This window comes from Miniopterus natalensis, chromosome 10, assembly GCF_054644295.1.
Source record: "Miniopterus natalensis isolate mMinNat1 chromosome 10, mMinNat1.hap1, whole genome shotgun sequence".
NCBI lineage: Eukaryota > Metazoa > Chordata > Mammalia > Chiroptera > Miniopteridae > Miniopterus > Miniopterus natalensis.
This window is the reverse complement of record NC_142090.1, coordinates 77,620,468-77,690,793: the sequence shown is the minus strand read 5'-3', so window position 1 is coordinate 77,690,793 and position 70,326 is coordinate 77,620,468. Positions and strand designations below refer to the sequence as shown.

The window sequence follows — 70,326 nt, the reverse complement described above, 5'->3', positions numbered from 1 at the left end:
CACCCTCTGCCCATCCTGGGCTCCGTGCAGTGCCTGGCCTGGAGGTGGTGCTCAGCTTTGACTTAATTAAGACTTTAAATATTTGGGAGCAGCTACGAGGTCCCCCCACAGCCTTAACTCTCCCCTCTCAAAGGCTAGCTCTCCCGTTTCTACAGAATTCCTCATCTAATACGGTTCCCACACTGTCACCATCCCAGTAGTCCATTGGTTTGAGCACAATGTTCCAGGTGCAGTGTGACCAGGTCAGAAAGGAAACATCAATACCCTTGTGTTCACTTCATTCATTCGCACCTTCCATTCTTGTTTCTAGAAAATTCTTGGAGATTTAAACATGGGAATTGCATCTAATACACAGCTCAGTGCACTTGACCATTGCTGGAGTATTACATTTTCCTTTAGAGAAAAGCCATGGCGGCTCTTTCTAAATCCGTGTGGCACTAACTGCAGCTCACCCATGCAGCGGGTCATTTTCCGCCCTTCACTTTGGACAGTTTCTTCCACTTTGACCTAATCTTCCAGCAAAGTTCACCCGGCCGGCGCACATCTCTCCCTCCCCTGGACCCCGGAGCTGCAGAGGCAAGTGGCAGTCGTCCCCAGAGGAACTTGGCCTTCAGACACCAAGCACAGGAACCACGAGGGCGGGGGACATAGAAGGAGAAAGGTTATGCTAAGCAGAGATTTTAAAAAGCAAAACGCTGCTTCCCAACTTCTGCAGGCAAAGCAGCTGCACAAATGTCTGAGACTCTGTGCTCCTCCCAAGCGCCAGCCGACAGGTTCAATTTCAGCTCAGTCCTTGAAAGAGCTCAGGGAGCCCGGGGTAGCTGGTTGTGCTATAAATCCATGATACAGCAGGACGGGGGGGGGCTGTCCCCTAATAAATATTGATACCGGCTCTGGGACTTTCACACAGTGACTGTTTTCAAAGGGAGAGTCTTTTATCTGAAGGATCAGATTGGCAGGCCGTGGTTTGGAAGCTCTTTCATCAACAAAGTGGGTGGAGAAACACCGGCATAATTATCTTTTAGCTGCTGTTTTTTTTACGACCTGCGATTCCACAACTCTCAATCCACTAGTCTCTTTCTGAAGTTCCGTTCCCCAGGGGGTCGCGGAAGGTCTACCAACTTCTTCAAGGTCAAGCTTTGAAGTCAGTGCCTCGGTGTGGTTGTGGCCCAGTCAGAGAGGCTCACGGGGTGTGGCGAGTGTGGCCCTTGGTGGGATGACTGGGGATCTGGCGCACAAGAAGGGCTGGCCACTGCGGGGAGAAGCTACCAAAGGCCCTCAAACCCACGGACTGTTCCCACTTACACAATTTCACAGAGAACAGACACAAGCCCAGGGGAAATTGGGGTGCAGCCCCAGGGAATCTGAGAAGGCAGGAGGGAATTTAGGTGGTGTCTTCATCTCCTTCCCCAGAAAGTCTTGACTCTGGAAGGGAAAGGAGGCTGGGGCTGTGGCCCACGGGTGGGTTGGATGTGTAGGTGCATTTTACAAAGCCAGCAAGGTGGCTACCGGCCCGAGGCTCAGGCATCCCATGGCAACTGAGGGGACATTTTTGGCAAGATATCCCTGAATGGGGCAAGAGAGAAAAGAGCCCACGCACAGAATGCGACACAAGGCAAATCAACATTGGTACATGAAAAAGAACATCGGGCTCCTTCAGAGAACACATAAAAATCCTAAACTCTTAATATTATTATTTTTTTTATTAAACCCCGTGTAAACTGTTGATAGTATAAAATTCATGACTTACGTTCAGCGTGGAAAGCATTGTCCCTTTCATAGTTTTTTCAACATTTTAACATAAATCTGCCTCTTGAATTTCGTGGCCAATATCCTTTTGCTCATTTCCAATTCTGTGTCTGTGTTTTCTTTTTTTTCTTGACAAAATCAGCCTAATACTTATCTATTCTATTTTCTCTTTCAATGAAAAAAAATTATGGGACTTATGTTTTGGTTTAACTTATTTTTGAAGAACATTAGTCCAGTAAATATATACCACAAGATTTGAGTGTTATGGGAAAAGATAATGAACCTGGGTAATACAGAAAGTAAGGTGACAGAAAGTTTTATTTAATGTGGTGGTCAGAAAAGAGCCCATTGGCAAGGAGTTTCTTTGAACAGGGACCTATGGCAGGGAGGGATCTAGCCATGTGGCTCTCTGAAGGCAAAGTGTCAGAGACAGAGAACAGCACTGCAGAGGCCCTGACGTGGGAGGATGCTGGGTGGCAGAGATACAGTAAGAAGATCACGGGGACGGGGTGGGACATACAAAGGGGGAGAATGGGGGGGAAATGCTGGAGAGTCTGCACTGGACCAGATTACGTGGAGCGGTGTAGGCCAGTGTAAGGACTTTGGAGAGTCTTAAGGACAGGAGTGTCATGGGCTGAGTTGTGTTCCCCCAAAATTCACATGTGGACATGTGACTGTGCTTAAAGATAGGAGCTTTAAAGAGGTGATTAAGGTTCATTGGTGGGTGGGCCCTAATCCAATATAACTGGTGTCCTTGTAAGACCCCAGAGATGCAGGTACAGAGAAAAGGCCAGGTGAAGACATAGCGAGGGCAGCCATCGTCAAGCCAAGAAGAGAGCCTCAGGGGAAACCAACCCTGCTGGTACTTTGATCTTGAACTTCCAGCCTCCAGAACCCTGAGAAGACAAAATTCTGTTGTTCGAGCCGCCCACTCTCTGGTACTTTGTGAGGGCGGCCCTTGGAAACTGATCCGAGGCATGCTGTGATCCGAGTTCCATCTTTCCTGCAGCCAGGCCTTCCCCGTCTCCCCCTTCGCCTTAGGGCATCTTACTGTGACCCTGCCGGAATCTTCGTCTCTCACACCCAAGGTCACATCTCGGGGTCCCTGGAGTGGTCCAAATGCGGACTGGTTCTCTGTTGTCTTCTCCCAATCTGGCATTTGCGACTGTGCGTAGAATTCCTTCATGTTCCCGGCATGGAGAGGCATGTTCCCCAGCTTCCAGGGCTGTCGTAGCTCTGCCCCGTATTGTATTCGAATGGCCGTGTCCCCGAGAATCTGCACACACGGTACTATGTGCACACACTTCCTTCAGCTCTGCGGGAGGTTTGGCAAACCGCCTTCTTGAATGAATACTGGCTATGGTAACAGATTTGTTGAGGATTTCTGGATGTAGCAAGGTTTTGCATTTAATAGTCTTTCTGGGTTATGAAAATCTTCTAACCTACCTGGTAATGAAGCTGCAGACAAACAACATCTGGGCAGATATTTATCTTGTTAAGTTAAACATGCACCTGGCCCCTTAATTATCAACTATAATTGACAACTTCATCATCGCAGAGCACTTTTCTGTCCATGCCACAGTGGTGCAAGTAATTAGGTAATAATTAATGATTCTTTAAGTGCATTATTTCCTGTGAGTTCAATTTTCACTGTATGTCTATTTAAAGAGCAACAACTCTGTTTTGCCCATGTAGACAAATGTGAGAATGAATGAAAACCGCCTTGCTTATCATGGGGATCTCAGAGGCTCATCCATAATCACATCTGACCTTTTTTCTACTCCACGGAGTGCTCCTCTTATTGTCATTCAGCCTTACCAAATAACCATAAAGTTTCAGAGCTAATTAGAGACACCAAACAAATATACATTCACAAAGATTTACCGTCACGTCACACGTGATCGGGAAACGTGACTATATCAATAACCATCCTTGGGGAAAGAAAAAATAAATTATGGTGCATGAGCTAAACAAATATTATCAAAAACTTTACATAATTCTGAAGGTTATAAAAATATGAAAAAGTTTTCAAATTAAGAAAAAGAACATCAAATTCTCTGATTATAATTAGATAAACTATGTATGTTACTGGACTAACCATGGGAGGGAAAAGTTAGTGGTGTCCACAAATGAAACTTATCTCACTAGGATACAGTAAAATACATGTTTTCTTATTTCACTTTTTTGTTGTTAATCCCCACCTGAGGGTATTTTTTCCATTGATTTTTTTTTTTTTTTTTTTAGAGAGAGTGGAAGGGATGGAGAGGTGGCAGGGAGAGGAAGGGAGAGAAAGAGAAACATCAGATGTGAGAGAGGCACATGGACTGGTTGCCTTCTGCACGCGCCCTGATAGGGGCCGGGGATCGAACCTACAACCCAGGCACTTGCCCCTGGCTGGGAATTGAGCCTGAGGCCCTTCGCTGCACAGGCTGATGCTATACCAGTGAGCCACACCGGCCAGGGCTCATTTACATTTTTGAATAGGCAATACATCCAAAAGATATAGAAGGATATGCACTGAAAAGTTAATGTTCACCTCGGACCTGTCTCCAGTGACCTGTTCCATTTCCTAGGAGTAACTTTTCTAGAAAGTACTCATTTTTACTAGTTTTTATGTATTGTTCCAAAGACAGTTTATGAATTGATTAAAAAGATACACATGATTTTTTTCATACCAATGGTAGCAGTAATAGCACACACACTGCTCCACACCTTGCTACTCTCACTCAATATCTCTTGGAATAATTCCATGCCATTACATAGAAAGCTACCTAATTATTTTTAATGGTTATGATGTTTTATTATATGAATTTATCATAATTTATTTAACCACCCCATATTCATGTACATTTAGGTTCATTCCAGCTTTTTGCTATTTGAAATAATGTTCCAGGCAATAGCCAAGGTGATGCACTTAAAATGAAAATGAGATCAGACTTCTGATTTGAAGGTGGCATTATAAAGCTACAATTTTTCCCATTATTTCCCTGGAAGCCTTCATACAATAAAAAAGAAGACTCAGAAATATAAACACAGAAACCATAAACATTTTCTTTGTAGCAATGTTAAAAAAAAAAACCCCACGTATCTCTATCTAGTTCATAGAAAAGAAATAAAGATTAAATGAACTTACATACCAAACCCTGGGTCATAAGAAAAACCTGTCCTAGCCTTACACAGGGGCCTTAATATGCTTCTACAGAAACCACTGGTCAGAAGCTGGTTGAATGTCCTTTAAAGATTGGTAATCAGAGATTTATGCCTCTGGTCATCAGAGAGCAGCTGGTTTCAGGCCAACTCTCCCACTAAAATCAACTAGAAATGCTTGGGAAATATATTTTTTGAATATGTATTTGAAGATATTGGAGAACTACCAAGTGAGGGCTTGAGGAAACAAAAATTCTGGAGAAAGGACATTTACAAAAAGGTAAGCTTGGTATTGACTTCCTACTGCTGTTTGGATCAAGGAATTTGATAATTGACAAATGGTGGATAAGAGACAGAGAGACTGACCAAGGGTGTCCCACATTCTCAGACGACTTGGGGGAAATAACTGAAGGAGGTGTTCTAGCAAACACCCCAGGATTTCAATTGAGAGCCCTAAAGGAGCTTTACTACAGCAGCAGAAATGAACCTGAAATAGACCATCCCTTACAAAGGCTGAAGTCCAGCTTCTAACTAATTCAATATGTGACTGCGCTAAAATGATTGTACCGAAATGACTATATCCTACCCTAACTGCTTACCAGAGGCAAAAATAAACCATCCCTAGGCATAGATAACACCATCCAGAGCATCTCCAAATACACACTTAATATGGGGATGTAGTAAAAAAATTGTTACATCAGGAAATAAAACCAGATGGTTTAAATCATGGGGGGGGGGGAGGGGGACACAAATGACAGAAATAGAGCCACAGGTAATTCAATAATGGTTTATCAGACATGGTCTTTAAAATAAGTGACTGCTGTTGTTCAAGAAATTAGGGGAAAGATGGCAGATTTTGTTAGAAAATTTTACGTTGTAAAATAAAAAATAAAATATAAAACTGAAATTGGAAACAGATGTGCCTGGACCTACATCACCACTTCTGCCTCACAGTAAAATCTGCCATCGGAAGGCTGAGGAGTTGAAAGACCTGTACTAGAAGCTCCACAATTTGAACACTGTCAGTCTAAAATAAATGGTTAATTAATGTAACAAAAAATCCAGATGTATCTAACAGCAGTATGTGTGTGTATATGTATTTGTATATTACGTATAGAGAGAAAGACCCTATAGATAAATATAGATATAGGTAGAGAGAGAGAGAGAATTTGTTAACTGGGAATAGATCAGAAGAAAATATTAAAAGTGTAGCATGAAAAAAAAAAAAGAAAGACATAGCAAAACCATTTAATATGTCTAATTGTGGTCTAGGAGAGAGCGTAAAAAATGAACGGGACTGAAGCAATATTTGAAGTGATACTAGATAGAAATGCTCTTAAACTGATATCAAGCCACAGGCCTAAGAAACACTGTAAACTCTGAGCAGGAAAATGTCAAGAAAAAACACCCCTAGATTGATCGCAGTAAAACTCCTGAGCAAAACTGTAAACCGGGAAGAGGTGTTGAAAATAGCTGGTGGGAAAAGGAAACATTTCCTTCAGTAAAGCCAGATGAGAATGAACACTTACTTCTCGATGACAATAACGAACCCAGGCGGCGGCGGAATGACATCTTCAAGGTGCCAAGTAAAATAGCTGCTCAACTTGAATTTTTCCCAGAAAAAAAATATCCTTCAAAAATTAAAAAAAACAAAAACATTTCAGACAATAAAAAACTGAGGGAATTCAGCAGCAGCAGATTTACAGTAAATGGGACACTAAAGCACCTAAGGAAAATGATCCCGGATTAATCAAGGAAATGCAAGAAAAATAAAAAGCAGAAGAAAGGTCCACACAAGAGTGAATCCAAATAAATGTAATCGTATAAAACTAAAAACTGTCCAAAGGGATCAGTATATAAGATTAAAATGTATAATAATCATTCCAGGGTCTTGGCATTAACAGATCAGTGATAAAAGTACTAATTTACCTTTTGTTTTAACAAGTCAGCATTTGAAGATGACATGATTGTGTGTAGAAAATTTAAAAATTTACAGATAATTTATAATGCTTAGTAAGTACATTTAACAAAATTGTTTTATGCAAAAATTAATTGTATTTCTTTAGACAAGCAACAACAAAAATCAGAAAGATCATAGTATACTGATGTTTTTTCTGGACAAGAAGGCCTGGTTCAAACCAGTGACCGAAATTGTGCCTATTTGTTCACTAAACATTTCCAAGGCTCCATGGTTGCCACCAGTGGCTCCCGACGACCCTTACAAGAGTCTCCAGTGGCTCCAGGGGCTCAAGTCCATACTCTCCATTGACCTTGGAGACAGTTTAAACTCATCAGCTCTGCACAGGGGGTCTCCAGCCACAAGTCCCACCTGGCCTCCCCACCATAATAAAAGTCTTCCCCCCCTTTCAAAAGCCATCTTCTCTCAACCCTCTGCGGCTTCCTCTGGGGCGGGATCCTCAACCTCAGGGCTGCTCACATTTGGGGCTGAATCATTCTTTGCTGAGGGCGCTGTCCTGGGCGTTGCAGGATGTTTAGCACCGTCCCGGGCCTCCACTTACCACCTTCCCTCCCCCCCAAGTCGTCACAACCAAAATGTGTCCAGACAAAAGTCCCCTGTGGGACAAAAAAAAATTGGGGGGTGGGGCAGGGAGTGGGCCCCGTTACAGGCTCCTGAGCAGCCAGCAGTAGGAAGGGGGCGCCCTGCGGAAACGCCCCTGGAGGCGCTCAGCCCGGAATCCACGCGGCTCTCCGAAGGCACCGCGAGTTCTGCTCCTACAAACGCGCCGCACCAGCCGTGGACCCGGCGCTGCTCTGCGCACGCGCACCCGCAAACCCGCACACACGCGCACTCGCACACACCCCCGCACCCGCACACAAGAGCACTTGCACACGAGCGCGCACACGAGCGCGCACCCGCACCCACACACGCGCGCCCCCGCACACGCGCACTTGCACCCTCGCGCACAGCAGCGCTCCCTAGAGCAGGCCCTTGCCCGTTTGCCTGGCTCCCTTCAACTCATCCCTGAAATTCAAGTTCGCCCCCAGCGCCAGTCCCCGGCTCCCCGCAAACCCGCCGGCGGACCAACCAGCGGCTCGTGGGGCTGGGCTCGCAGAGGGGGCGCCAAGGAAGGCGCGGGGGCGGCGGCCGGGGGCAGGCGGGGGTGGGGGGGGAATAGGATGACTAATAGGGGCCGGGACTGATGGGGTTATCAGGGTATGGGTCCCCCCTCCCTTCCACTCTCTCTAAAAATCAATGGAAAATCTACCCTAGGGCGCAGATGAACTAACTAAACGAAAGGGCAGCTTGCGGCGCCCGTGGAACAGCCCCGGGGGGATGCTCAGGGGAGGCGCGGGCTCCAGAGACCGCAGAGCAAGCAGCGGCCGCCCCTCGCCCGGGCTCAGCCTGCCCCTGGGGAGCCCCGAAGTTCCCGCGCGCCCCACAGGCCCTCGCCCTCCCCCGGCCCCAGGCCCCGCTCCCTACCAAACGTGCGCACACACACACGCACACGCACACACGCGTTTCCTCGGCCTTCAACATCACGCAAAAGCTGCCGGTGGAAGAAGCCCAACTTTTACGCGGGGCGCAGAGGGAGGCCCCGTCCCAGGCGCCGCCTTCACTCACCCGGCGGGGTCCCCGGAGCTCTCCACGGCGCGGACTCCGAGCGCCGGGTGCCATCTAGCGGCTGACCCGTGTCACCAGCGGAATTGCTACCGGCTGTGAAGCCAGGGGCGGGCCGGGGCACCCCGAGGGGCGGGACGGCGGCGCGGGTTCGGGGAACAAGAAGGAGGGGGAGCGAGTGGGGCTGTTCTGGGCCCTGGACTCACACATTCAGCTTGGAGCGGGCACCTGGACTGCGCCCGGGACGCCTGTTAGCGGCCCTCCCCAGGGAGGTGGCCTCTCAGCGCCTGGCCACTGCCCTGTGGTCCTCCTGGGACCCCTCCCTGGCCCCTCACTTTGCCTGAGTGGACGATCCCCGCGGCTGGTTAATGTCGTCCCTTGCTGATGTTTTTGTCCTGATTATTAGCAGTCTTATTTCCAGTGCCTGGATATAGTGTTTCTTATTTGGAAATCCAACAAGCTTTTAATTAGAGAAGCAACAGGAAGGGATATTAAGCCGTATTAATGCCTCTGGAAACCCAGCACAGCTGAAAGAAAGATCATCTCATAGATAACAGCACGTTGGAAATTACGGGAACAGCTTCCAGTAAATAACTAAGTGGAAATTCCCAGAGAGGGTCAATTGTAGTTAGTTAGTATTTGTAGCAAAGTGCGGCTCTTAATAACGTGTCTGTTTCGTATCCTTGTGGGAGGCAAATAACAAGAGTTGGGATTTCCACTGTAGATCGGGATGATTCTGGTTCAATCTTAAGGGCCCCAGACCCTGCAATCATGAATCTAATAAAAGTCTGTCTTAGAAAGAATCCCTTCGCCATCAACTCCCGGAAGGGTCCAAAGATACTTTTTCTTTCCGAGGAATGTCACCAAATGACCCCAGGTCAGGTTATGAGATAGACTCTAAAATAGATTTATTAAAAAATGGCCACAATTCTTTCCTCCCCTGTATTTACTCCTCGAGTCTGGGCTGGTTCATTTTGTCCAATAAAATGCAGTGAGTAGCAGTAACAAGACTTTGTCCTACTTGCCGCTGTGTGCCCAAGGCCTGGGAGAGTGCCGGGTCGCGGAAGGCACTTGTGAATAGGCGTTTGTGGAATGAATGAATATCTCTAACGGGCTCATATCTAACCCAGACCTCAAGGCATCTTTCCCCTGAGCCTGAAGCTTTAGATATCATCTCTCCCGGGCCTCTTATATGGCACATGTTTCCTTCGGGAATCCCTAGAAGCAGAGCCCAAAAAGGAGACTCTTGAGCAACTTATGGAGAGGATGCCCTGGGGAGAAACTGCAGGGGACCAAGGAAGCGGGGAGAGGCAGAGGAGGGAGCCGGGCTAAGATCTCCGGACCCTGCAGGGAGCTCTGGCTCGTACATCGCACAACAGAGGTTGTCCCATCCAGATGCAAGGGGGCTGGCCTGTCGGACCCCTGATCGGCCAGCCACTGGCCGCAGGCCACGCTGGATGGGAAGTGCAGACGGAGAGGCGGTGCTACCCCCGGGCATCCCTCAGCAATGGTCGGGACCAGGGGGCAGGTGAGCCCCATGAGCAGCCCACCTGCAGCAGCTGGACTGGTGAAGGAGCGCTGGGTGGACACCAGCAGCATCTGCTAAGCAACAACTGCATCTTCTCCCTTTGCCTTCTTTAGCTCTTTAATATCTTCCCTACGAACAACATGCTCCTTGAGACCAAGAGCCTTATCTCTGTCACCTTCGTGTCTCCCAAAGCAGGGGAGGGAGGACATATGTCCATGAAAATCTGAGGGATGAACGAGTGGCTGGGTGAGTGTACACGTGTTTACAATGAAGTGTGAAGACCCTTAGACACACACTCACTGCTTGAATGAACCCAAACATATATTTCTTACATTTAGGTGGCCTTCAAAAATAATTTGATCAGTGTGGGTGAAAGGGGGGCTACGTATAAGCTTAGTGACCTAAAGCAACCTCACAGGGTGGTATGGTATTGCCCCATCCCCCAATGGTCCACCATTTCAACAAGATGATCATAAATTCCTAACTGGACAGGTCATGGTGGGCACTCAGGCCTGGGGCCTATAACTTCTTTAGCACTAGGTTTGGAAGCAAGCCTTGTCCACTGTTCTTGTGCATCTAGGTTAACACACCATTAAAAATGCCAGAAGTAACCCTCTTTTCCAGACCCCTCAAGATGTACCCACCCTCAAGGGAGCACATAATCTCTTTAACTATCCTGTCATCCAATCCCCACCTTGCTTTCTCCCCACCTTCAAGTAATCTTTCCTATGCTCTCAATTCCAAATCTACGAAAGACACTGCAAACCTGCCACTCTCCCGAGCACTTGAGATCTTGCTCCCAGGCATGTTGTCATTTTGGCTCAAGTAAAATCTTATCAAAATCGAATATACACGCTTGGAAGCTCTTACTTCGAAATAGGGGGGAAAAGGTATTTCTCATCTACAGGAAATGCAAAGGGTTAAATCCACTATGAAATCTCTCTTGGCCACGTTCTTTTCACAGACAATTTAAGTTTTTCCTCCTGATGTTAATTACAGTAAATATTTTCACTTGCTCTGGCCCCTGGTTATCTCACGCATGAGTCACTGTGTGGAAACAAAGGGCTCCTGTGATTTCCAGGAGGGAGCCCCAGGCTGCCCTCGCTGGTAACCAAGTGACCGGCAGAGGGCAGAGCAGACCCGCGCGCTGACTTTCCACCCCTGGGATCATGACTGGGAACTTACCTACTACACACATATGGACTAGGGAGAGAATTTGCTCTCAGCTTTCGAGGCTTTTTATAGTTGCTGCTGCCTCACCAGCTTGCCATTCAGGGTAAATGGCTGGTTGTGTCGTGACCTGTTTTAAGTATTTCTCTTCTTGTGATGCAAAGGAATGAGGAGCCTGGACCACTGGCCAGGCCACTGGCAGAGCCCACTTTGTGCTTGCAGGTAGCCTGTGGCCTTGATGTCGCTGGGAGGCTCATGGAAGCCTGGGTCTCACGCAGGCCCACAGAGGGTGTAGACTTCTCCTCAGGACTCAGTGTGTGGGCCCCTCAGGCTGGGACTCCAGCCAGTCTGGGGTTCCAGTCAAACCGGAGGATTCAGGCATCCTGGGGGCCAGGGCTGGGCCTGACATTTTGATTGCCTGAGTGAGTCACAGAAGACACAGTTTCCTTAAATTCACCTAAAGATGTAATTCATTCCATCTTCAGCCTCATCCCTTGTGCTATACCCCTTTCCCTCCAGTGAAAGAACTTCTTTCCAGAAAAAAATTTAAAAAAATACATTATCCTTAACTCATGGTTTGAGTCCCAGGCATCTAAAGCACATAGAACTTAAAAGATGTGCTATTAACATTTCTTGTATCAGAGCACAAAACCCAACGTGGCCTCGGTGCAGAATTCTATAAGAAAACACCAGAGGTGTTTCACCAGATTCGGGCTCATGGAAAGCTGCTCAGAAGAAAGTGAAGAAATCTTTGCTGATACTACCCTCGCTGCTTCTAATGTGTCTTTCCTCTCATCCAGTTTGCTTATTAATACTCAGGCTCAAGAGCAAATTCTCTTGGGAAAGTTTACTTACCAGACCCCACCCCCCCCCCAGGTATATCAGCTGCCTCTAACATATATGTTGCAAGAGACTGAAAAGCTAACCCCATCTCATATGTCCAGTAGTGCCGAGCTGACCATGAGCATTTTGGGGACCCAGTGAAGGGGAAGTTAAGTTAGAGCTACATTCAGTTGGGGTTACAAATAAGTACTGTACTGTTGCTTCATTATATAGTTAGATTATTACTATCCATCCGGGAATACCCTGTACTTACTCAGCATGATGCACAAAGACAGGGGGCCAGGGATCATGTCGTAACATGAAAATGTCCTATGGGGGCAGAGCAGCGGTGGAGAAACTAAGTTTGACATGCACAGGGCCAGGCAAAGAGTACTATAGAGTTATTAGTACAAACATGTTTTTCTGAATTTTATAATATTTAGGATGGTTGTCAACTTGTCTCACTCTAAAAGAACCCTAATTATTATACCAATTTTGAATTGAAATGTTTGCATTTTTATTAGAGAGGACCCTCCAAAATTATATGAGTTTCAGGACCCACAAAGCCTAGACCTGCCTTTGCCCGCGTCGCAGGCCGCGGGCTGGCGAAGGCCCCGCTCTGGGAGGCACAGGGCCTCGGAGCTGTCTGTGGTGCTGGAACCCAAGTCCTCGCGCCTCTCTCCAGGGTATTACTGCATAAGAGCGTCTATGCCGATTAATTGTGCCCGGGTACAAAGAGTGGGAATTATCAACTGAGGTCATGGTTAACGCACAGGAATGGGTGCTTTGCCCATGCAGTGACCGTCTAGAGAGAGGAGGGTGGCAGAGAAGACCACAGGTAACTCCCGACTGCCAGGGAAACGCACAAGACAGGGCCACCCGCAGAGCACAAGTGAAGGAAAACACTGACCGGGGAGCCCCGCCGGAGTCTAGGCCTCGGGTAGAGAGGAGGGACCTGGTGGGGAGGGGCAAGTAGCAGGAATGGGACAGACGGGGGTGGGGGCTGTCTGAAGGGAAGGAGAGAAGAATGACTGGGGGTGGCCTGGGAGGGACCCTGGGGGCAGGACAAAGCCTCTTCCCACTGAGTTGGTGGACAAGCTGACTAAGCTGAGCCTTCCCTCCCAAGTCCCCATGGGAGAGCCTCTGTGAGTCACAATAGATGGAAATGATGGTTTTGTACCCGTCTTCTGGCACCCACGAGGATGTGACGACTGTCGGCATCTTGTTTGGGTTTGCTTTGTTTCTGCTTCGAGGCGGGTGCTCAGTTCCTTTGGAAGGTGGGGTTGTTTAGGTGGTGAGGGGTCAGTGTGCAGCCCCCCGCGAATGAACTGCACCCAGCTCCACTGGCTGAGACTGCGCCCCAAGGGAGCAGAAGGCACCTCAGGGGTGCAGTCACGAGAGAGCAGGGACCAAGGAAAGCAGAGGGGTACAAACGTGCCCTCGCCCCTCGCCCCAAGGTGGCTTCCTGTGGGTGGGCACAAGCCATTCCCGCAGTTCTGAGGACACTCCAGGGTGCCTTGGTGGTGCAGGATGGAGACCGCACCCTGGTTTGTTCCCAGTGTGGCAGAGGGGACAGAGACATCCACAGGATCACTTGGTCTCTGGTTCCTCACAAGGGCGGGTGAGCCCAGTGACCACCACTTACACCCCTAAAGATTCGGGGGTCTGAGGCCATGGCACAAACTACTGTCTGCTGGCCGGAATCCATTCTCTCCTTCCAGCGTTACGAGGGGTGCAGTGACGTGTGGCCACGTGGTCACCTGTTGGCCAATGCGATGTGAGCCGATGTGAGGCTTCTTGAAAAGTGACCAGAAAGAGAAACTCTTGGCCTTCTCCCTCTCCCCCCAGCCATCTGAGGCAGAACCTGCCGGCCTCCCAGCTGGGACACCCCCACAAGACGCCTGGGCACATGTGACAAATGGCCTCTCCGGCTGTAGGGCCACCATGCTATCTCCCCACCGACGCCGGCTCTGCACCTGCTCGGGCCTGCGGTGGCAGGCAGTGCAACACAATCGCCCAGTTACGGCCACCAGGAAAAATGATAAGACATTTATTGAGTCATCTACAGCAGCTGGACATCCGCAAACCCCAGACAAGGGTGAGAGCACAGCGTTGATAGTGGCAGCGGTGGCCGGGGGGCTGTGGGGCTGGTCTGTACTGTGGGAGAGAAACCCAGGCTGACCCAGCTCCCACAGGGGTCCTGGAGCCACATCTGGATGTCAGGGGTCGTCCCGCTGCAGCCCTCATAAGGGCAAAGCCACAGAAGACGGACACAACACAAGACACACACGGCCAAGCAGACATGTCCCAGGACTCGCGTTCGAGGAAAGGAGAGGAATGGGCACTCGGCCCGCTCAAGGGATGTCCCAGATCTTTGAAGGATTTCCAAGAGGGTGGCAGGGAAACGCTGACATCACCTACATGGGAGTCTCCCTACCCTAACCCAAGAACAAACTGAATCAGCGACGGAGGTCAACCTGGAATTGCGTGTCCATCGGAGTCCCTGGCCTCCGCCTCACCCCTGGTGCTGGTGGTCTTTACAAGTGGGATGAAGGTTAACCCAGGAGGGCTCAGAGCAGCTGACAAGCAGCGAGGGGAACCTTTCAGGGGTCTTCACCCCAGTAGCCATTCCCACACCTGTGTGGTTATCGAGCCCTTTGTCACACAGGGTGTCTCACTCTGACCCCATCCCTGTCCCGTGGGATGGAACGCAGATCACGTCCGCCCATTTCTCAGATTGGGAAGCAGCTGCCCAGAGAGATCAGCCAGGGGTTGAGGCCCAGGGTAGCACGCAGGTCTCCCCACGCCACAGTGGCTCCATCACTCCTCTTGTACTTCTGTGGCCAGAGCCCCTGTCCTGCGTGAGGCTGAATGTTCTCTGAATAGAAGCTTTACCGGGGGTCTCTCAGGCTCCCGTGCAGGGCTGGGCTCACACTAACGGGCTCATCTCCTCACTCATATGTGTAAAGCACCCTGGATCCCAGCGTGGTGGCAGGTCCGGGCTAGGCCCACCTGTATTTTTTCATCAGCCTAATGGGTAGGTTTGACCTGCCGATCTCCAAGGTTCCTCCCAGATCTAGTACCTTGTGAGTCTCCCCAAAGAAATACAGGGAAGGAGTCAAGGCCAAACAGCAGGTAGGTGGCAAGCTGGGAGAAACCCAGGTCCTCGCTCCCTGCTCAGGGCTCCCCCAGAACAACCATGGTCGCGAGGCCGAGCAGGAATCCATGGTGATGAAGTGCTCACTGCTTTCATTTTGGAGCCCCCTTGAGGGCTTCAGGGGTACTCAGAAAAACAAAGGAAGCCTCTTCTAGCCTTCTTTCTGGGAAGGGACAGGGTCAGGAGGAGGGGATGAGAGCACCCTTGGTGGGTGATGATGGAACTCAGGTGATGTCAGCCTTGGACCCGGCTCCAGCTCCCCGGCCTTACTCCCTGGAGTAGCCAGTTGAGACCTCTACTCCTCTCCAGCCTAACTACTCCCAGGGCCATCACCCCTCCTCATTCAATGTGCTTTCTTACCTTCTTCAGACCAGGCAAATACCAAAATCCTTGCCCAGGGCCCATTCCCAGTAGATGACTGGTGTTTAGACGGAGAATCCAGAGGTGCATTGAGCTGGACAAATCATCTAGTCTTACTGCCCATTTTACAGATTTGAAAACAAAGGATCAGAGAGGGAAAGGTTTTATACCCAGCCCTCATGCTCTCCTTGCACCGCCTGTGACCCTGAAGGCCAGCTGCCTACGCTCCTGGAACATTCAAAATACAGCAGGGGCATCTGCTCACAAGACGGGCAATAGCTGGTTGAGAGAGAAAAACAAAGTGACAAACCAACAGGAACCTGGGACCTCCACGAGGACCCAGGCCCAGGCTCAGCCGCAGTACATGGAACTCGGGGTAGATTTCGTTGTTGCTATTTTGTGATGATCTATATATAAAGTCAAAGCCTCTTCCTCCCCAGTGAAGCAGACCTGCTGGTGGGGCAAGGGTAGAGAAATAAGGTCCTGGGGACCCTCCCAGGATCTGGAGGTGACCACTGCCCACCCAGTCATGGCATCTTGCCCTGGCCAGGGACAGGGCTGGGTCTGACCTCATGCCTAAGGCACCTGTCCAACTGTCCCTGTCCCTCCCCTCCAGCCCACCAGCTTCCACTGTGGTGTCCAAGTGAAGAGACACACATTCCATTTCTGTGATTAAACAGCACCGCCCCCCCCACACATACAAACATACACATCAAAACCTTAGGTGTACATGTAACAGTGACACACACCCTTCTACGTGCTTTCGACCTGAACTGAAGAATTACTAAAACATAGAGCCTGGAGAAGCGTTAGAAGCTCCCTCATCTCACAAACAGGGAAACTGAGGCCTGGACAGGGAGTGCTCAGTCCACAGTCTCAGTGGTCTGAGCCTGACAGGGGCAGATCCTATGTCTCTGAATCCCATCCTGTGGCCCCTTCCAAGCAGCTCAGGCCCCTCAACAGGGCCCAGAGTGCAAGGTGGCTGGTGGACACCAATTTCATTAATGCTCTTATCTGCCAGAGCAGGGGCAGGGGGCGGTCACGAGATCCGGTGCCAGATGGAAGGACCGTGGCACACCCCAAGGCCAGCCTGAGTCACAAACGTGCCCAGGAAATGGCAGGCAGCTCCTTCCTCCCCCGGCTTTGACGAAGACCCAGGATTACAGTTTTCTAAACCACACAGCGAAGCCCTTTCCAGCCACTCCAAAGGCCTCTCCAGACATGAACAGCTCCACAGGCCCCAGGCCCCTTCCTCCTGCTAAAACCAGGCAAAATCTCATTCCCGCCCACCCGCACGCTGCAAGCATCCAGACCACGATCACGAGCCACATCCAGACACACTGGGACAGCAACGCCAAAAGCTGACAGGGCACGAAGCCGGGGCCACACGCGGGGCAAGGCGCTCTAGCACGTTCCTCCACCTCCCCAGCCCTGCTCCTGGCCCAGTTCACTCTCAGGCTGTGGGGAGCCAGGACTGGCACCAGCAGCTTCCGCTAACAGGCGTGGTGGGTGTGGCTTCCCCTTCAGTATCTAGGACACCTCAGCATCCTTCCGTGGTGACTCAATGGCAGGAGCACACAGGGGGAGGTCCTTACTGAGGTCTCGGAGAGATTTCAGTAGCTGAGCCCCAGCCCAAGAAGCTGGTGGCTGGGGCTCCTCATTGTCCATGGAGGTGGGGCGAGGGTGGGGGTGGAGGAGCCCTGGGCCCCAGAATTGGGCCCACAGAGGTGTAAGGTGCTTCAGGACTCACTGACATCACAGTAGAGCATCTGTTTCACCCTAGTCATGGTTTCTACATGAGGGGAAGGGGAGCTGGGGGGGCTCAGGGATTCTAAGTGGCGGGTGGGGCTGGGGAGCAGTTTCTCTGAGGCATCCATCTCTCCCTCTACAGCTGATGCCCAGGACAGGAGGGGCAGAAGAGAGGCCACCAGATGAACCCCTGCCAGCCGTGAGTCGGGGTAAAATAATGGAGATGGTGAGTCTTCTTCCACAGGTCCTTCCACACTCTTTCCATCTCCTTCCCAATCATATCCACATTTCTGGCTCAGCAATTTTCCTTGGGCCAAGTGAAAAGCACCAGAACGTTCCCTGACCTTTAGCCTTACACCCAAACTGCAGTCTCAGACTAGAAGAGCCCTGGAGCTGTCCCTTTGCCCAGATACCCAGGAGCTGGGCACCCGGATATTGTGATGTTGGGTGAGCAGGAGGGGCCTTCACATCTGGCCCACACTGAGGACGCTCTGGCCATCCATGCTGGACCTCTGGCCAGCCTCAGGGACTGGCGAGCACACTCAAGGAGTCCACATTGAGAAGCAGGCAGGCCTCACCCGAACCCCCAAAGCAAGGTCGTCAGCCTCACAACCAGGTCAGGCAATCGCTGAGGCTGGAGGAGATGGGGTAGGTGGAGCTGGGACCTGCTTGAGGTGGGCAGGGACACTGGACGAAGGGATCAGGATGGGACAACTTTTCCAGACTTGAGGAGTATTTACATGTCTGGGGTCAGGGTCCAGGGGTCCGTGGTGGGTGGGCCCAGCGCCAAAATGGGAAGGGGGGAGATACCCATCTGCGCCTGCATTCTTCTTCCCCCTGGGGGAGCCTGGCTTCCAGCCCAGGGCCTGCCCGGGGAGAGAAAAGAGGCAAACATGCGTGGCGGGCGCCCACCGGCAGCCCCAGCCTGTGTGCGGAGGGGAGGAGGGCGGAGGGGCTCAGGTGGCCAGGTTGTCGGCCGGGAGGCCGGCCATGCGGATCTGGGAGCTGCTCTTGCTCAGGATGGAGAGCTGAGTGCCCCCGTTGACCCCGCTGCTGGCCAGGGACGGGTGCCGGTGCTTGAAGTCCACAGCGAAGTAGCGGTTCACCTTCCAGCTCCGCCACTTCCGCTTGATCTCCGCCTGCACCTGCAGGGAGCAGCAGGGGCAGTCACCTCCAGAGGGACATCCTCTCCGACCTCAACCACTTGCCTCCTGCCCTGGGACCCTTCCAGACTGGCACTGCCACCTCCAGCAGCGCCCAGTCTACTCCCAAACTGCAGCCGGCAGCTCCGGCATCCCCAGTGGGAAAGAAAGGCCTCTGAGGAGCTGACTGCAGCCCCTTGCCCATGTCACTGTCTGAGCCAGGCCCACTAATGGCTTCCCAGGGTCCATGGCCTTTCATGTCCACAGTCAGAGACTAGCCCATAGGAGGCGTCGGGGAAGCTTTAAAAAGCTGGCCCTGGGGGCAGACAGATCGGGGCAAGGAGCCCACTCTTGCTTATCACCACATTGGGCTGCGTGCTAGACACACCTGGAGAGTGTAAAAAACCCAGACAATCAGACCATGCTCCCCACAATCACATCCACACCTCTGGGTAAGGCCTCCGCATGTTTGAAAGCTTCCAGGGGCTCCAGCATGCACTCGGGCTGAGAGCCGTAAATCATGCACCCCTCTGGACAAGCACACCCCTATTTGCTCTTAGCCTGGAGGGGGGCACCCCATCTCAGCCTCCAAGTCCCACTCTGTCCACACCTTAGTCAGTGCACAGACTGCACAACTGGAGATGCCCGCCCCTCCTGTGTCAGCTCCCACATCCATGGCAGGCCCCGGGCAAGCCTGTTACTCCCATTCTCTGTCTCCCTGTCTGCCTCTCCTTGCCTGTCCTTGTCTCTGGAGGCCGTCTTGGGATCACTGAGCCCAATCTTCTTATTTCTCACATGCAGAAGCCCGCCGAGGCCTCACAGCCAAGACCCAGGCTCTGGTGCTCCTGACCACGCTCAAAGCCACCACCCAGCCAGTCCCATCTCAGTACCTCTGTCCTGGGTTCTGCTCAAAGCATCGCCCTAACTGGTTAGATCCCGAGACCCCAAGAGCACAGCACTGGAAATGGAGTATTACTAGAAGGTTTCTGCCAAGTCCCCATAGTCCCTTCTCTACAGGGGCTGGGGCTGGGTTTGGGCAGGCAGGCTGCCTGTGGGGAGCAGTGCTGAACTGTGGGCAGCTCCCCGATCAGCACCCCGGCCCACCACAGCCTCACAAGCCATAGGCACCATTCCTATGCCTTCCCTTCCTCACTCTGTTATTTACTAAGGCATATCTATGGTGAGAGCCCTCCCAGGTGGGTCTGCACTCTACAGCAGATGCCTTTATGGGGGTGGGGGGACTCTGCTCCAGAGGCTGGGCTTGGCTACACAGCTGACAAAGTGGGAGAGATTCTAGCACAGGGGGGAGGCTGTGGGAGACCCTGGCACCATGCCACCCCCACCCCCCGCATACAGTCTGGGAGCTGGCAGAGCCCTGGCCTGGATTATAAGCCCTGTGAGGCCAGCAGGCCACCTCCTTATCTGCTCCCCAGCAAGCCCACCTCCACCGCTGGGAGGCCAGTGGGCCAGGGTCTTACCTCCCCATTGAGAAAGCAGTAGAGAACAGCCACCACAAAGCCCTGCGGAGAGAGAGCAAAATCACCTGAGCGTGCTGGCCAGGGGCCTCCCACACAGGGTTTGTGGGAGGTGGCACCAGGAAGCAGAAAAATACAGTCACCTGGAGAGGGGCACCTGCCACCCGGGAATCTGAGGTAAGATGGGACAAGTTCTGCTCCACCGAGATGGCCACAGCCATGGAGCCAAGTGGCTGATGAGAGTCCCCTCCCATGGACACACCTGGCTTCGGAGCTCACAGGGTGCATGATCCACAGACTGAAGTCAGGACATGGACACAGAGGTCTCTGAGGCCACTCCACTCGCACCTGTAGCCACTGGTGAGGGATGGGGAGCTACCGCCTTAGAAGGCCCAGGAGAGGCCTGGCTCAGGACCCCAACACAGTGACAGGAAGACATCCGCGTGTCTTCTCACGGGAGCCAGAGCACAGTCAGCAGGAAGGGCTCTCCCAGCTCCCTGCTAGTCTAGATCACTTATTTCAGAGATGGAAACACAGAGGCCTTGTTTAGACTAAAGAAGTTTCTAGAATCACCAGCAGGTTAGGGCCCGGGCCCTGGATTCCTGACTCCTGTCCCCAACACGCACCTGGAAGGAGCCCAGGCCCAGCTCAAACACCAGCCTCTCCCTCTTGCTGACATACTCCGGGGAGAAGGCAAATATCGTGTAGTGGATTCCAAACAGCGGGATGAGCAGCAGGGTGGATCGGGCCAGGCGCCTGTCGGGAGAGAGTAAGACATCTGTTCCGGGGGCCACCAGCGCTTGGGCCAGAGCCACGGAGGGCAGAGAACCCTAGTCCCGGCCCTTCCTCTCCCCCCGAGCTAGAGCCCCGTCCACAGACCCCCTCAGGGTTCTCCCAGCTCCAGAGCTCCCTGGGAGGTTCTGGAGGCACATCCCCCCGTCTGCAGGGCCCATGCCCCACTAGGCCACATCAGTATCTTGCAGACCCAGTAAACATGCACATGTGCGTATGTGATTTGCAGACACCCTCGTGGGGAAAGTGAAGTCAGGGCAAACACAGGGATGGGGTTTGGAAGGACGACAGGATGGGGCCTCAGCAAAACATTCTCCTGTTGCAAAGGGAGCTCCGTGTGCCTGAAGAGTCACCTTAGGGGCCACAGGGGCAGTCGTGTTTCTGAGTCCAGGGCTAGCCAGGGGCACTCATGGAGGGTCACAGGGAGGTGCTGAGGGCAGGGAGGTAGAGTGAAGAGCAAGGAGAGACTTGGACTGGATCCTAGGACTGACTGACTGTGGGCATGAATGATTCCCCACCCAAGCAGGAGGAACCTGCTACCAGGAAACTGAGTCAAAGAGAGAGAAAGTTGTCTGCATGGAGGCCAGGTGGGCAGGGAAGAAAGGGCCAAAGGGATCTCTTGTCCCCAAGCCAGCTCTTCTGGGGTTCCTCTGTCTGCCACTGACTCCCTGGCCCGGTGGGAAGGGTTTTGTTCTGAGGGGCAGGGCACAGAAGCCACGAGAGCATGCACAGTGCGCATTCTTGTGGGCCCTGCTCTACGAAGAGGGGCCTCCCAGAGGGTCTCCAAGCGTGGGACCCCATCCCCACCTACCCCAGCATACTGGCTCTCTCTGAATCTCCTGAAGAGGAGGTGTGCCCTGGAGGTGTGGTTCGCCCCCTGGGCCCTCTGAGTCAGGGTCCACAGGTGGGCAGCTGGGCATGGGGGCTGCCAGTCGACTTGGGGCAGTTACACTCTGCACCCCTCCCTCTTCCCCATCCCAGGTTTTCCAGGGGAGAATGTTCAGTTGAATCTGGGCTCTAGATCTCAAAAGCAAATCCATGGAGCTCGAATGAGGCCCTTGGCTTTCCCAAGGGAAGGAAGGAGGGAGGCAGGGAGGAGACGCGGAGAAAAGGGAAGAGCAACCTGGGGAGACCTTCATGTGGACCAGGGCCCATCCCTGGGAGGAAGAAACCCCTCGAGGGCTGGGCGCCCACCCACTTTCCCCCTGCTCACGGGCAGCCCATTCTGCAAGACCTGGGGTCCCCAGACCAGGGCTGGTGCCAACATGGTCTGAGCAGTGCCCGCTCGGAGGCCAGGTCCGGTGCTGCAGTGGTCTACCCCTCCATCTGCCTGTTCTCAGACGGCGGCTCCTGAGGGCAGACCTGGCACCTCACCTATGCCCCCAGCATCCGGGGCCAGCGCGTGCCAGGCACGGCTCTCACGCTGTGGAAGCCTGTCCGGGAAGGAGTGCCTGGACCACACAGGCCCGTATGAAAGCCTCAGGGACCTTTCACCTGAAGGTGACCTGGGCTCTCAGGCCCTGCTCATGCCTGGCACCCAGAGCCTGGCACCCAAAGACAGCAGGAAGTGTTGGCTAAAGAATGACAATTTGAAAAGAAGGCAAGTGGTTTGGAAATGCAGGCAAGTGTTCATTTGGGGGGGGCCCTCTGTGATGCCACCTAAAGGGACTACTTTACAAGAGCCTCTTAATTGAAGGGGCCTGTGGTCCCTGCCCTCCTCCCTCCTGCTTCTTCTCCCACAAATGGGACCATTTCCAGGGACTTGTCCCTGCAGTGTGTAAAGTGCCCTGGAAACCAAAGAGCCAAACCTCCCCAGCTTTTGTGGTGGCAGTGGGTGGCACGGGATTAGTGTGGTGGCAGTAGGTGGCACGGGATTAGTGTATGAGAAACAAGTGACCTTTCAGGAGTTGGATCTGGCCCTGCCCAACCCCTGGCAGGTGTGGTGACTGGTACTGGGGTGTCCCACCGCAGAGTCCAGGGGTAACACCTTCCCTCTGGCAGCCCTGAGGCAGCCCGGAATGGGCGAGGACTCTGCCGGGGACCCAGGACATCCCAGTGACCCCTTTGGCAGATGGGGAAATGGAGGGAGATGGGAGGTCGCTAGGACCTAGAATTCTGGGACCTCCGTACTTCAGAGCTGACCAGAGGCCTTGGAGTGGGGACATACGGTGTGAACCTCAAGACGCCTCTCTGAGGACAGTCACAGAGTCAGCGTATGATCTGATTAACCCGAGAGACAGGGACACAGGGCCTTGGCATCTGTCCCCCCGCCCCGAGGAGGCATCCATGGCAGAAAAGTCCTAAAACATATCAAGAAGGGCTTCCACCAGTCAGAGCTGCCCATCCTGACTTAAAGGGACGTCCCAATGAGGTGGCCGCTCCCATCAGAGACACCCTGGGGCCGAGAGACAGGACTCCCTGGGTTCAAATCTGCACCCTGCCAATTATGTGACCTGGAGTGAGTCACTTCACCTCTCTGTGCCTCAGTTTTCACATCTGTAGAATGGGGATAATACAAGCACCCACCTCATAGGGTTCATTCAGAGACTGAACACCGACCAGCACGTGAGTGTGAGCGTGGTCGCTGCAGCGAGGGTCCCTGTCCCAGGGAGGGGGACCGTATGAACTCAGTCTCTAAGACTGGCAGAAATAATTCGGCAGTTCCAAAGACTGGACCCAGGGAAATCGGGCATTTGGGAAAACCACACATCGAAGCAGCAGTGATCGAGGGTTCCAGGCCCTTGCTCAGCACCAGCCAAGCCACGGATGCCCCCTCAATGGCTGCAGCTCTGTCCCCACAGCCTCCCGTCCCACCCCCCCACCAGGGTGCAAAGAACTCACAAGACACACAGACGCCAACATGCAACAGCCAGGAGGGGGCCCAGGCTGGAGGCACAAGCCGAGCTCTGCTCTCCCCAAGCCCAGCGGCGGGACGCAGGCTCCAGGCGACGGCAGCATGCGTCTCCCTCCCTCCAGGACACGGGCCACAGCCACGCACACTTACAGAGTAATGGTGGACAGTTCTGACATCTTGCAAGAGTGCTGCTGAGCCCGCTCTGGCCTGCAGTAGCATTTCTGCACGCAGCTGCTGGGTGTGACAAGATCAGCACTGGTGTCAGCCGGGGCACCGGGCAATGAAGAAACTGAGGTGGGACTTAGAGCCGCACGGTCACGGGGAGGGCAGAGGAGCCCAGGGTGTGGAGGCAGGACCGGGCAGTGATATGAAAGATGAGGAAGCCGAGGGCCAAGGCAGGGTCAGCTCTGGACACAGAAATACACGCCCACACGTGTACACATCTGTGCACACACATGCACACACACGAGCACTGGGACCACTGACATGGGGGCGGAGGGAGCAAGAAAACACGTGTGTTTGGAAGGTGTGGGGGCCTGGGCTGGGTCTTGGAGCCAGAATTTGTCTCCAGAGTTGGCTCGAGGCTCAGAGCGTGGCCTTGCTAAAGGTCACCCAGAGAGGTGGGCAACTGGAAACACACCACTGACCCCGTGGTGCCCGGTCTTGGGGGACGGAGCCTGGAATAGGCCAGCTGTGGGCTCGATTATGAAGCCCGGCTCGATGTCCACTGGTCTCCCCCCTACATTTCTCTTCTCCCCCCCGAACCTTCCTCTGTCTGAGCCCCCAGGCACCTCGGTGTGTGCATACGGGGGCGGTGGTGAACAGAGGTGGCCTGGACAGAAGGGACTCTTAGTCTAGACCTAAACTATCCTATATGACAGCCACTACCCATCTGCGGCTATTTGAATTAAAATTAAATCAAATTTAAAATCTACACCCTCATTGGCCCCAGCCACATGGCAAGGGCTCGACAGCTACACGTGTCTAGCGGGTCCCATGTGGGACCGCACAGATCGCAGGCATCCACCACTGCTGAGAGTTCCAGCGCACGGTCCGGCCTGACTTCCTGAGAGAAGTCCAATGGGCAGGGGCTGAGGGGGCATCTTCTGGGCACTGCCCCACTGCCTGCAGAAACGAGTCATCTGCAGGGGCATCTGCTCATGGGCCAGGGTGCCAGTCTCACTGGACATTCCACTGGGCGAGGCCCAGAACTTCCACCTCCACAGAGAGGCCTCAGGCGGAACGTCCGTCTCTTCTAGCCCTTCTCTGTCCTGCTTATGTTTGGGGTGGTATGAACTAGGGAGACCTTTTCCTCCCCTGACAAATAAGTAAGATCGGGGTTAAGGCTGCACTAGACCTGCCCACTTCACAAACCTTCCTCAGGCGCCATGTGGCTCTGAGCTCCGGACACCTGCCAGTGACCTGACCAGTCTTGAGGGGGGAGGTCTGATACAAATGAGGACAGAAATCCATGAAGAGATTCACAGATTCGCTCTGTGATTCCAGCTCTGAGAGCAAGCCTGGAGGACCCTGGCATCGGGTGACATGTCATTTTGCTGAGGCAAACATCTGAATCACACATTTCAGAGATGGGACAAGCCGAGGGCTGCCCAGCATTTGTGCCTCAGTGGGGAGCGCGGTTCTCATTTAATAAACAGCATCTCAATTCCCACCGCACTGTGAGGTGGGTGGTACCGGCCCATTTTATAGACGAGGGATGCGGGATGTGGTGTTCAGCTACCCAGAGTGGGGACCCCAAACCCGCAGCATCAGCACCACCTGAGAGCTTCTTAGCAGAATCTCAGGTGCCCCCCACCCCCCCCGCACCTGCTGGCTCAGAATCTGCACTTTAACAAGACCCCCGGGTATGTGAGAAATTTCCTCCTGTGTCCTCAATGAACGTCAACGAATGCTTCGTATACATAGGGACAGGCGGACACATGTATGTATGCTGTTCTTTCAATTACGCACATATAAGTATGTAATTTTAAAAGCTTGGCTGGCTATTCAGGAATGGAAGCCGTCCTGATCCCTCAACCTTGGCCTACGTGAGGCACAGAAATCGGGGTCCAGGGGCCCGAGAGCCCAGACTGCCAATGTCACCTCCTACACACTAGGCTTCCACTTTCACGCAGAATTCTAAACCCTCAGCTGTTCTGTGAGGCCTCTCCTCCCGGAGCTCCCAAATTGTCCCTGCCCTTCCAGGACCCTGGATACAGTAAAAATAGACTCTGATTTCTTCAAAGTGTGCTTGAGGCGGAACTCAGCTGCTGGTAAAGACATGTGCCTCTGATGGGGGCTGGGGTGGGGGAGGAAACGGGGGAACCTGGCACAGGGGAGGGCTCTCAAAAGAAAAACTCTGGTCCCCAGGAAAAGGCAGGCTAACCCTGACCCCGGCCCCGAGCTGAGCCCTAACCCCTGCCCAAGACCAAGTGGAGCCTGAGCACACGCTGAGCCCTGACCCCGGCCCAGACTCCATGCCCAAGTCCTGGCCCAGGTACTCATTGTGAGTTCTCCAGGCAAGAGTGTGGGTGGCTCAGGGCCCCCGCCCAGCCCAACAGGTCCTTCTGGGGCCGGCCGGGAGCGAGCGCAGTCTTGGTCTACAGAGGACAAACCCTTATCACCTGAGCAGCTGGCACCAACCTACAGGAAAGGGAGTGAATGCTGGGCTGAGGGCACAGGCAGGGGGTCCTCTCGGGCTTTCTTGGGGACTCCCAGGCTTACATTTGTTCTGGAAACAGAGGAGAAAACCAAAAAGCTGTTGGTGGATCCGAAGGGCTTCTCAGCCCCACACATAACCCTGGTGGCCCGAGGGGACTCAGGCATGGCCCTAAAATCTCTCCCACCACACCCTGCCCTTTCCAGTCCCCCGCAGCCTCCCCTCCCCCACAGGGGACATCTGTCAGCTCCATGCCTGCCGGGTGGGCAGTTCCGTACAAGGCTGGGACCCACTGGGGCCTTTTCTTCCAGGAAGCCTCGTTTACGTACTTGCTTAACACCGTCTTCCTGACTGGGAAGTCCCTGAGGAGGGAACGATGGTGCAGTCAGGCCTGGGGTCAGGGGCCTGCCTGCAGGGTCACTGTGCCCTCCAGCTTTCCTATAGCCAGCGCCCTCCGCTGTGACACAGACAGTATATTTCGCATACATGCACTTCATATAGCTGTCTCGCCAGATTCTCTGGGTGCTCGTGAGTATTAAATGTGCATGCACCGCCCTGGCTAGTGTGGCTCCGCGGTTAAAGCATCGGCCAGAGCACCAAAAGGTCTTGGGTTCGAGTCTCGATCAAGGGCATGTACCGGGGTTGTGGGTTTGATCCCTGGCCCTGACCCTGCTGCCTGCGGGAGGCAACCAATCAGTGTGTCTCACATCGATGTTTCTCTCTCTCCCTCCTTCCCTCCCTTCCACTCTCTCTAAAAATCAATGGAAAAAATATCCTTGGGGGAGGATTAACAACAATTACAAATTGTGCAGGGACTGAGTTGCAGGTGGTTTCCAAGCTCTAAGCTCTGAGCAGCGCTGTCCCTTTGGTCACCCCTCACTTTCACCACCAGGGCCTTTTTGAACCTGGAAACCCCCACGCTCATCCCTGAATTCAATCGGATCACCCTCCCCACCTGGTGGGTAGACCACAAGTTTCTAACCTTTGGGCTTGAGATGAGCACAGTTTCACTTTCTCTATGAAAAGGATTTGCTGAGATTGGAAGGGGAATTTTTTTACACAGTAGAAGCAAACCGATTAGCTGGTTCCTTAAACACTTGCGCTTAAGCGTCCAGGCAGCCCTCCTCGTATTGTACTTCGCAGACAGGGCTTTTTTCTTTTTTGCAAATTGAAAGTTTGTAGCAACCCTGCCTCCACTGAGTCTATCGTTTTCCCAACAGCGTTTGCTCCCTTCGTGTCTGTCACATTTTGGTAATCCTTGCAACATTTCAAACTCTGTCATTACTATTCCATTTATTACCGAGATCTGTGATCGGTGATCGTCAATGTTACTATCGTAATTGTTTTGGGGCACCACAAACCGTGCCCATATAAGACAACCTTAATCGATAGATGTTGCGTGTGTTCTGACTGCTCCAGCAACTGCCAGTTCCCCGGTCCCTCTCCCTCTCCTCCGGCTCCCCTGTTCCCCAAGACACAACAATACTGAAGTGTGTTCTGGCATCAGCAGTGTCCTTACTCAGGACGCAGCTGAGCCCGTGTGTCTCTGCACAGGCAGGGTGAGGGGACGCTGGAAGAACCCCCAGAGGAGAGGCCCCAGGACCTCCGGAGGAGAAACAGATCCTACAAGGAAGCAGGGAAGGGTAACTGAGGCTGCCGGAGCTCAGAGGAGAGACGAGGCTCCCTTAGCTACACACTGGCTTCAGGCCTCTGAGATAAGTGCTCGCTGGGAGCCAATCCACCCTCGAGCAGGGGAAACTGCAGCCAGACACAAGGACACAGTTTCTGATGCTGGACAGGGAGGTGAGGAGGCAGCAGGCCCTGCTGTGTGGGGCCTGAGACGAGGCAGGAACGACCTCTCTAGGGCACTTAGCTAGTTGCAGAAAACAGGCCGCACTGGTTCCCCAGTGCAGGGCCTCGGAGACTTAATGACATATGATGATGAATAACTTTTGACTATATAACATACACGTATAAGCAGAGGTGGGTAGAAACTTGCAAAAGAATGAAAAAACAGTGAATGAATAAATGAAAAGAGGTCTTTCCACTGTAATGCAATCATCCTCTACGCAGAAAAAACAAAGCTTAGGAAGCCAGGCCCTGTGCTGACCTCCCACCCCAGGGTAAGGGCTGCCACAGGGGGCGGCGCCTGGGCTGGGCACACAGACCAAGGGAAGCCCCGAGGAGCCTCAGGAAAGGATGCTGAGCTCCTGCCTCCCTCTCTCTCCAGCAGAATGACTAGGTGGGGAGCCCTCTGCTAGGCCCTCCCTGCTGCCCTACTTGTCCCCCGGGGCAGATATTCAAGTTCTGAGCCCCAGGTTGGGGTCTCTGATGAAGGCAGGACAGAGCCCCTCGCGGATACAATGAGAATAGCTCAGCACCTTCTAACCTGCTCTCCTCTTTAAAGCCTGAAGCAACACATGTGGCTTATACCCTGCCCACGGACAGACCCCCGAGACTGCCCCCAGATCCTCTGTGCCCATCCGGCCCCTCCAGCCAACCACAGGGGTCTGACGTTCTGCCCCAGCGTTAGAAGTGCCCCCACAGCCCGCACACCTGGCTGGTCATGCTTCTGCCCGCAAGGCAAGAAGATGAGATGGCAGGCCCTCCGTCTGATTCAGAAGGGGTCGGGCGCCAGGAGAGGGGTGGGGAGAAGCGAGCAGGGAGAAGCTGTTGGGGACACGACTGCAATACACGTGTAGGAAACAGACCAAAGGCAGTGGGAGTGAAGAAAACCCTACGCTCAGCAGTAAGAGGTCACCCGCGAACTCCATCGATCCAAACATATCAGATGCTCCTTCGCTGGGGGAAGAGGGAGTCATAGCGCGAGGGCCAGACCCAGAGGCGGAGCTGCTCCAAGGGGAGGCCAAGAAAAAGAACCCCCCTCCCATGGCCCAGACCAGCGAGAATGCCCATGGGACTCGCTGGCGGGGCTGGAGCATCACGTGGGCTGGGATGGGAGCAGCAGGCAACCAGGGGCGTCATGAGCTTCCCAAAGAACCAAGATCCCCAAAGGAAATCCGACTGCCGAACAACCAAGACCTAACTACCCTCGGGCGTCTGACAACTTCCATCTTGACTCTCCCAGGGTGACACGACATCTGTCAGTCTCCTCCATCTCTTTGTCCCAGGAGCTCCTGGGTTGGCTGAGGACAGGCGGGCGACTAGATTTTAAAGGCACTTTAATCAGAAAGAGACCCTGCAAATGGCCACGCTAGGCTACCCCGTCCCCAAAACCCAGGCCTCTCCCGTGGCCTGTGCGGGGGCCCACACAGCCGTCGGGGTGGTGGTGGCATTCACCCCGCGGTACTTACAAGTAGATGCTGGACTCGTTGCCTCCCATGTCCGGAGACTGAAGCTTCTGCACGAGGATGAAGATGATGCCGACGAAGAGCCCGAAGTTCACCTGAGGGGCGGAGGAAGAGCAGAGGGAGGTGACTCTGGGCAGAGGCTTCCACACGGTGGCCTGTGCCCAGGCTGCCGGTCCCCCAACGGGGCCCTCCCCGTCCCACGGAGGTGCCATCGAGACTCGTAATCCAAGGTGACGTCCGCACGGTTGCGATGATAGGAGCGATAGAAGCAAAAGAATTCCACAGGGCTGAGAAACGGGAAAGAGTGTCCTGAGCGGCCCAGGAAAGTGAGCCATTTCTGGAAGAGAAAGGGCACATAGGGTCGGGGTGATGGAAACCTTCCAAAGCCAGGCAGAGAAGCTGCTGCAGAGGTGAGAGCTGCCCTCTGGAGTAACTCCAAGTTCAGAGTCGCTGAATGTGGGCAGCTGGAGTGGACAGCCACACGCGCTATCCATTAAAGGCCTGCCTGGGAATAGTAACAGCAGTTACCTGCAGATGAAGATCAGGGGCAAAAGCTCTAGACCAAGTGGGAAGCAATGTGCTGTTCCGTGAGAAAGGCTAGCAAATAAATAGAAAGGAGGCACCATGAGAGGACCTATGAAAACATGCCACAGTGTCACAGTAACCAGCCTGAGGGGGTGCTGGCCGTGGGAAAAGCTAGTAGATTAGCAACATCAAATAGAAAATCTGGAACCAAATAGGATACAGTGAGTGTTTAGGATACAACGGCATTTCAGGATAATGGAGAAAGGATGATCTATTTAATACACAGAATTGAGAGGCTGGAACGTCTATCCATTGGGGGGGGGGGGAATAAAATTAGATAAAACTGGGTATCATTTCAGATCAAGAAAATAAAATTTCAGGTGGTTTAAAGCATGTAATAGCCCGATCAACAAAAATGTGACAAAACAATTAAGAAGCGTTATCTTTCTATCATAGGTCCGGAAAGTCCTTCTTCAACAAGAAACGAGGCTCAGAATGTGTAAAGAGAACGTCGATGCTTTGACTGCATAAGATTTATGCCGTCTTGGAAATACACTTACAGCATGTTTACCAAATGAAGCGTTACAATCCTTCAAACAGAAGAAAGACCACAACTAGGCTAGAAAAATAAGCCAAAAGATAAATAAAAAGGAAATAACCAGAATAAAAACAAATTGTCAATAAATGTTTGGAAAAATGCCCTGCAGCACTAGCAATATGGAGAAATGTGCATTAAGGCACTGAGCAACCATTACCCCCCGTAAGACTGTGCAAAAATGTAAATGATTTTAATATTACAAGTGCAGCAGACAATTGACCCAGCCATTCCCATTCTAAGGATTTTTTTCTAAATAAATCTCAGATACACAGAACTGTCCTTACTAGTATCTTGTGTGATGAGGAAAACTGGGGTGGTATAAATGGCCCACTCTCAGGACAGCTAAATCACATGTATGTCCATGTTGCAGAATATAACACAGCCAGGAAAAAGGAGGCTGGCTTGGCCAGCGACCTGTTCACTTCCTCTCCTGAAATGCCTTTGCGCCCAAGCCACCATCTTCCCTGCTCTGTCCCAGGGACACTCACCATTATGGAACCAACCACAGGGCCTTTGATCACCCACCACAGAGGAGTGCTGTCATTCATGTCCCAGCAGCTGAGAGGGAGAGAAGGGAGAGATTATGCTCAGGGGGCAGGATGCCTGCAGGACAATGTCCTTGGCCCCTGGGTGGTGCTTCTTTGCCTGCAGCTCCCTGAGGAGGGGCGGCTGGCAGGAGAGCTCTCAGGTACCGTGGGCCTTCCCTCTGCTCCCCTGTCACAGCAGAGATTGAAGCCCAAGAGTCAGAGTCACCTAAGGGCTCCTGGGAGAGGGCCACATTCTCTCTTCAGACCTGGGACTTTTGGATGGGGGGCATTCCCCTGAAACTTCTTCCTCCCTCCCTAAAAGGAAGACAGATGCTCAGCGCTGGGCCCAGGCGCAGAGTGGGGCTCTGACCATGCCCACTCCCACTGCCCAGCTGAGACGTGGCTGGGCGGATCCACCTGTGGTGGGCACAGGGCGCAGTGGATGCCCAGGGCTGGGGTCCAGTCTGGGCCCGGCGTTGGTTGGTTTATCTGGGGCAGTTAACGTGGAGTTGGGGCAGCTGGGGAGAACCCACATGGAGGACCCTCCCTGGGGCTCCGGCCCAATCTCTGGGGCCCGCACTCACCCTGTATTATCAAAGTAGAGCCTCAGCCCAGCCCACACTGACACACAGATCGTTGGGGACCCTGCAAGAGCAACAAAAGGAGCCCCGTGACAACAGGAACACCAACAGATCCAGTGTCCCCTCAGACTTGGGGCTCCTGGTGGCTAATGTCCCCACTCAGACATGGGGTTCTGACCCCCAGGCATGACCCCTCTCAGACCTGGAGTTTTGGGGACCCTGACTATCTGTTCCACCCAGGGGTTCGTGTCTCCCCCAGACCGTGGGCTATCTCCTCCCAGAAGGACTCCAGATGGAGCATGTCCTCTCAGAAGGTGGACTTTCTGTGGACAGAAGAGCAAGGAAGACTCCAAGGAGCAGATGTGTGCCATCAGCGGGGATGGGAAGTGTCTCCTCCCCTGACCTGACACCCCCGTGGGATGCTGAGGACATCCGGCCCTGAGGCCACGCCAGTGACCTACCCCAGCCAACCATGGTGTACCAGTAGAAGTATCTCCTCTCAGGAAAGAAGGTTTCCACCAGCAGGGTGAACAAGTACAGGCCCTCGATGAACAGCCAGAAGTAGTTGGACACGACGCAGTAGTGGAAGAAAACCATTACGGCCTTACATTCCACCTGCCGGGAGGGCCGAGGGGGAGAGAGGTGTGAGCCCCATCCCCTGCCTCCCCCCAAAATCAGCCCTGGGACAAGAGAGGACCCCAGGGGCCCTGAAGCTCAGGCTCACACACCCCATGGGTCTGAAACACTCAACATTCCTGGCTCCGAAGAGTTTAAAGTTGCAGCAGCCCATGCTTCGGAGCGGAAGCTGCCCATGGAGGCAACACTGCCCATGTGGGAAAAGACAGGGTGGGGGTGAGCACAGAGCCCCACCCCTCCCCAGGCTCATTCTCCCCTTTCCGACCCCTTCCCCGGCCCCACAGGCTACAGGAGTAGGCAGGTCCCTATGGGAGGCCCCTTGATCAAATGAGGGCTTTAGATATCACAGGGGTGGGGGATACCCCTGGTCCCCAGAAATCTCACGGAGACCTCCTCCACGTGTGCCCTCCCGGGTCAAGGCCCTGTGCTCCGGGCTGCTCTGTCATCCTGCCCCATCCAAGCCTGTCTTCTCTGCTGGCCTCCGAAGGCTGGAGGTCTAGGGAGGCAGGTGGGCTAGAGAGAAGGCCAGCCGGCCAGCCCGCCAGCCTCGGGGCTCCGTCACGGCCGGGCAAGCCCTCTCTCAGCCTGCATTCCTCCTCGGCCAAGTGGGCCCGGCCTTCCCACCTGACCTTCCACTGCTCTGCCGAGGGCATGCACATGCCAGGTGGCTACGGGTGGCCTCGTGATCTCTCCTGGATGCTGTGCTCGCTGGGGGCAATGGTTAACCTACAGGAAAGCCCCCAGGCGGCGGGTGCCCCAGGATGGCGAGTCCGGCAGGGCCCAGCGCACTCACGGTGGAGACGAAGCAGTGGCTGCTGTCGTGTTCCTCGTACAGGATCCAGTCCTTGATGAAGACGGAGATGGCCCTCAGCATGAAAGACCCGAACAGGTTCATGTGGATGAAGTTCCGGGTGCAATGCAGCTTCCTGCACCGGCGGAGGGAGAGGCCTTGGAGCGCCGAGCCTGCAGCACGGCGACCCGACGCGGGGGCTGCTCTGGGCCAACCACATGGCCTTGTGTCCACGGGGCCTTCCCTCTAGACCACCCCCTTCCTCCCGCCTCTTTAAGGTTCAGGCTGAGCCTGTATTCCTCCTCAGCCAGGTGGGCCGTGCCTTTCCACCTGACCTTCACCTGCTCTGCCGAGGGCGTGCACACGCCAGGGGACAGGCAGGGGATCACACAGGGGAGTCCCCGGCTACCGGTGGCCCCCGTCACCTAGCCCCGTGACTCAAGGCCAAACTCCTCCCTCCAATGACCCCTCTATCTAGACCAGGAAGATACACACGAGGCATGTAGGTCTCCCGCCCTGGGCAGGCCCGCTGCCCTCTCCTGCAGTCAGGTTCCCCATCAGTTATCCTAGGAGGGGGGAGACGCCTCCCGATGCAGTCCCAGGACTGACATCCGGGGGGTGCAGCACAGGCCCTGAGCTGGGGTGGCCGCGCTCACTGGAGCAGGGCTGGGGCTGGAGATCTCACCGGAAGCGACACAAGATGGCCATGGCAGTGGTGAGGGAGACGAGCGACGTGCTGTAGCCAACCGTGTACAGGGCCTTCACCGACAGGTAGTAGTAATCCTGGAGCAGGGTACAGGACAGGCGGGGCTCCACCTGGGGCCTGCCCCAGCCCCAAGCCCAGTCTCCCAGGCCAGGCCAGGGCCTGCCCACCTCTGGGCCCAGCGCCCAGCTCCTCCTTCCTCTCTCCTCTTGCTGGTCTCACCTCCTCTACGAACCCACTCAGTGCCTCTACCACAGGGACCTCCCCAACCTCCCAACCCCCCAACCCCTGCTGAGCTGCTTCCTCCCCTCTGTACAGTGTCTGCTCTCATCAGATGCTCAATAAATGCTGTTGAAAGCAGAAGCACTGACCATTCCAGTCACCCGCCTTAGCCTGGAAAAGGTCCAGGAGGACCCCCGCTGGGCCCAGCAGTAACCCTCCGGCGGCTAGGCCACGGGAAGGCTGGATGTCCTGGAAGAGTAGCCAGGGAGGTGGGGGACACGTGGTGCGGGCTGGAGGAGCTCAGGCAGCGAACCAGCTGCTTCTCAGCCCAGAATGAGTGAGTGAAAGTCCCGCCCTCCATGCATCTGGCTTGGGTACACAGCCGGCGTTCATAAATGCTACCCAGGGACCTGAGATTCCTATAGTCCCATCAGGAGTCCCATCAAGGCCTCTGGTAGGAATACCCTGCCGCCCGCCTCCTCAGCCCCCCACCTTCACCGCCTCCAGGTGGGGGGCAGGCACTCACCTGGTCCCCGCTCTCAGATTCATTATATTCATCAAACCCACAAGCATCAAAATAATGAGGGAAGGGCTCTGACCAGCCGTCCTTCGTGCAGTTCCGGCCTACCACCCTCATGCCTGCAGCAGAAGGAGAACTCAGAGGCGCGAAGATGACTTAAGAGGTCCCTGAAATTCTTACTCCAAAGTTGCTTCATAGGTGGGGCTTCCCGGAAACCCATATGGCCCTCTGAGCAGCACGGCAACTCAGGTTCATGAAACCTTCCACTGTCCACGGGAAACAGTGATGACCTCAAGCTCGGCCTTTACAAAGGACCGGGGGTGAGGGGGGTGCAAGCTGACCTCTTAACAAGGGGGCAAGGGACTGGACTGGGCTGGACCCAGCCTCCCCGCCTTTTGGAACTGGCAAAGGCTCACCAGGGACAGGTCTGAGCCCCTCTCCTGGGCCCTGGGTCAGCACTCATGGAATTCTGGTGAGCTGAACAGCCTGGGATCCTAAATGCAGATTCCAGACCTATGTTGTCCCTCCACCCCCACCCCGGGATTCTGGTCCAGAAACCACCTCAGGTGACCGTGGAGCAGGAGTTCCCCTCATATGTTCAGAAACTCCACCCCAGGTGACACTTTCACTGGGAGCTCTGGGCCTTCCCACAGCTGCAACATCGGCACCAAGGGGACACAGGGCTTAACTAATGAGGACCAGACCTCATTAATTAGCATAGGTCTTATTTGGATATACACTTTGGTTTTTTAAAAAATAAGTTTGCCTTCCCAGGTTTAGGGGTCTGTTTCCTGTCACTAATGTACTTTAGTTTTCTTTTTGATGGACATTAAAGCCCATTTTGTGGGGCACTGGAGGGGGTAGGAGTCACTGTGGTGGCCAGGCTGGCGTTCACCCCACCTGGGGCTGTCTAAGCCTTTAACAACTGCTTGGTTCATCCCTCCCTCTCCCGGTCATCTGTAAGAGTGACCCACCGATGGCCAGGGGTAAGGAGAAGGCAAGCAGCCCCCTCTGCCTCCAGCCCAGCCCCTTAGTGTGGCCCCAGACTGGCTCCTGTTCCCAGACTGGCTTCCTGGGAAGTCATCTGGTGCATTAGGATATAGGGGATGGTTCTTCCATTCACAGGGTTTTGTGTACAACAAGAGACATCTGCAGAAAGGGGCCCCAGCACCCAGGCTGCTAGAGGTATCCATCCTCTGTGGCCAAGGCCACCTCTGGGGAGCTTTAGAAGGAGGCAAGAGTAGAGGCCAAGACAGGAGACCCCAATCCCATTTTTCTATCCACATGTCCTTGCCGGTTGAGTGGGAGGCTCTAAAAGCCAGTCTTTTAGCCCAGAGAGGGAAGGCACATTCCGGGGCTCCAGGGAGCCACAGAGGGATGGTGACTCTGCCATAAGAGAGCTCTGCCCAGAGCGGGAAGACTGTCTCCACAGCTCCTGGGACTCCGAGTCCCGTGACACAGGATGGGAGGGCATCCGGCAGGCCCAGGGAGAGGAGGAGTCACTTGTCTCACAGCTCCATGCCCACTGCTCCTGCTTTCTTCCAGCAACCCAGGCCTGGGCTGCTGCTAGCAAGCTCCTTCCAAGCCCTGTGACCACTTCTCCAGAGAGTCCACATGTCCCAGGGGACCGTGGCCTAGGCCACATCCCTCCCCTCCCTGGGCCTTGCCTCCTCTCCACTTCGCCCACATCAGGGTGGTGGGAAGAAGAAAGAAAAGCTGCTCCAAAAAAACCCTTTCTTTAAGTGTCCTAGAGATAGGAGCTATTTCCTTTCTTTTATTCTTCTTTCCCTTTTTCTTTTTATAACACAGTGTGGGCTCGTGGAAGTATCAGCCTCTTTGCTCAGCACTCTGCCATGAATTGGCCACTCTTGCTCCAGTGCTCTCCAGACTGTCGGGGCCCCACAGCGACTGCGCCTGGTGACTTCAGCAGCCTCTCTGCCCCCAGCAACTTCATAGGAGCTCAGAGCAGGGCTTCTCAAAGTGGGCACCCTCCCCGGACCAGCCCATCAGCATCACCTGGGAGACTAGCTAGGAATGCACATCCTCAGGCCTGCCCCAGGCCTAAGCATTAGAGACTCCGGGTGGGGGGCCCAGGAATCTGAGTTTTAACAAACCCACTGTCGGGGGTTGGTCACAGTGAAAGTGAGAGAACCACTGTTCTACACATGGGAGCTCAAAGCTATCAGGAGCCACCTAAGCCAGGAGCTCTTTATTTGGAGTCCATGATGGGGCTTCGAGAGGTCAGTGCTGCCCTGAAATGGATGCACGATGTTCTGTCTGAGCACTTGAGTGCGAGATTCCAGGGAGAAGATCCACAGCTTTATCAGAGAAGGAAAGGGACCTGCTAAAGGCCACAAGCCACAGAGAGGTATCGTCCAGCCTGGTAGAGGGGTCCCCACGCTCACACGTCAGTAGATGCCCCCAACTCTAGCCAGCCCACAGTTGACCCCGACTTACCTGAGAGATCCAAGGAGTTCAAGTCTTCAAAATCAAACTCTCCTGCAAAACACAGACACGGGCATGAGTCAGAACACCCGGCCCCCCGCTTGCCAGGGTTGCCCACTGCTGGCTCTCTACGCCAGAAGGCCAAGGCTGCTCCTGGTCTGGAGGACAAGGGATGGGGTCTCAGCCAGGAGGGGGCCTAGCAACAGCAACCGCACACCTTCCCGACACACTGCATGTTCTAACGTCGATCTCACTTGCTTTGTGTGTCTGTGATGCTAATGATGCGGCTGACTCAGTTCTCCACCCTGGCCCGCAGGAACTGGAAATGGCACAGTGTCGGGGCAAGGAGAGGGCCTCCCCCGGAGTGGGAGAGGAAGGAAAGGCTGATTGGGCCTTTCCAAGGAAAAGGCGAGGAATAGCCACAGGAGTCCTGGACTTGGGGTTGCTTTCCTCTTGGGTGCTCGCCCCTCCAAACCGCTCTCCTCAATGGGAACCCAGGGCTTTAACCTCAAAGACTTTATCCTCAGGCCTTATTCTCTTTCCCTCCTGACTCTTTCCTCCCACCTCCACCTAAGCTGGCTCCCCTCCTACCAATGAACCTCCATTTCCCCTCTATTTCCCCAAATCCTGTTTCCAAAGTCCAACTGACATGCCACCTCTTCCAGGAAGCCTCCCTGGACCTTTACATTGCATGTGGCATCCTTAGGTCACTTTTGTTCTGGAGCTTGTTGTACATTCCAACTCCGAGGCTACTTGGGGGTGTCAGTGTCTGTGTGGGCTCACGCGCACACTCAGGCCTGCACGTGCACACATGGTCGGCTTGCTAGCCCCTCCATGGGTGAGTCTCGGCCTGCCAAACAAGCCCATGAGCATCCCGAGGCCAAGGGCTGTGTCTTCCATCTTCCTGTGCACCCCCACCCACCTCTAGGATGGCCAGAGGGGGAGGGCAGAGGGTAGAGGAGGGAAGAGCCTGGTCCCTAATGAGCCTCTCATTCCACCCCCACCCATTCCCAGCAGTCGGAGCTGGGCTCCAGCTAGATGGACAGATGGACAGGTGATCAGCAGTCTGTCTTCTCCAGGGTTCCTCTTACCGATGGTTTCTGTCTCCCAGACTGAAACAGAGAAAAAGAGAGAACACAGAGGTGAGCAAGGGCTGAAGTGGGGTCTGCTCTCATTGGGCCCTGCTGATTCCCCTCCCCTCCCTCTTCTCAAACCCACCCCCAAACTCTGGAGAGAGGCTCTGCTGGGGGCCCAGACCATGCGGACTACAAACAGGGGACCAGCCAGACACTGGAGATCTACCTCTCCCTCTAGACCAGGACACAGTTACAGAGAAATGAGCGGAGGCATCTGAGAGGAGAGAGAGTTCTCCTGTATCTCCATAGCCCGCAAGGCAGCAGCTACCCCAGCGAACCCCAGCTTCAGCCCTGGGGACCCAGAGGTGAAATGAGAAATGCCATTCTCAACTTCCTAAGTAGCTGGCAAGTCTCGCTAACTCAGTGTTGTGAATGAGAAGCTGAAATGCCCTGTCTTAATGAGCCATTTAAGATTCAGGTGTAAATGACACACTCACGGTGCAACTGCCAGAGGGAGCGGCAGAGTCTAAAGGAACGTTTATCTTAAGAAAATCTTATTTTACTGCTGATTCAGTTTGCCTTTTTTTTAAATTATTATTATTGTTGAAAGGAAGCAGTCTTGCCATGACACCTGACCCAGAGTAGATGTTCAGTAAACTTTTAAGTAAATGAATGAATGAAAGGAGTCCATGGATAGAGGGTGTGATTAACCTGGTTTCTACGGGAATGAATTCGAGACTGGGCTGCATCTCGGGGCTGATGAGTGTCTGACATCCCACCACTCACTGCGCTTCCCTCCTGTGTCTCCTCTTTCAAAATCCACCTCCTATCCTGCTCAAGGCGGGATGTGGTGGCACCCAGTCCCCTAGTTGTCAGGATGGGAGAGCTTGACTGCCACCCTCCTTCTGGGCTGGCAGGAGGACTGGAGGTAGGAGGTGTGGCTAACAGGCCCCAGAAGGGGAAGCAAGGGAAGGGGGAGGCAAGGTGGGGGCATTGCAGCTAGATACTGCCTTCTCTGGTCTTAGGATGGAAGCCCAAGAGAGAAGCCTGGCACCCCAACACCTGTCACACTGTCTCCCCGACGCTTCCCGCAGGCACCTGCCACTCCAGCAGAGTTGAGGTTGGTGGAGTTCCAGGTGTAAACCAGAATTTGCCTCTCTCCCCAGACAGGACAGGGAGGGGCCAGCAGAACTCTGTAGGGGAGTGGGGTTTGGAAACTCTCTACTTCTAGAAGGACATCAGCCGAAGCCTCAGGTGAAGGAGGAAGCTGAGGCCCGGGCCGCAAGGGACCTGCCCATGGCCACACACGTGACTCAGGTGCCTCCTGCAACCCAGGGCTCAGCAGTCAGTGGGTGGTTCTCAGTAAACCGCCTGCCTGGAGCCCAGCCCCCACTCAGTGCCCTCGACTTGCCCACAGAGGTTCGGTGGAGGGCCAGAGTCTGGCCCTAGGCTCTTCCCCGGGTCAGCATGGTCTGGCCAGACACCAACCTTCTTTGGGAGTCCACAAGGCCTCCGCTGAAGGCAGAAATAATCTCACACCCAAAGGAGAGATGTGGTCTCAGACCGCTCCCCACACAGATGTGGTCATTAGGGCCTCATGCCTGTGGTTAGAGCACTGACTTCTCCTGCTCCATCTCCCTACATCCTGAGTCACAAAGCCCATCCACTGCCCACCCACGGACTCCCACATGGGCTGGGGCCCCTGAATATCTCCAGAGCACTTGGAGATATCCCCCCACATACACACACCTCAAACACAGACATGCCCCAGACTGAGCTCTTTACAACACTGTGACTACCCAGCCTCTCCTCACAGGGAGGTTGCCATCACATGCTGGTCACCCAAGCTGGCATCTGCAAGTCACACAGCTCCTGTGCATCCAGTATCATCTCACAGGCAGCCAAAGAGCTCCTGGGAGATGGGACCCCCAGCTCCTCCTCTCCTGAGCCCCCATAGCTGCCCGAAGACAGCGAGGACCAAGAACATGCTCTGCTCAATGCATACAGGGTGCCTGACAGTGAGGGCCTGGGGCCTGTGCCTGATCTAAGTGGTGTACAAGTGTGGACATGGGCTGGTGTCTTGTGTCCAGCTGCCTGAGGGGGTCTCACTGTGTGTCCCTGCGTGTGTCTCCCTGGGCTTCTGAGCATCTCAGATGAGTAATAATGACAATAACATCAGCTAACCACTGAGTATTAAAATGTGCCCAATCCTGTGCTAAATGACTCCCATGTGCACCACTCGAGTCCCCAGTGACCAGGCCACATTCCTGTTTCAAAGACTAGGGGACAGAGGACACAGGGGTAAATGCCTTGCTCAAGGTGGGCAGCTGGGTAAGTGATGGAGGCCACGTGTGAGAGCCCAGCTTTGCCCCACCCAGGATGTTGAGTCCCCATGTGGGCCTGGCAGACATGTCTGAGGGAAGCCTATGTGTCCGTGTGCAGGCTGTCTGTGGTTCCATCCCTCCTGCCCCGATGGGAGCTCTGGAGCTGGGAACAGCTATCAGTATGTAGGCGCCCAGTGTCCCGATGCTCGTGTCCCAGAAAGAGGTCTGTGGCCCAAGTGTGGGGAGTGGGCTGGACTGAGTGTGGCCGGAAGAGACCCCGGGGGAACCCACCTTGGTCAGGATCGAAGATCTGGAAGAATTTGGGGCAGCTGACAAGGATGATCTCGCCCACATGGGCAGGCTTCCAACACGTGATGTTGTCCCACATCCCGGGGCAGCCTGTGGGAAAAGAGCTGTGTGAGCCAGGCCCTGCCAGCAAGTGCCTCTCTGTGGCCTTGTCACCTCATTTCCCTAACACGGTCCCAAGGCCCAGCACCATGGGCGTGGGGGAGGCAAAGGGATGGGAGTTCATCAGGGAAAGAACGTGTAGGAGGGCACCCTCTGGACCCCGTTTACAGGAGGGCAGAGGACATGCATGTAGTGATGTGATCATGACAGAGAAGTGAAGTGACAGACAGCAGAGCACGGAGCGTCGGGAGAGGGTCTGCATCCTGCTGAGGCGTCTATACACACGGGCTGTGGAGACGGCCACTCTGCCAGATAAGGGACAGCCAGCAGTGACCCCGTGTCCCGCCTCCCGGGGCTGCTCCGAGGAGGAATCAGTTCATAGGTGTAAAGCTCCGAGCCTCCGGGCAGAGCACCAAGCTCACTCAGTGCACGTCCCTTACCGTTAATATCATCAACTTCATGATGACAATTGGGTGTCCCTGGGAATCATTCCCCCAAGAGGGGCCTGGACAGGGAGATGGACCCAAGCTCTGCAAGGTGAGAAGAAAGGCCAGCGGAAGGCCACTGACAGGTCACAGAGGAAGCCTGGATAGGCGCTAGACAGGGAGGGGGCCTGGGGCAGGCCTCCTGAGCCCACAGCCTTTCTGCTCAGGTCCATGACAGACCAGCTTTTGGGTGCTGTGTGGACCAGAATGTGCTCTGTCTCTCAGAATTGAGACCTGGCTATTTTGGAATTCACACCCAGTCACAGTAGCCTATAGCATCCTGCTCCTGGAATGACCAAGTTTGGGAGCCCAAAGCACCACAGAAAGCTCTGAGGGCCCTGGCCAGTGTGGCTCAGTTGGTTTGAGTGTTGTCCCATGCACCAGGGGGTCTCCAGTTCTATTCCCCATCAGGGCACATGCCCAGGTTGTGGGGTTGCGGGCTCAGTCCCTAGTAGGGGGGGTGCAGGAGGAAGCTGATGAATGTTTCACTCTCACGTGATGTTTCTCTCTCCCTCTCCCTTCCTCTCTAAAATCAATAAAAGCATATTTTTTTAAAAAAAAAGGAAACCTCTGAGGACAACAAACCAAGAAGGCAAGGACACTGGGGGCCACATGAGAGAAGCTGTGTCCCAGGTCTCACAGCAAGAGGCCAGTCATTGATGGTTCCTGCCCGCCCAGCCCAACCTGACATCGGGTCCTTGAAAGGGACCCAGGAGCACAGCATTAGCTGCCGTGGCCCATGTTGACCGTGGAACAGCCATGGAGGGTAGTTACATCTGGCCCGTGTCCCAGGAGCCACGTTAACAGATATTCCCTTAACGCGGACCAGCCGGCCCTGGCAAAGCCAGCTGCTACCGCCAGCTGACGCTCCTGAGGTCCTGGGGCACCTTATACAGAGGTGAGCAGGCACGTGGCCTGAGGGGTAGGGGGGGTGCAGGGCCCAGGCAGGAATGGCACGAGGAAGGAGGGACTCCCTGGGTGGAGGTCCCAGGCCTGGAGGCAGGGAAGGGGATTCATTCTCTTAACTATTTTCTGAGCCCCTGCCACTTGGACACCCCCAGCCTCCCTATTCCCCTCCCGTTGTAGCCCAGTTCTCCAGTAAGTCTGCCTGCCCCCTCCTAGCTCTGCCTGCCCCCCACCCCAAGCCTCTGTGGAACTTAGAGGAATTCAGGCTGGGGGCTGGGGCGGGGGACAGGTCGGGGGGCAGTGCCTGCTTGGTGGGAGAATGCCCAATCTCCGGGGCTGCACCCACTAAGCCACCTACACAAAGCAGCAAGGAGAGGCAGTGCCTCGTGACAAAAGCGGGAGAAAGGACCACTGGGGCAGGCTGAACAGAAAGGACGCGAGAGCCATTAGCCTCAACTGGAACAAAATGAGACACTAATCTCAGGTTGTCATGGTGATGATTCTGTCCAGTTCCACACTGTGTTCAAAACCCACGGGAGCAGAGGCACCGAAGGGACTCAGACAAAGGCACAGTCGTCCCTTTGAGGATGCGTGGGTATTGTCAGAACAAGCCCATCTTAGCATACAGTTCGAAGGTAAAAAATGATTGCACTTTTCTGAGAGTTATTTTACAGTGTTTCTGACCTGTGAAATGGGAGCTCAGTGCGGGGGCGGTGAGTGGGAGGACTCCAGATGCAGCCCTCCCCTCGAGGTCAGCAGTTCTCAAAGTGTGGACCCCGGTTCAGGAACAGCACTGGGAGCTTGCCAGAAATGCAGATGCCCAGGCTCCATCCAGACCCACCGAGTCAGAAACTCTGGGGCCAGGCCTAGCCATCTGTGTTCTAACAAGCCTTCCAGAAGATTCTGATGCAGGCTCAAGTCAGATTTGGGGGTGAGCTCCCCAGAGTGAGAGCCCCTGCAGACCCCACTCCTCCCCGACGCTGGGTGCCTGTTTAGTCTCAGAGCAGCTAGGAGGTGGAGGCAAGAGGCTGATCTTGCTCCAGGGATGGGGAGCCTGGACCCAGCCCTGCAGTGGTCCCTCCTCCAGGCCTCTCCTCTTCTGGTGAGAGTGGAGGTGGGGGCTGGGGCCAGGCAGTGTGCACCCCAGACTGGCCTCAGAGGCCAGGTAGAACAGCATTGAGCAGGCTTCCTCTGCCCCTGCCAAGGCTACTACAAGCCTCCCTCTTCCATCTCCTCCAGAGTCTGGGGACCCGCAGGAGGACCACGCCTGACCGGTACCTGCTGCGTAAATGCAGGTCAGGCCTCCTGCTGATGGAAGCCCGCAGCCCTGCAAAGAGGAGGTGCAGGCTGGCCGGGCTGAAGGGAGAGAGCAAAGCAGCCAGCCCAGTAGGCAGGGCCTATGACCCACGTGGGTCTGGGGCCCTCGGGGGTGCAGAGCCAGGTTCCCATGCACAGGGGTCCTTTCCTTTCTCTCTGGCACAAGGCCACTGCAGCACAAAGGGCACCCCCAGCTGGGGCTGCAGACCTGGGGCCTGTCCCAGAGCTGGCTCGGGCCCTTAGTGTGACTTGGCCAGCAACTGCCACCTCTGGCATCAGCCTCTCCACGTGTCACGTGAGAGAAATGGACTGTGTTGTCTCAAGTCCCACTTAGCACTGAGGGGGTTGGAACGAGGGACAAACCACTAAATGCAATCTTCACTAACGGTCCCAATAAACATCTTCAAAACATGCCGAGGACGCTGCAGACAGAAGCCTCAAGCCAGAGGGCTTGCTCTCAGCCTCCTTCTTTGCCGGTTTCCTGCCTCCCTCACCTGCCTGCTCAGCTCCCACACTTTCCCCACTCATCCAGCATGACCCTGCCCCTCGGCTTCCACTCTGAAGGCCCCTGAACACGTTACCACCCGATGTTCTCTGGGGAGGTGAAGATCCTGGCCTCCGGTGAGGGACAACGATTTAAGGAGTGCTGGTGCCTTCCTGGGAGCCCCCCACCATCTCCCCAACTACACACAGTGCCACACACCTCACCTCTAACAGATCAGCCTCCTCATTCCAACATGAAATACTTACATATAAATACATTAAAAATACCTAAACACACTCAGTCACTGGAACAAACTGACGGATTTTTTTTTTTTTCATTTTCAAGCATGTTTCAGGGACATCGGCTGATGTGTGGCCAGCGTCCTGTGCGCAGTGTATGTGCTTGGGGACAGAAGGGACAAGGGAGGTACAGAGAAGGGGGACAGCAGGAGGGCTGGCCTCTCTCGGTTCACCCAAGCACAGATTAATAACATAATGTACAACTGCTGATTCTTGGTTACACTCAAATGGGACTCTTGGCTCCCAGCCTGGTTTACCCGTACCTGGGGAGCTGTTCTCTGGCCCCAGGTAGCATGAGCACCATGTCCGGCCCACTCCTTCCCCCGGTCTCCCCAGTAAAGGGGTCCAGGAACAGGCGGGTGCTCACTCCCTCCCCCCAGCTCCTGCTCTGCGGTTCCCAGCCCAGTGTGTTCTCCCCACTCGTCCAGCCTCAGCTTTCACCTGCTGTCACCTGCCTACTCGTCCCTAGGGCCCAGCTCCGGGGCTCTCAGCCCAGCTTCTCATTGGAATCACCTCGGGGCCTTTCAATTCATGGTGACCATGAGGGGCTGAGGTTCTGCTTTAATTGCTTTGGACTGTAGCTTGAGCACATTTTTCTAAAAGCTCCCTGGTGATTCTGACGTGCAGCAAGGTTTGAGAGCCACGGATCTAGTTTAAACACCATCTTCTCCGTGAATCCTCCCAGAATGCCTTTCTTCCTCTCCTTACCACACCTGGGGTGAGATCCCCTTCCCAGCACTGGCCTGCCCCCTCCAGGGAGGCCGTCCAGTCTCACTCACTCATCTGCCAGGACACCCCTGTGGGCGATCCTTCTTGTCCTCTTCCAGCCCGGGCTCCACAAACACCTGTGAAACAGCCCCACCTCCAGCCGCTACCCTTTCCTCCCAGATGCTTCTTCCTGCCCAACCCCAAGTGCACCTGACACCTACGATGCAGAAACAATGGCCCTGGGCTGGGAGGCAGGACACCTGGGCTCCAGGTACACCTCAGGGCCCCATTTTCCCATCCCCTAGACCAGAGTCTTGGACCAGATATTATTTTGGTCTCCTGCAACTTGGGTACCTATTTGGGCCCCCTGCCTCAGTTTCCCTGGCTGGTGAGGCCTAGAATCCACATCCAGCCTCAGTTAAAGCTGAGCCAGAACTCGCCTGGAGGGCAAGGTCAGCGTGGCCAGGAGCAGCTCCATTACCGGTTAATGTTCACTGTCTGGCTGGGGAGCTCGGCCTGGAGGGACCGTTACACATAACTGGGCTGCAGATTAATCAAATATTTAAACAGATGGTGCTTAGAAGATCCTCCCCATTCATAGGAGGAGGGAAAGGTGGATCCTTCTAGTCCGGGCAGAGAGCCCCACCTTCCAGGGACTGAGGTGTAAGCGAGGATGTTGAGGCCTCCGGGGATGCCCTCCCAAGTCCCCAGCTTCCTATGCAGACCCTCTGCCTGGCCCTGCTGGGAGTCAGGAAGTCAAGGGTGCCCTTCCCCTGTGGGCCTCAGCGTCCTCTCTGCACAGTGAGGGAGTTAGGGGGAGGAGGTGACACAGGGCCCCTCGTTCTCAGCCAGGGGCCTTGCCACTGCCTTGGGACATTTGGAAACGTTGCGAGGCATTCTGGGTCGTCATTGGGATCAGGGAAGCCATGAGCATCTGATGGGGGAAAGTAGGGCTGCTAACTGTCTTGCAGTGTGTGGCCCCTCCGGCAGAGCGGCAGCGCCCCGCCCCAGGGGTGCTAATAGCAGCCCCAGGACAAGTACCACCCAGTCAGACCGAGGACTGGGGCTCCCACTACCGCCCCATTCTCTGGCTCCAATGGAGTGAGCAGAGGTGGGGAAGGACCCCACACCTCCTGCCTTGGGTTGCCCAGATGCTCTCCAGCTTGGGCACCGGGAACAGCTATGTCCCTGTTGCTACCAGGCCCAGGCTACCTGCTAATGAGCTTTGTGACAGCCACTGCCCAGCCCAAACATCAGCTCTATCCCGCCCCCCGGGAATCAGACGTAGCCCCATATACATAAAGGCACCCAGAACAGCCCCTCCCACAATGAGGCATCCAGGGCCAGCCATGCCCAAGGAGGGCAAACCCAGTGTCCCTGCCCAAAGCAGATCCAGGACTCCACCACCCCAAAGGGCTTTCTGAAGGACCCAGGGACCCGTCCCCACCATCTTTCTTTACAAGGTGGCTGGAGGCTGGGACACCCATTCTAAAGGCTAGCCTGGATGAGCTGGGGACACCATGTCCTCCCACCACCCTACTCACCTCGGGAGGAGTTGTTCAAGCCCATCAGCTCATTGGCCCTCTGGATCTTCTCCAGACACAGGGCTCGCTCCTGCTTGAACATGCAGTCGGAGTGCATGGAAGCAGCCTGCAGGGGACACAGGGATGAGTGGTGGGAGGGAGGGAGCAGGAAGGTTCATCTATGAGCACCGTTCCCTGAGCCGGGGGGTGGGGGGGAAGCAGGGAAAGGACAGTGACAGAGAGACTTCGGGGCCAGCAGGGACCCTGACATCCACTCTGTCACAGATACCATGAGGGTTCTTTACCAACTCGGTGTGTGGCCTTGGGTGAATCCCACCCCATCCCTGGGTCTCAGTTTCCATGTCTTATAAAAATAGTAGCAAACACATATATAGCTCTTTGCCACATGCATGCATTATTCTGTCATATATCATGTGTGTATGACATATATGTGTATATATATATCCAGAGTACTATAAAAGTAGGTACTATTTCTACTATTTCTCGTTTTACAGATGTAAAACTTAAGCACAGAAATGTTAAGTAACTTGCTCAAAGTCACACAGCTTAGTAGATTGTGCAGCCAGGATTTGAACCCAGGCAGTGTAGCTCCAGAGACCACGAGGCTACTACTGCACTTTAGGGGAGCAAGCAGGGAGTGGGAGAGAGGAGGGGCTGGGAGAGTGCATTATCTCTCTCCTTTGGGGGCTCAAGAAGGTACAGGTGAAGCATTCGGTGGGCCTACAAACCACTCTCATTTATTCTTGCCCCATTTTACAGAAGAGAAAACCGAGGCTCAGAGAAGTTAAGAAACTCCTGCCCAAGGTCCCACAGCTGGTTAGTGGCAGATGCTGGATTCAAGTATAGGGCCAAGTAACTTCAAAGCCCACTCGTTGCTATCATGACAGCTGGGTCCTGATGCTGTCGTCACTAACTCAATTTAGGGGACAGGAATGGTTCCGTAATGGGATGTTGGGGAGCACAGAGGCAGGCACAGGCATCTGAGCTGCCAAGGGCCGTGTTTGGTCTGGCCCTGACTGTTCACACAGGTGTAGGTGGCTTCCAGAGAGGGGACTGGCCTGTCTGTGGTCACAGAATAAGACAGGGCAGAAGCAGGACTCTCAAGACAGCTATACCCAGCTGGTGTGAATTCCCAGCTCGGAGCAGGGGCCAAGGCCTGGGAACCCTCCCACCACCCTTTCTCTGGGAGAGACAGGAACAAAGAGCAGGCTTCGGAGCTCTGACCTGGGCGGGGGACAGGGGTCAAAAGAGCCTTCTGCAGCCCTGCCCAGGGCCCCTGCCCAGTGAGTAGGATCTGTACTGCACCGCCCCCATGTCAGCATCATGATAGATCTGTAGACCACGTAGCGATTTCTGGCCAAGTCAGTTGAGGGTCTTGAAGATGGGGTCCCCTTTCTAATTCACATAAATGCACTGGATGGGCCAGCGGGGCTGCTGGCAGAGATACCAGCTTAGGGCACACCACAGACTCAGGTGCTCTGGGGCAGGGACTCAGGTGAGCCTGCGGCTCCGGCTGGTGGTGAAGGGCTCAATCCTGGGGCCTTACCATAGGTAGCAGCAGGAGAACAGCCAGGGAGGCCTGCACGATGCTGGCCATGGCGCTTCTCAGCCTGCCAGGAGGCTCAGGCCAGGCCACCTGCCTCCCACTCAGCAGCCGCTGGTCAGCCACAAGGTGTCTGGGGTCAGAGAGAAAGGAGAGGCATGAGTCCTGCAGGTCCAGTGGCAGAGGAGGGGTAGGGCCAGTCTGCCCTTCCCCCTGACCATCTCCTCTGCCTGCCCCAAGGCTCTTAGCCTCCGCGGGGAGCTCCTCATGCCTTCGTCCATGCTGTTCTTTATTCTCTGTCCCACAAACATCTGCTGAGCACCCACTCAGTGCCAGGCACAGGGCACACATGGGAGCACATCAGGAGAGGCCCCCACTGGACTACTGGGATGGTCTGGATGGCTTTCTCCTCTGTGCCAGACAGCTGCCTCCCCACATCTCCCTCCACAATGAAAGTTTAGCTGTCACACGTGTGTCCACCTCTGGAATGGGTGTGACAGTGAACTGCCACTTGTCCATAAGGCATCGCAGGCTGTCCTCTCTGCTCCTCCGCCCTTTCCAATGCCAGACAGTCCGAAAGGAACCAGGATGCGGGAGGAGCTCATGGAGCCGGCCACCCCCCAGCTCCAGACTACTCATAAGAAAGAAGAGCACTCTCACTTGCTCACTCAGAGAAGGCCACTCTGCTCCAGCTGCCGAGCCTGGTCCCCTAACCAGCACAGCCTCCTGCACCCCGCCTACACCCACGGCACCTCCAGGACAGAGCCTTCACCTCCGCGACATGCAGAACAAAGTGGCTGCCCAAAGGCCAGCTGAGGCCTCAGAGCTGCCCAACTGAAGCCACCAATGGGGACAACAGCGTGTAGGGAGTCAGGCAGAGAGGCTGTGGGAGCCCCAGCACACTCCCTGGTCTGGTCCACTTCTAAAACTGATCATTCGCACATATTCCCATCAATCCAGTAACTCCACGCCTGGAAATCTATCCTGGAAAAATATTTGCACTTGAACAAAAAGAGGCATGAGTGGGGATAGTCGCTGCAGCATAATTTAAAACAGCATCAACAGCAAACAAATGGGGCAGCAGGGCATCCATCAAGCAGACACTGTTAGTGGGCCCCGGCACAGCCATCCAATGGAATACTACACAGCAATTTAAGAATCATGTTTATTACTATTAAATTTATTGAAAGATTGAATAGGTCGATGTCAGGGCCACCACTAACTCACAGGTGCACCCTGACACTAGTCCTTGCACACCCCCACCAGTGGGCAGAGCTGCCGTTACCCCAGGGCCTTATGCCCTGGCCCTCTGCCCATCCACGCCTCCCTCCCTCTCTCTGCCTCGCTGAGCTGCCCTCAGCCTCTCCAAGCTCAACTGGGTGACAAGCAAGCACCCAAAGTGGTCAAACAGCCACAGGCAGGCTCAATGAAAGGGGCCTATCTTACCCACCTGCAGCTCTGCCTGCTTAGGGCCACTCAGAGACACCGAAGGCGGCCTTGGGTATCCCCAAGAGGTGCTCTGAGAAGCCCAGTGGCCATGGGGATGCTGACCCAGCCTCTCCCCTGTGGTCCAGGAAGAACCACCCGGGCTAGGAAGGCACTGGCCTCAGGACTCCTGGGTACTGGCTGTGCTGGACACTCAGGCTTTAGTCTGCACCCCCTCCCAGGGCTCTCGCACCCCTGATGGTTACAGGCTGCCTCTGGCATGACTTAGCACTAGTGGTCCCCAGGGGGCTCGGTCACCTCCACTACTGCTGGGGAGCTCAAGGCCCTTTCTGACCTACCTGGGGAACACAGGAAGGCCTGACCCACCCCTCAGCAGATGCTGGAGGCTGCCTCTCTCCGCCAGCAGGGGGCTTAGAGAAAAACCTCAGAGCAGGTCTCTGAGACCTGGAGCTGACTCTCAGGCACGGAGACCAATGTTGGGCCAAAGGGTGGTGAGATGTGAAGTCAGGGAAGCCTCCCCCTAGGACAAGGCCTCAAGCACCTCTCTCAGCCCCTCTGGCAGGGATGCCAGCAGCCTCAGCCAGCAGCCTGTGCCGACCCTGGTCCCAGATGCGCTCTGATCTATTAGCCCTGCGCTCAACTTGGGCCACCCTTCAGAACCCCTGGAGAGTGTTTAAAATACCCCTGCCCAGCTGAGCAGGACGCTCTAGGGCCAGGGCCGGGCGTTGGTGTTGGTTAAAGCTCTCCAGGTGACTCTCACGTAGAGCAGAACCACAAAGCCTGACACTAGCACCTTCATTAGCACCAAGAGTGGTAGCCCCAAAGATCTAGTGACTTCCTCGGCTCTGGCTGCTCTAGAGGCAGGGGTGGGGAATGTCGGCCCATGGGTCATATAGGGCCCCCGCAATCATTTGGTCTGGCCCTGCCAAGGCAACCACAGGCGGGACTCGAAATTCAATAAATCTAGGAGCTTCATAGCTAAATTTTAAGTTGATAATTTTGTATGGCCGAAAAAGATGTTATAAATATCCAAATGGCCCTTGGCAGAAAAATGGTTCCTCACCCCTGCTAGAGGGCAAATAGGTGGCAGCCTGCAAGCAAGGAGTTAGTGTATTGAGAACTGGCTGACTCCTGATTCTCTCTCTGCCTCTCTCTCCCTCCCTCCCTCCCTCTCTCTCTCTCTCTCTCTCTCACACACACACACACACACAGCCATAGACACAGACACAGACACAGACACAGGTCCACAGAGAAGATCATAAGGACATTTATCCCCAGGGCACCCACTCAAAGGCATCAATACAAATAGCAGTGTGTCAAAGGAGAAGATGCCTTCAGGGCTAACAGACAACCAACACACACACACACACACACACACACACACACACACGGGCTAACAGACAACCAACACACACACAGACACACACAGACACACACACACAGACACACACACACCCCTTCCCAGCGTGGGCAGCCACAATCACACCGCGATTTCAGATATTCAGGTATGTTTATCAAACGACTGGCATATATCATCACACACACACTTATGCGCACTCGCTGTGCAAAGGCACTCAGCTATGCAGAGGCAACGAGACCCAGAAGGCTTCAGATGCTGGTGGAGGGACTCTGACTCCCCCAAGCTGCCAGCAACCCTCTCACTCACCGGACAGGGCCTGGCTACTGCAGCCTGGGGTGGGACACTCTCCCCTCCTTCACGACGGACCCTGGGCCCTTTTGGCCCAGCCACAGAAGTCGTTCAGGATGACCTGGTCACCCATCTTCCCAGGCTCTCTCTCTTGGGTCCAGGCTCTGCCTGGGTAATTTAGCAACTGATTGGAGGACAATAAACTCTGCCTCCTGACATTTACTGTGGTGGACTTAGGAACAAGACACTTAGCTCTTCTGTGCTTCAATTTAATTATCTGTAAAGTGGGGATAGTAATAACACCTATCCCATAGATACTATGGTGAGGCACCAACAAATTCGTATAAGTAAAACTATGGAGTATATAGTTACCTGGGCTCCCAGCAGGGGCTATACATGTTAACTAGTAGTATTATTATCTTACTAGTGGTGTTCAGGCTTTGCACCGTCTTGCTGTCACCTCTATCCCCAAAGCCCTGTGTCATATTCGAAACGGGAACAGCAGGCCAGCGGCACCTTTCTTTACTAATGACTAACATTAATTAAACACTCAGTATGTGTCAGGCACGCTTCCAGGCAATAAATATGCATTAACTCATTTCACCTGCACAAACCTATGAAGGACTCACTACCATTATCCTCACTCTGTAGCTGAGGCGACTAATGCACAGAGAGGCTAAGCAACTTCCCTAAGGTCACACAGCAAATATGTGGGAGAGCTGGGAAGTGAACCCAAGCCACTCAGGCCCCATCAGCCCAGCAATAGACCTGGATAGGGAACTGACAGGAGCAGCCAAGTCCTCCAACAGCCACTTTGCCAGGCACACAGAAAGTTGGCGTCATCAGTCAGCACCCAGAACTAGTGGTGACTCACCGGCTCCCAACTCCCCTCACGGAGTGGGAAAGGACTCAGACCCTCCAGCCATCCCCCCACTGCCCCACATCCTGCAGGACCCTTTCTACAGCACCCCAGCTAAGAACGTCCACCCCTCTCCAGCGGCTGGTCCAGGCCCCTGGGGAGCTCTGGTATCTCTCCACCTGTCTTTCCAGGCCATCCTTAGTCTTGTAGACACTCCCACAGTGGGAGGGCAGCACCCCACCCTCCCTTTCCACTGGGACACACAGCCCTGGTCTCTCTCCTGCCCTCGTCTGGAAAGTAGGGGCATGTCCAGGTGTCCCTGCGGTCTCCCTCCTGCAGGAGGGCACAATCCTGGGCACAGAAGGTGAATAGAAAAGGAGCTTCCGGTGAATTCCAGGGATGTTTTGTTTTGTTTCAGTCACGAATGTGGTCTCCAAGTGTCCTTCGGGTGGGAGATTTGTCACATGGACATAGAGGAGGCCTATCTAGGGTGGGTGCTCACGCCAACGGAGGATGCTTCTCCTGGCACAGATCGATTACACAGAGGGGCACTCCGAGCTCCAGACTGAGCAGAGGGCAGCATCACTCAGCCCCTCGGTTCTCCAACCTCTTAAACCACCTCTCACCTTGTACCCAGGTCTTGGCAAACCCCTCCACAGGCCCGGCGCAGCTTGTCACCTCTTGATTTTTATAATTCTAAATGGTCAAGAGGGAAAAAATGAAAAGGCTCCCATTTCATGAACCATGGAAACTGTATGAAATTCAAATCTCAGTGTCCATAAATGAAGCTCATCAGAACACAGCTATGCCCGTCTGTTCCCGTGTCATCTGTGGCTGCTTTTACACTACACCAGCAGAACTGAGTAGCTGCGACAGTGTGTCACTAGCTAAGCTTAAAATACTGACAATCTGGCCCTTTCCATAAAGCTCGCCAGCCCTCGTCCTAGTCTCGTGCAATACAAGCACCTCCTGTATTCAGTCCAACGTGCACCTGGATCTTCATTAAGGAGGATTCCTGTGACCTCCCCTGGGCAAACGTCGGAGTCCCAGGCATGTCTAGACCTGTGTGAGGGTGTGTGTCCCAGTGTCCGTTTGTCTTTCTGCTGTCACATGTTTTGCCCCAGCTCTATGGCAGGTGTCATGGGAAGCCTATATGCCTCCCTGGCTGTGTGTCACTCTCCCTTTGTGTGTCACTGTGGGGGTGGCTGTCACCATGTGCCTGTGACCGCATCCAGGGCTCGGTACAAACACATCGCAGTTGATTTGCTGCCTGCGTGTTGCCTGGCAGCTGGACCACTAGACTCAGATTCCTCTGTGCAGAGGTGGCCGAGGCTTCCAGGGCCTCAAACCCTCCCAGGGTGGAACCCCATCCCCACCCCACTCAGGCAGCCCGTCTGGGGCATCAGACTTCTGCTCACATGCCTCCCTGACAAGAAACCCACTGTCACACAGGTGTAGGCTTCATGCTGGGTGGCCCCCTAGAAGGGGGGGGGGGGGCAAGGCCTTGCTGGTGCTGAGCTGAGCTGACCTGAGCTGAGCCTCATCTCGGCTCTCCCTCTGGCAGACAGCACAAAGTGTCTGTCCTGGACTTTGTCGGTGCCAGCCCTTGGTCAATGAAATCTGCCTCCCTGCGAGGCCAGAGACCTGGGAGACCTGAGGCCATGTCCCTGGGAAGAAAGCCACCTTGGGGCCTTAGCTCCTGTCCTTCCTGGCCTCTTAGTTGCAGACGCTGATTGTAAGTACCCATTTTGTGTGTGTGTTTGTCCAACACAAATGGAGAGAGTATCCCAAAGGAAGAGCCTGGCAGAGAGGGTGGCTGCAGGAGGAAAAAATGGGTTCCGAGGCTTTCTCCAATCAACCCCCTGCCAGGCTTTAGTCTGATTAGTCCTTAGAATGCAGAAAAAAGGTCCTTCGAGAGACTCCCCACAGACGCCTCCCCTCATTGTGAACAGGGGGGAACAGACTCCCGGATCTTGTCCCAGACAAGAACCAGGGATGAACTGCCCACGGTGGGAGAGGAAGAGATGGGCCGCCTCCCTGGTCACCCCACACACACTTGTTGATGATGGATTGGTTGGAAGATCTGGCCCAGGGCCTGCCCAGTGTCTCCTGTCTCTAATTTATACGTTCATATTTCGGCTTGTATCCAGACCGGCGCCTCTGCTTGCCCTCTCCAAGGTCAGTGGGGAGCAGGAGCCCAATTCTTTTTGTACCTGTGGGCCCTATCAACGCAACCCACCTGCACCCAGCACGGAACTCAGATTGGGGCCTCCTGGGAAAATCTAGGTGCTGCTGCTACCCACCCCCACTACCCAGGCTCAAACAGTGCTTCATCCCCTTCACTCAAATGCCTCCAGCCTGATCTTCAGAATGCTTATCTGCCTCCATCCAACAGTAGCCTCAAGGCAGGGAGCCCCCACAGATGCGTGTGGCCGCATCCACCCCGAACACACACACAGGGCCGCTCACAGGAAAAGCCAACTGCGTGTATGGTTTTTTTGTTTTTGCCTGCGTGGGTCTTTTTTAAGGGGGTGGCTTTGTGGGACACTGTGAGGCTGGGGGGGAGGGGAGAAAGGGGAACTGACGCACTTGCATTAAAAGCATGCCCGTGGTCTGGAGCATGAGCAGGGGTCCACCACCCTCCCCCAGCATCTTCGGAAGGAGGCCTGCGCTCCTTCCAGGGAGGAGGCTGCGCGCCCCAGCTCCAGGTGAAATACCAGCTTCTGCTGGCTCCCTTCTGAGCGTCTAGCTCCATCCACTGATGCCCTGGCCCCTTAGGATGCCCCAAGTCGCCAGCTTCCCGCCAGGATGCGCCCCCCTCCGCCCCCAGCTGCCGCAGGAACTGGGGCCTTTAAGGCAGCACGCGGGGGTCTCGGTTGCACCCGCACTTCAGCCTCGGAGGCAGGTGCCTTTCTCCCACAGGCCCCCGGATGGCGTTTCCTCCCGGGACCACCAAAACCATCCCCCCCCAGCCCCCAACCCTCCCCCCCCAGCCCCCAACCCTCCCCCCCCCCGCCCCCAACCCTCCCCCCCCCTCGCTGCGGGAAAGGAGAGACGAGGCTCCTCCGAACAATCCCGAATGTGTCACCATAGGGGGGCATTCTGTTCTGGCCCCTGCCCCGCTTCCTACAGAGCACATCGCTTGCTCACCCCTCAATCCGACCTCCCGAGACCTGCGGGATCCAGCACCCGGGGACCCTCCGGCGCCACCTTCCCAATTCGCGGGGGCGCGCGCCCCGTGCCCTGGGAGTAGAGACGGGTCCCTATGGGAAGCTACGGGGCTCTCCGGCCGCAGTGCGCTCCCAGCCCTCCCCGCACCGCGAGGGGCGCGAGGTCGCGGGGCCACCCCACCCCCTAAGGGCAGTAGGGATCGGTCGCCCCGAGCACAGACCCCAGACTTTGGGGGAGGGGGGTCAGACTGTCGCGCAGGAAGGGAGCAGCGACGGGAGGGGGCTTCATTTTGGGGCCGGGAGGTTGGCCCCGCGCCGCCCAGGCCCGCTCAGGGTCCGTGGAGGACCCGGCTTGCAGATTACGGAGCTGGAGGAGGGGGGGTCTGCAGTCCCCGAGGGGCGCAGATTCCCGCACCTGGGGAGGGGCAGGGGCGGCGGGGCGGCCCTTACCTGCTCCCGGCTGGGCCTCGCCGCGGGGCTGCGGGCTGCTGGGGGGCCCGGGGCAGACTCCGCCGGGAGGGCGCGCAGCGGCGAGTCCGCGCCCCGCGCCGCCGGGGGATGGGAGCGTGTGCGCCCAGGCGCGCGCGTCGACCCCGGGTCCCCGCGTCCGCGTGAGAGCCGGCCGCCCGTGGCCGTGGGTCCCAGCCCGGCGGCGTGCGTGTGCGTGTGCGCACGCAGGGCCCGCGCTCGCCCAAAGCCGCCGCTGCCCGTCGCCGCCCGCGGCCCGCGCTCCGCGCCCCGCGCCCGCCCTCCCGCGCCGCCGCGCCGCCCGGCCGGGTCTGCCCCGCGGGAGAGGCGCCGCCTCCTCCAGGCGCGCGGGGGGGGGGGGGGGGGGCCGCAGACCACCGCCTCCCCGCGCTCTCCGCCGGCGGGGGGCTGGGGTGCAGGCCAATGGGCGCCCGGGGGAGGGGTCAGGCCGGCAGCGGGGGTTGGGGGAGCGGGACCCCGCCTGCTGCTCTGGCCGGCTCGGAGGCAGACGCCCGCGAGAGCTGCGGGGCGGGCCTGGGCGGCGGGGGTGCGGGGCTGAGCGCTCCCCCTCCGTCGCCGGGCTTCCGCGGCTCGGAGCGGGGCCTCCCCTAGGGCTCACCGCCCTCCTTTCCACCAGCCCCAAGACGCGCCTTCGCCCTCCCACAGCCTCACGGCTCTGTGTCTCCCGGAGCCTGTTCCTCCGCCTCCAGGAAGCCTTTCTTACCCTGCAAGTCGTAGGCTCTCCGGGGGTCTGTGCCCCCCAAAGCCCTGGCAAGATCAGCTGTCTTCGCCGTGCCTGCCTGGATGTCTTCAAATGTGCTCTCCTTCCTGGAGGATGCTGGGCGGGGGCGCACAGGGGAGCCCACAGCAGCTTAAAAGGATACTGCTCTGGAGTCAGACTGCCTGACTCCAGGCCCCAGGGCCAGGGCTAGCTCTGTAAGCTGGGGCAGGTGGCTTGACCTCTCTGAGCCCCAGGTTCTTCATCAGTCTTCACACACTCCATAGGAGGTCTTCACTGATTTTCTTTATTCGTTGAAGAATAAATTACTCTTGCGGCTGTTTTTGTGACCCTACTGAACCTCCTCCTAGTACAGATGGGTAAACTGAGGCTTAATAAGGAAAACTAGACAGGTGAAGGTCATGGAGCCAGTGGGTGGTGGAGCCAACTCTGAGAGCCAGCGCCCAAGGTATTTACCTCTGCCCATCCCAGCCTGCCATCCCTGCGCTCACCTCCTGGTCACTGCCCCACATGTCAGCATCCCAAGGGCTCCCCCACACCCCCATTCATCTTTCTGCAACCAGGCCCTGTCCTTCCCCATTTACATCAGTTATTGTGCAGCCTCCCTGTGGGCCCAAGCCTTGGGTGGAAGCCTCAAGGAAGAGGAGGGATGAGAGGCAGGAGCCTTTCCTTGAGTATTCCAGTCCAACCAAGGAAGAGTCCATAATGGAAACTTAAAGGAAGTATCCGAGGCCCCAGAAAGTTGCGAGGAGTTCCCCGAGTCTACACAGCAAGTCGATGGTTTCTTTTCACTGCATAGTGAACGCTGGCCCCGCTGGTACCACCCCACTGTGGGTCACCATGACTCTCATTCCTTTCAGTCCAGGAAAGCTTCCTGGAGGAGGAGAACATCAGTCCTCCGTATCAAAAAAGAGTGAAACGCTTCTGGAAAGAAGAGGGCCTGGTGCTGTGCTAGAGTCAGACAAACAGACAGACCAGATTTCCCTCTGGACCTGGCTTGTTGCCCTAACCCCTGGGAGCCTGCTTCTGGTATTTGGACAACCCTGGCATTGTGAGGATCAGATGAGATGCTGAGTGTGAAGGTGCTCTGTAAACTGTGAAAGGTAGTCAGAGGGAAGGAAAGGCTGCCAGGAGCCTCAGCATCAGGAGGGAAACGTGGGTGAGGAACGCTGGGGGCCCAGGAGTGTAAGGCAGGGTGGAGATCAGTCTTCTACTGCAGGCCAGTTCACCCTGGGAAAGTCGATGGTCAGGCCCCAGATGAGGTCCCCTTGGTTCTGAGGTTTACATTCAGTTCCAGATTTATTCCCTTTTGTGTACTCTGGGTTCTCCAGGTCCCACAATAGGTCCTGGATCCCTTGCACTCTGTTCTACGTCATGGTGTGGGCAGTGAGCAGACTGGCATGGGCACACCTTCCTCTCTGCCTGGGCAGTAGCCAGCCACGGTAGGAGCCCAGCCATGCCCTGCTCTCAGCTTTCCCGTCACCGCTTCTCCCTTTGCTTCAAGGCCCTGGATGGAGGGTGAGCTCCTAGCTGACCACATGTAGGGGGCAGTCAGGGCTCCAGGTTCCACTGTGCAATTTGTACCCCACTCAAAGGGACTTAGCCAAGGGGCGAGTGGGGCTAGAAGTGCAGCTCCTGCTCTGCCCACTGCCCAGTCCTGGCCTGGCACACGGAATCCACCCAAAAGGGGCAGTGCTTCTTGTCAGTCCTGGAGGAGGCACCTCTCTAGCCTTCCCGAGGTGCTGTGTCGGCTGGCAGTCCTTACAGATGGATCGCATCTGGGCCCCACCTCATAGTATCGGCCTAGCATCGGGGGAGATGAAGAAATGAACATCGGATTAGAGGCCCAGGGGTCTGTCTAGTCCCGTTCTCTGTGAATGAAGTGCCTAAGCACGGAGGGGCCACAGAACCAGCCCAAGGACGTACAGGTAACTTTATCAGATTAGAGACTGAAGCCCACGTCCTAGTGCCCACCTTGCATTGTTTGCCCTGGTGTGCTGCCCCCATTGTGCTGGAAAAAGTCCAACTCTGGACTTTCTTGTTCTGGACTGTTTTCTGCCAGTCCAGGCTTATGGGCTAATGGCCATGGTCCTTCCAAACAACCTTGGTTCTCCTTGAGCAAGAGACACTCCAGCCAATCCTGTTCCCCAGACCGGGCCTCTCCAAGCACAGAGCCAGCATCTCCCTCTTTTTCCAAGCCCGCCCACCCATGCTCAGCCTGCCTGCCTGTCTTCAGGACAACTAGAGGCCGAGGGGCCGACCTTGGGAATGGTCTCCTCCCAGGAGACCCCTTGGGTTGCCTTCTCCCCCCTAGGGAGGGAGGCTGGGTGTATCCTCAACAGCTTTTCCCTTCCCTGAGGTGCTCACTGCCTCAGCTCCCTTCCACAGCCAACCAGCCAGCCAGGCGGGCAGCAGCTAAAAAATACAGGTTTTAATTCAATTTTCTGAGACGTGGCTGAGGGAGATAGATGCCAGGCCGCCCTAGCCAGCATTCATCTCTCCTGAACAGCAGTTTCCAGTGAGGCCCAGGCCCCCACTCCATCCCGCCCAGCTTTTACCCTGCTCAGGCAGGAGAGCAGTCCCTTCCAGGACACCTAAGCATCTATTGTAAAGAGCTGGTGTTTGCTGAGTGCTCACCTTGTCTTGGGCCAGTGCTTCAGAAGCCTGCTGGTGCTATGGAATCCCTAGGGAGCTTTAAAAATACCTCCCCACCCAAGATCGTTAGACAATCAGTCCGCGGTGAGGCCTGAGCAAAAGTTTTTTTTAAAAAGCTCCCCAGGGGATTGTAATGTGCAGCCAAAGTTCAGAACCATGGCGGTAGGCCCTCTGCCTACTGCTTTGCCTGTGAGCATCCCGTCGAGGCACATGTGTGCCCAGAACCCATAGACAGCCTATTCCATTGTCCCCAGGAGCTATATAAATGCTGGTGTTTTCTACAGGCTCCAGGGCATGAAAAGGCGGGGAGTAACAGCCCTGTGTGCATTAGCCTAGGCAATTCACATCTGGGGAGTATCATGGACCTTGAATGCTGGACTGTGGAGCTTGTGTTTCTTTCCACATAGGAGCAAAATGCTGATCCTGGGTAGCTTCTCCCTCAAACCAGTGGGAGCCATAGACCTAAATTGTGCAGCTCTGAGGCAGGTTTTATTCAGAAGGCCCCCTGGGTCCCTTCCTGCATCAGATGTCAGGGATGCTCCGAGGAGCCCCAGGTGCCTTAGCCAAGGTCCACCGGAAGGCCTGGAAAACCAACAGGGCAGAATCAGGGAGGCTTTGGAATGCTGAGCCCCCTGAAGGTGTGTAAGCACATTGCCCCATAAAAGTCCCCTCTCCCTCAGATCCACAAGCCTCGGGGACATTCCAGGTGGCAGAGCCTGGGCTCCCCTGGGACAGCACCCATTCCTGAAGCGGGTACTGCAGGCCAGATGTTTGGATCTCCCTGCCCTCTTATCCAGGAGGCAGCATCCTCATCAGATGAGCCACTGCCATCTAGATCCTTGTCAGTTACCCATGGACACTGCACCCCGAATCCTGGGAATGCTCTGAGAAACCAAGGCAATGACGTCAGGCTGTCTAGATCCGTGATTCCGAGCTCCAAAAATCCTTGCAGCTGCCTCCCCGACCCGAAGCCTAGAGTATAGGAGGAAGGGAGGCCCATCTTCACAAATGCCTGAGAGAACCTCAGAGCTGAGCAGTCCTTAGTCTTCCTGTCCCACCCCCACAGGGTGTGACAATAGGTGAGGATGACCAAGGGGAGGGCTGTGCAGAGTAGGGGAGGGAGGATCAGGGGACCAGGGGTTCGAAACCCTAAATTCTAAGTGCTGACTTAACTGGGTAGCACCCCATTTCACAGATGAAGCAAACGAGGCTCAGAGAACAGAAATGATTGGCTCAAAGCCAGCAGGCTGATTATGGCAGAGCTGGGGCCACATACCAGGTCTCTGGACTTTCAGTCCTGTGCTCTGCTCGCTGCCCTGGATCGCGATAACTCTTAGAAGGAAAGGTATACTTCCAGGGAGCTGGAAAGAGTGGGTTCATTGGGAGTAGGGTGGCAAAGCTTGGAGTAAAATGAAAAACACGTGAGAAGAGCCAAATGCCCCCAGTCTCCTTGCCCATGTGCACAAATACCCAATGCAGTCTTATGTCCAGATCAGCACACATCTGAATATGCATACTTTCTGCTGTTTGTGAGTATACTCTGCACACCTACACACATGCACTTCCATCTGATACCTATGCCTGGAGGTTCATTCACAAAGGGTCTAAGCACGCACACACTCGCACACACACGCACGCGCATGCACAGGGCACCATTCACAGCTCTGCAGTGCAAAAGTACATCTCCATCAAGATGGAGGTGTTTCTCTCCTGCAGAATTGCAGGCAGGCAGTGGGCCTCTGTGGAGGCAAAGCTTCATCACTGTCAGGAGGTTTTCATCAGACAGTGACACTTCCCATTCAGCCTGCACAGTCCCCGCTGCAGGGACTCCACTGCTCACCCAGGGGAGCTGGATGCCCTGCAGGGGCCCCGGTTGAAGGAGAAAGCGTTATTCTATTCTCATCTCCAACTCTTTTCTATCCACGGGGCTTTCTTGTCTTGTCCACCCAACCCCCCATCTTTCGCACGCTCTGGACTCGGTGCTCAATGTTCTGCGGAAAGGAACACCCCCCCCACCCCCCCACTCCCCCACTCCCCCGGGCATCCTACAAACAGGCCACATCCTGTGTGTTCAAGAGCCACATTTTACACACCTTGCCCTCTGATGGTTACAGCTTGATCACTGCCTTCGATCTGCCCCCAGCTCCTGTTGGGGTGGGTGCCTGCACCCCCTTGGCCTGCCCTCCCCTCCCCCTTGCAGGTCTCACAGCGAAGGCTGGGCCTCATGTACTGGTGCTTCAGTTTCCTGACTTGGCTGCCTTGGAAATAACAGTGCACCCGCCCCAAGTCCTGGCTGTAACTCAGTGGCACAGCCAGCACGGAGGTGTGGAAATTACAGATAATTCGTGTGGGAGGAGGCAGCGAGTGTGAGGCATGGCCACAGCCGTTCCCATCAAAGCAGCTCAGGATAATAGCGGGCCTATAACAGGCGGAGTCCTGACTCGGAGTCGTGAAGATGATGCTGATAATTACATTAAAAGTAGGGCAAATATAATGTTCTTTGACAACCAACTTTGGGGGCAGGTTGGCAGCTGATGACATGATCCTTTGCCACCATGGGTGAGATCATTGTCTGTAAGGAAGTAACCCGGGGGTGGGGTGAGGTGGGGTGGGGGTTCCAGGCCCTGAGCAGGGGCTGGGAAGATAGCTGGAGGTGGTGAGATGGGGTTGACCGGAGGCCTTGCACACTTTTGCTCAGGGGCAGGGTTTGTATATCAGGTTTCTATTGCTGTGTAACAAGTTACCACCAATTTAGCAGCTTAAAGCAAGACACAGGGATTATCTCACAGTTTCCCTAGTGCAAGAGTGCAGGGGGTAGAGGGGTCACAAGACTGACATCAAAGTGTCAGCTGGGTCTGGGGTCTCATCTGAGGCTCAGAGTCTTCCTCCAAGGCTGTTTCAGAGTCTGTCCATCGTGGTCCTGGGCTGGGCCCTCAGCTCTCCACCACAGGGCAGCTCCCTCTTCCAGGCCATCGGAGAGACTGCTGCCTCTCTTTGACTTCTGGACCCCCTTTTAATAACTCAAGTTTGACAAAATTAGGGACTTTAATCACACCTGCAAAGCCCCTTCCCCTTGGCCACATAACTGGTCTAACCAGGAAAGTAAAAACCCATTCTATGTATAGGTCCTGGCCACGTTCAAGAAGAGGGCCTTGTATGGGCTTGTGCACCACAGGGCAGGAATCTTGGGCCTTACAGTTCTGTCCACCACAGTCCCTATCACCTGGAGACTGGAAGGTGAGGGATGGGATGGGGGCAACCAAGTAACCAAAGCTCCCTGAGGTCGGAGCCTGTGACGGTCTTGTTCCATCCCCAGTGCTTGGCATGAAGCTCAGAAAATACTGATTGGTTGAATAAGTGAGTCACCAACTCCGACCTCCATTGTGCAGGTGGGGAAACCAAGGCCCGGAGAGAGGAAAGAAATGTGTCAAGTCATCCAAGGCAACAGGTGACAGAGTTCAAACAATGATAACACTACCATTTACTGAGCACTGACTATATGCCAGGCACCTTGTTAGGTTCTTTTACTGGCTCCTTGAATCTTTATAAAGCTGTGCGATTAAGGATTGCAATTATCTCAGGTTTATAGATGGAGAAACCAAGTCTCGGAGGTGAAGTAACTTGTCTGAAGATGCTGCTGGCACAATCGCAGCCGGGACTCAGGCGCACTTGGCTGGATCCCAATATCCCTGCAGCTCTCCTTCTCTGCTGTGTCGCCTGTATCTGCAGGCAGGACAGACTGGGAGCGGCATCTGGAGGCCCGGTGTGCCGGATGGTCAAGAATGCCTGGCTGCCGCTCTCCCTTCCGTCCCAAGGCGATGAAGTCATCACTCTGTTTCACACTGGGCCTGACAAGGGGAGAGGTGTCTCTTATTACTCATAATTAGCCAGCCCGATTAGTCCTGTCACCAAGAGATTGTCTCTTTTAGCTCTTTCCTTTGTGGTCTGAGGACACTTCTCTGCAAAGGAGGGGAGCCGTCTGCATGACCAGGGAGGAGAGGAGAGGACACAAGGGAATCTGACCTGACTGGAGAAGGGGTCTTTTCTGACTACAGAGACAAGCATCTCTCTAAGCCGGCCCTTCCCAGCAGGTCCCCAAGAGAAACCTTTTTCCAGGAAACCCCAGAGCACAGAGAACAGGGGTCCTCGCTGTTGGAAGATGGGATCTGGCTCACTCCCCAGGGAAGCATTCTTCCCAGATATGCATACACATCACCCCCCCTCACCTTCTGGAAGTCTCTGGTCAAATGTCCCTGCCCGCCCTGGGGAACAGGCCCCTCCCAATATCACTGTCCCCCTCCTTACCTTACATCACAACACAGTGGTTCAACATAGATTTTGGAGCCAGGATGCTGGGTTCAAATCCTGGCTCTGCCACTAAGACAAGTTATTTAACCTTCTGTGCCTCACCTAGAAAGTGGGACTAAATAACAGCATCTGCTTTTCAACATTATTATAAAACATAAATCAGTTAATATATGTAAAGCCTTAGGACAGTGTTAAACACCAGGTAAGTACAATAAAGTATGGATTAGTCCTTGGTTCCATCTTTTCCTTTAACACACCCCTCACTATCTGACACATAGCATTTGTCTGTTTCATTTTTGTCTCCCTTACGGGAATGGAAGCTGCTTGGAGACAGGTTCTTTCTTTGTTGTGGCTCCATCTCCAGCACCCAGAGGGGCAGGGCAGCGTTTGCTGGATCCATGAGTGGACCCCAGCGGCAGTTCCATCTCCCTCTGCACCTCTCAGGAGCTCTAACTTAAAGAAAATAAAAATGAAGCTGCTGTGCTCCCTTCACCTTCTAACTTCTGTCACCCTGATTCAAGACCAGGGACTGTTTCTGGAATGACAGGCCCCTCTGGAATCCAGTAACCAAATTCTAGAACTCAATTAAATGGCCTGAGACCTGTGTCAGAGAACCCTGGAATCCTAGAATATTCATGCATTCCTAGAATGAACTCTGGGACTTGGAGAATTCCAGAATAGGACTCTGGAATCTCAGAATGTAATCTCGGGATTGCTGATAGGACCTGGGAATCTTGGAAAGGGGGCCAGAATTTCCAAAGGGACTCTTAAAATGGGGTCATTGGGAGAATCTGTGAGACCAGCTGGCGGGGTTCACTGGCTTCCAGCGATAAAAACACAAGTGGAGTCAGTGCTCACAGGGGAGAGGCAGGGAGAGGGGCCAGGCCATGGTGGGAAAGAGCTCCCAGCGAGGGTTGCTAGGTGCTGGACTGGCCAAGACAATGAGGCTGCTGGGTAGGTAGAGCCAAGGGCTGCATCCCAATCAGGAGACTCGGAGGCAGGGAGGAAGGGGCTTGGGGCAGCATGCAGGCAGGGCGGGCATGGCCAGCCCTAATCCCATTACAGCTAGCCACCCAGCTGCCAGGGCTGGCTGGGCACCAGGCCTGGCAGTGGCCTCTCCTCCAATCGCAGCCTCGGGCTGCAGAGGGCTTTGAATTCAGAAGGTCATTCATCTTGCTCTGAAGTCCATAGCCCAGAGCAGGCTGTGTCTTGAGCCCCAGGGAACTAAGGGCTAAGAGGAGGGTGGTGGCAAGGGGCCTAGGGGATGGAGGAATCTCTCAAGGAAGCGGACTGGCCCAGGGTAAAACGGGGGTACGTGGTAAGGTATTTTGGATATAAAACAGATTAGTGGACACCTGACACTACTCCTACCCTGAGAACGGACTCAGCCCCAGCCAGCGCTTTGGCTGGACACTGAACCCTGACCTTGACTCAAATTAGCCTCCAATCCCAGTCTCAGAGGAAACCTCTGCTCCAGCCACAGATTGACCTCTAACCTCTAACCCTAACCCATGACCAAGCCCTGATCCCAGCTACAAATTCCTCCAAATAATGCTTAATGAGCCCATGGAACTCTGCAAATAGGATTCGCATCAAAGAATCCAAAAGACCACTAGGATTCCTGGTAAAACAGAGCCGCTTGAGACCTGCGGGCTTCTGGAAACTCACAGCTGCAAAGACCTGGGCTGAGCTCCGTCTCAGAGCCCACACCAAGCTGACTTTCCCTCCCCCTGGCGGAGGGTCTTCCGTCCAGGAGCAGCTCTGCTCCACCCCGAGCTCCTTCCAGTATGAGACAGAGAGCCTGGGAGGAGGGCAGAGGGCCCAGGTGAGCCAGCCCAGGGTCCAGGAGCCGGCTGTGGCGAGAGAGCTGGGTGAGCGACCGCACAGGCGGCCTGGCGGTGTTGGAGGTGGAGGTGGCCGTGGGGACACTGACCCGCACGATTCTGACACTCGGAGATGGCGATACCAATGAATCCCCATAAGCTTGGAGGTGGCCACATGCCCCATGTGGGTCTCCCCACTTTTCCTGTCTTCCCTCAACCGCACTTCTTTCCTCCTCTGCCACCACTGTCTTGGCTTCCCCTTGGCTGGATTTAGTCTTGGAAAAGGTCATCGTTTTTCCATAACGAGCCCGAAGCTTTCAGAGGAGGAACTCTGGAACCATCCAAAGAGCAAATCAGTCCGGGAGTCTGTGTGCTCCCCCCTTTCCTTCTAGCATGTCCAAGGCTCAGGGGCAGCGGCCTTCCCACCAACACGCTGCCCCCTCAGGCACCCGACACGTCGGGCACACACACTGCTCACTCCTCGAAGGCCAAGGGAGTCCTGTCTGGAAAGGACAGTGGACCCACAGGCCTCTCAGAGCTGCCGTCACCTGGAGAGAGGAGGGAGACACCACCGCTCATGTTCCGGGTGCTGAGCCGGCCACCACGGGGCGGTGTGGCCAGCCTCACGTGGCCCATATGACCACAGGATGGAGGGTCACCGGAAAAGACCCTCCACCCCCTCGGCATCTTGTTCAGTGCCTCACCAAAATCATTTCCTTTGGCCAGAAGCAGGAATACGTAGTGCAGAGAACTCTTGTCTGACGGTGAGAGACCCGCATTCTATCTGGGGCACAACACCGCTTCTCACCGATATTCCTGCCTCGTACCCCCCACCCATTTCTCAAGGGGGGTGGCTGTGGGCATTTTGGTGAGGATACTTCTTTATTCCAGGCTGCTCTTTACCATGCAAAGCATTTAGCATCCTTAGTTCAGTCCCCATTCCTGCGTGCCAGTGGCACTGCCCAGTTGCTCTGACGTTAAAAGCACTCGCACGCATTTCCAACCCTGCCAGTTCTCCACCCCCGTGGGAACTATGTGGAGAGACTGTCTCTCACGCAGGACTTGCAAAGGGAATGGCATCAAATCTTTCTATCCAGCATCATCCACCACCCACCTCTGGGCTGTATGGGAGAAGGTAAGGGGTTGACATGAAAACAAATCAGGATACATTTGTGGGGAGCTGGTAATAATACCAAGGGAAGGCAGGCAATTAAAAATAAAGGGGGGCACTTCCCCTGACCTCAGTCAAGCGAGAGGAACTTGAAGAGACTCACGTGGAGAGCTTGGCAATTCTCCCTAAAATTGGGTGACACGGAGACTGACAGCTGACAGCACAGAGACATGTCCCAGCATGAGGTGTAGGAAGAACTAGACCAAGAGATTAGCGCTATTCATGGAGATTGCAGAGCCCATGCAGGGTTGCAAGCAAGGGATGTTAAACAGAGTCACGTAGGCAGGAGGACGGTTGATTTAGAGCCCTGGGCACTGTTAGTCAAGGCTGCTAAAGTTGTGGCACAAGGATAAAGCTCTACGAACGTTTGTTACATAAATTATACCTGAAAGGGGCCTTAAGCACCATCGATCCACCTCTCCACCCCCTTACCCCGGCCCCTTTTTGCAGACTAAGCAGCGGAGTCACTGAGAGCAGCAGTAACCTGCTGGGACTAGAAGGAGTGGCCTAGTTCCCTCTTGTCCCTGCGGGGGCCTGTTCCCTTCACACACTGCGACGAGTGGGCCTTGCCAGCTTCTCCTGGCAGGACACACTGCTGTCAACAAACCCACTCTAGGTGTGAGCCTCGGACAATGGCCTGCAAGCTCCCCCTTGCAAGGACACCTGGTGACCCCGTGGCCAGGTGGCCTGCCTCACGGCCGGGGAGGCCCGAGCTGCAGATGGCGGAATCTCAGACGGGCCCTCCTTGTTAGTATCACCCCCACTGGCCCGCCCCCGGGGGTGTGAACCAGGACCAGGGGAGCCAGCCACTCGGCAGAAGCCCAAGCAATCGGATTGCAGAAATCTATGAAAAAGAATGGATTTTCTTACTGCGCTCAGAGTCTTTAATTTCCTGTGTTTGCCCCCAAAGGGCTTTTTCATCGACAAAGCACTTTGTTCTGTGGGCAGTGAGGTTGGAGAGAAGCTGCTGATGGAGAGATTAGCGATCGGTGACGCGCAGGGGCTGGTGACTGGGTTGACAGCTCCAAGGAAGCCTGGGAGAGCCAAACCAGCCTGGGTTAGGGGGCAGGAGGAGGGCAACCCAGCCACGACGGGGCAGGCTGAGAACAGAAGCCAGGTCGGCTGCAGCCAGGAGGCAGGTGTGGGCGAGCAAATTGCCAAACCAGAAACAAGTGTTCCTGAGAATAGATTTCTGGAGACAGGCCTTTCAAATCAGCTGGGAGACACAGGGATGGAGGGGTGGAGGCCAGCCAGAAGCTTCTAGAGCCAGAGGCAGGGACCCCAGGAGCTCAGATCAGAGCCTCTGCCCATCCCTCCCTGTGGGTCCTGAACTCGAAAGCTTGTCAGGGCCCTGAGCCGAACCAGTGGCTGCTGCAAGGAGGAGAAACGTCTCCCCTGGGTGAAGGGAGCAGGAGTAGCTTGGGGAAGACAGGTTTACGAGAGGGTGCAGCGGCAAAAAGCATTTTCTGCCTTCAGCCACAGGAGGGATGCGTCTGAGGGGGTCTGCTCAGGTTAGCTACAAGGAACTGCAGGCTCATGTTCCGACAGTTGGGATGGCAGTCAGACGTAAGCAAGGACTTTCTGGCTACCAGATGCTGTCTTGCTCTGAGTGGCTGGAGGCTCGCAGGCTCTGAGCCTGGAAACTGACCACACCCTCCTCTTAGGTTCCTTCTTCTCCTGCCTGGTTCTCCTCGTGCCCCACTGGCTTCTCTCTCTCGGCCTCCCTTTCTGGTTCCTTCTCTGAGGCTCCCCCCAAGTGTCCGTGTGGTCCAGGCTCCATCCCAAGCAACCTTCTCTCCAACATCGGCACCCTCTGTAGGCGATTGCTTCACCCCCCACCCCCGCCCGTGGCTTTAATTCCGTCCATCTGCTGCTGACCCCAAAATGTCTATCTCCAAACACCTTTCTGCCTACCTAGCTGCCTTTTTGTTGTTGTTAATTTTCTTTTGTTAATCCTTACGCAAGCATATTTTTTGCATTGATTTTTAGAGAGAGTGGAAGGGGGGGAGAAAGAGAGAGAGAGAGAAACATCACTGTGAGAGAGACACATCAATTGGTTGCCTCCCGCATGCGCCAGGACCAGGGCTGCAGATCGCACCATGCCCTTGGCCAGGAATGGAACCCGAGGCCCTTCAATGTACCGGCTGACACTCTAACCACCAACCCACAGTGGCCAAGGCCCTAGTTGCCTTCTTTATGTCTCCAGTTGGATGTCTGCAATCATCTCAAACTTAACAAGACCAACACAGAGCTCGGAACTTCCCAGCCTCCCTCCACCTCCCACTTCCCCATCTCAGCAAACGGCATCACCCTCCTCCTGCTGCTCAGAGCCAACCCTCGTGAGCATTCTAGATCCCTTCCCTTCCCCCCTACTTCCCCCAGTCCACTCCATCGGCGAGTCCTGGAGCTCCGGAATCATCCCTCCTCTGTCTGACCGCATCTTCGCCCTCCCCCAGTGGTCATCCTCATGGAACATGGTTAAGCACCCAGATTCTGGAGCCAGCTCTACACTTACTCCCTGTGTGGCCTTGGGCAAGTTACTTAACCTCTCTGGGCCACAGCTTCTAAACATGTAGAGTGAAGATGATAACAATATCTCCTTTATGAAGTGGTTGTGAAAATTAAATTAAATGATCTATTTTTTAAAAGAACAGTGCTTGGCACACAGGAAGCAGTTTAATCAATATTATCACTGTGTAACTCAGCACCAGCCAGTAGAAACGTAATGTGAGCCACAAATGGAAGCCATATATGTAATTCAAAATTTCCTAGTAGCTGCATTTAAAAACTAAAAAGAACCAAGTGGAATTAATTTTTCTAATGATACCTTTTGTTTAACCCAATATAGCTAAAATGTGATTTTAACGTAATGAATATTTTACGTTATTTGTATTGCACTAAGTTTGAAACCCGGTGTGTGTTGTACACTCACAGCACCTCTCAACAGACTAGTCACATCACAATGCTCACAGGCCTCATGTGGCCAGGGGCTGTGGTGTTGGCCAGTGCAGGTCTCAGTAGTCTCGATGCTTCCATTCTTCTACAGCAGTTTCTCAACCTCTGCACCACTGACATTTTGAGCAAGTGGTGGAGAAAGGATTTGAACCCAGAGTATATTTAGAAAGCGCTACATGTGAGTACAGTGACCCTGGGTTATTCAAAATCAACAGCAGCCCTGGAGGACACCGATGCTTGGATCAGGGTTTCACAACCTCAGCACTGTTGACATTTTGGGCCAGATAATTCTTTGTCGTGGGAGCCATCCTGTGTCTCATTTAGCAGCATCCTTGGCCTCTACTCACCAGATGCCAGTAGCACTCCCACCCCTATCCCCATCAGACATTGCCAAATATCCTGGGGGTGAGAATCACTCTACTTGGGTCTCTTGTGTTTAAATTCCTCTAATGGCTTCTCAGTGCACTGAGGATAAAGACCAGACTCCCCACTGTGGTTGGCAGAGGCCTGAGACCAGGCCCCTGTCTGCTGAAAGCATCTCCTCTCTCCTTGGCTCCCACTCTAACCCACCCCACCATTCTTTTAACATTGTTTCTTTTTTAAAATTTTTTTAGAAAAATTTTTCCTTTATTGCTTTTAAGAAAAGAGGAAGAGAGAGAAGAGAGATTTCTGTATTCATTGTTTGATTCCTGCATGTGTCCTGACCGGGGATCAGACCCACAACCTTGGCCTATCAGGAGGATGCTCCAACCAACTGAGCTACCCAGCCAGGGCAACATTGTTTCTGTAGGTGATGACTTGTAAATTCACATGTAGCTACTGATAAACAGCCTGATTTTCTTAAATGATTCTAGGAGCTAACCTCTGAGGAAGCAAACTCCAGCCTTCAGGCATTTTGGCTCCAGGAGATTTGCTCACCTTCGAGGAAAGCCATAGCACTCTCAACTA

General features: G+C 54.8%; 1 protein-coding gene across 2 annotated transcripts; it reads right to left on the bottom strand.

Moving 5' to 3' along the window:
- Positions 1 to 17,100: 17,100 nt before the first annotated feature.
- Positions 17,101 to 48,260, bottom strand: ADCYAP1R1 (ADCYAP receptor type I). Of its 2 annotated transcripts, XM_087821245.1 has the most exons (17): positions 48,140 to 48,260; positions 46,594 to 46,699; positions 40,734 to 40,841; positions 38,134 to 38,154; positions 37,055 to 37,096; positions 34,604 to 34,716; positions 33,838 to 33,935; positions 33,156 to 33,288; positions 32,188 to 32,341; positions 31,730 to 31,790; positions 31,107 to 31,176; positions 29,499 to 29,590; positions 26,173 to 26,256; positions 23,676 to 23,759; positions 20,506 to 20,635; positions 19,883 to 19,924; positions 17,101 to 18,407 (listed from the first exon to the last, which is right to left on the bottom strand). In XM_087821245.1, the coding sequence occupies exons 1-17, from the start codon at positions 48,188 to 48,190 to the stop codon at positions 18,219 to 18,221; spliced, it is 1,578 nt and encodes a 525-aa protein (XP_087677371.1). In that variant the 5' UTR covers positions 48,191 to 48,260; the 3' UTR covers positions 17,101 to 18,218. The 2 variants fall into 2 exon arrangements, with proteins under 2 accessions (XP_087677371.1, XP_016077804.2); XM_016222318.2 differs by lacking the exon at positions 26,173 to 26,256 and having other exon boundaries at positions 23,676 to 23,756.
- Positions 48,261 to 70,326: the final 22,066 nt, after the last annotated feature.

Excerpts from the sequence above, each read along its gene's own strand:
- ADCYAP1R1 (XM_087821245.1), bottom strand. The coding sequence starts at position 48,190 with ATGGCCAGCATCGTGCAGGCCTCCCTGGCTGTTCTCCTGCTGCTACCT. Across the intron at positions 33,936-34,603 it reads AATCTGAGAGCGGGGACCAG|GATTACTACTACCTGTCGGT; the intron begins GTGAGTGCCTGC and ends ACCCTGCTCCAG. Across the intron at positions 31,791-32,187 it reads GTACACCATGGTTGGCTGGG|GGTCCCCAACGATCTGTGTG; the intron begins GTAGGTCACTGG and ends TTGCTCTTGCAG.